The sequence below is a fragment of the Microplitis mediator genome, chromosome 2 (genome assembly GCF_029852145.1).
Source record: "Microplitis mediator isolate UGA2020A chromosome 2, iyMicMedi2.1, whole genome shotgun sequence".
Classification (NCBI taxonomy): domain Eukaryota; kingdom Metazoa; phylum Arthropoda; class Insecta; order Hymenoptera; family Braconidae; genus Microplitis; species Microplitis mediator.
The window spans coordinates 13,797,082-13,869,170 of NC_079970.1; the positions used below are offsets into that span (position 1 = coordinate 13,797,082).

Genomic DNA, 72,089 nt, shown 5'->3' on the forward strand with positions numbered 1-72,089 from the left:
GATCAAAAAACCATAAAAAGAGCGGTTTTTTTTGAAAATTCGATATTTTTTGAACCATTTATCAAAAAGATCTCAAAATTTACCGGGAAGCCTCTTTTGAGGGGTACTAAACAATACCAAAAATAGAAGAAAATCGGAAAAATCAATTTTTGAAACCGTCCGATTTAGCGTGGAATGCCCCATATAGATAAATTTTTTTTAAGTTATATTTTCATGAAAAAATAATATGATGTCCAAAAAAAACATTTAATAAATGAAAATTAAATTATTAATTTAACAAACCAAATACTGCAAAGATATCTTGAATTTTCATATGTATAATTCAATTTATTTCAGAAACAACAGATTTTACAGCCTTGGCTTACAGGACCTTTTTTGTAGCGAATTTGATTTCCTACAAATTTGTCATTTACCTTTTTTCGGTAACTACAATATTTTCTACGAAAAACTCAAAAAATACGCAAAAATCGATAAAAATCGACTTTTACATTTTTTAACTCTGACCCCGTTCCTGTCACATAAATTTTGCTGTAGGAACTTTTGAAGTATAAAGGTTTGCCTACAACTTCTGCCTATGGACAGTAAAAAAACGTGAAATGCAGCAGAGCTATAGATAATTAAAAAAAAAAACCTCCACTTTACATGCTAAATGAATGGGAAAATTTCAAATTCAATTAGCGAGTTTTTAAAATTAAAATTAAGGGCTCAAATTTTGTGGAAAATTTTTTTTTTATGTCTAGAACAATATTCCGTCAATGGACCAAAAAAAAAAAAAATAGTCGTTTCAAATGAGCCACCCTAATATATATATATATATATATATATATATATATATATATATAAACTTTTACACTAGTGGTATTTTTGGGACTTATTCGACTAATTATGATATTGATGATATTCGATGGAAAAGATATATTGTCGTTCTTAAGTAAAAGAAAGTAGACAGTGAGTAGCGTAATTTCTATGATTTTTTTTTTATTACACAGCACCTAAATCAATATAAAATTGTCGTACATCCTTTACTGCATGATATCACTGAATAAAACATAACTAAATATATCTATATTTTTACACCATATAAAGTTACATAATTCCAAAAATTAGTTAAATATATGTATATATAAACTAGGCATGTACGTCTACACTTATATATATATGGCACATCAGTCTGTTGAGTTTAATCAATTAAAAATGTCATTTTTATCATATCATTAAATACTATGCTACATTAAGAATACATATATTTTTAAAAAATTTCATTGTTTTTGGCATAATTATAATTGATACTATAAAAAGCACTACCGTATCATCTCCATGTATTTTTGTTTATGCTTACTCAACATTTCTGTAACAGTTACCAGCTGCTTTATAGTCGGCTAAAACAAAAGAAAATAAACATTAATACAAATAAATTCGAAAATTTTAGGGAGGTGTTGTTTTAATTATGATTTTCCAAAATCAAATTTTCGGCAAATGTCAACGTTTTGAGAATCTAGAAAGCTAACTTGACTATTTACCATATGATGTTGATATTTCGTATGTCTTGTAACTCTGATAACCGACTGAGCTCAATTTTACGTAAACCAATACAAGTTATGTACTGTTTGACGTAAAATTGAGCTCAACTGGGTGTCGGGGAACGAGGTTGTAACTGTCGAGGGTAACCTAGCTATAATTTACAGTCCAGTCGCGTATAAGTCCGCCGACTTATATTTCTTGGAAAACATTCCCCTGTATGACTACGAAAATAATCATGAACACACTCACACGCTTGCAAAGTAGGGGAAGTGTGAGTTACGGCGTTCGACTGCTGAGCAGAAGTGGGGGTACAGGAATTCTTAGAATTATATTCCCCTACACTCTTGTAGGCGGATTCATAACGCGATTCGACTGTACCTAAATTATCGGCAGTGATTATATTATAATTTTTATTTTATATAATCATTATTATTAAAAGTATTCTTCCCTACCACCGAAGTCGTTTGTTAAGCAGTTCTTGTATTACACTCGGGCGCTTAAGTTCCTAAATATATTACCAGAATAGTACTCATATAAAACGCATAATTGTGTATTTATTTTCAATTATCCTAAACCTAGTTATGGTTTATCCCATTAATGGCCTCCTAGTGCTGAGTAATTCGGCAGTAGTTACTTAATTGGCCCTGATCAACCAGCGTACGTAATAACAGCTCAGGAGAAATCATGCAGTATTATTCCGACTACTGCTGGCTATCCTGCCTCTATTAGTACATGCAGCAGACTGGTATTAGAAAGAATAGTGTTCTACCAAAAGAGTCCTTCTACTTTGTATAAACCGGTTGCTGAGAGTTTCCACTTAGGATCAGTTGGGTACAATGACGCTAATTATTATACCGTGTTGCAATTACAAGGAAGGTTCACATCGAGAAGAAACATCATCTTCGGCAATAAAAAATATTTTTTTAAACCTCAAAACGTCAATATCTTATAACTGGCATTCCGAAATTCTGAATGAAATAACCAAATAACTTTTTTTTTTTAAGTTTTGAATTTTCATTCCGCTGTGTTTAATATTCAAATTTTATAATATACCTGAGTTTTGGAGAGTACTTGAAGTTCACGTAGGTGAGAAACGCATATATGATGCAATGTTGCCAAGTCTCTGGCAGTATCGGAAATGTTTTTGTTTCGATATTCGACACCTTCCGATTCTGGTTTTTCGGTAACACTCTAGAAAAATAATTTGCTTGTTTATAATTACTTGCAACATTTACAGTTATTTTTTTTTTCATGCTATGCTTAATTACTTACGGATAACTGGTCAAGAAAAACAACCATTCTTTCTTTATTTTTCAGAATGAAAGGATTAACAACTTCCATATACGGTTCCTTACCACCAAATTCAACTAAGTTAGCTAAATTTTGCAAACATTTAGCCACCATTACTAAAGATCTAAATAAAATATTCCAACAATAAATTAGAATAATATATATGTAAACGAAATAACATTATATTAACCTTTAGCGTTTCACTTATATTACATAAATAGAAAAAGCTTAGATTATAGAAATATGATTGATACTCTCTAAGTATTGTTTCTATAGACGGTGCTCATCATCTCTGATCACCCCAAAATTTTAAGGCACCTACGGTAGTATAGGATCGGTAAAATAGTACTAGAACGACTAGGTCTAACAATGTTTGGAAACCCCAAAACTTAAGCACTCACAGTATATTTTGAATAATAAATTTACTCCTGCTCATGATCTAAAGTAAGTAGGGTACAAAATTTTTGATACATATGAAATTGTAAATAGAAATAGAAGAGTTTTAATTTATCGGGTCATATATGTCACATTGTGATTCTTTTACACACAAGTTCGTTGTATTTTGAGTTTAAGATCAATAATTTAGGACCCGATTGTAGTAGAAAAGATACACAAGCTTAAACCACGATGTGACCAATGTAATGCGAAAGCGGTTTCGGTCGATCATCATTCTACGAAGAGCGTGAAAACAGAGGTTTTTTAGTGAGAAGGAATCTCACACTACTGGCACAACACACCCAATCTCTTTTACAAGTCTAAAGTCTTATAAAAAGTTTTTCGACTTCTCTATAATGAAAAAAAAATAAAATAAAAATGTGTATATGTATGTCTGTGTGTTCACAAGCTATTAGTAGGAGAATCCGAAAGTAATCATGGAAGTTGTTACTGTAGAGTTCATTATCTCGGCTGTTTCAAGTTGAACAGATTTCTATTTTATTTTAATACGTATTTCTCAACAACACCTCATGTAAATTATCATCATTTTATAATGTAACTTCGTTCAACAATAACATCTAATTATTTTTAATGAACTAAATGAGATAAATTTGTACACGGAGAGAAATGTCAAGTAAATAGTCCTATGCAGCATAGTAATGGTTACATTACATCATAGTTTGTATACGCAGTCACATAACAGCGTCGTGACACAAACTATAGAGTAATGTAATCATTACTATGCTGCATAGGCACATTTACTTGAAATTTTTCTCCGTGTACATTTTTTTTTTTATTATTGTTAACAGTGTATAGCCTTGTCTGCCTTTTACACTTTTTGCCTTTAATCGTAACTGCTACCTTTTCTGTTCCCTCCCCTTTTTCATGCGGCTGTGGACCGACTGGTGCTTCTGTACGGCATCATTACGTGATGCCTTATACCCCACCTTTTTGCCGTGGGATTATAGTGGCAACGGGAAACCACAGAGAAAACCTTTTGCAAGTACAGCTGTTTTTTTTCGGAGTGGGTGAATTTCCAGTGATCGATAGAATTCCCATTTTACCTATCACTGGATCTTCAGTCCGCGCCTAGCGCATAGAAACCTCCGATCGAGCTCAATGTATGGCTAAGCGGTCACCCAGCCAAGTAGCAACCGTGCCCGGTGCTGATTAATTTTGGTGATCGCCCGAGCCACACAAGAACCAATCAGCTGCCTCTGCCCCCGATAAATTTGTAGATTTTTTGTAAGTAATTATTAGTCGAGTCTCTTAAATTTGAGTCCAGTGATGCCAACTTGGGGGTTTTCCCCCTAAATTTAGGGGAAATAATTTAAAACAGGGTTTTTTTAGGGGAAAATTTCTGCTAGGGAATTTTTTAGGGGGAACGTAAATAATCTTTTTATGACTGAAAATTTTTTTCACCAAACTCATGTCAAATCAAGACCTATGCAAGTCTTTGTTCCCCACGGTCTCCAACTTACTTAATGACCTAGGCAGTAGCTATGATTTCGAGTGCATTGCTAAAAATATTACACGCCCAGGCATAGAGGACGTACGAGAGAGATGCAAAACGTTTTTGATTGTGTTATCTGAAAACATACAATTACGATTGCCTGATAATTTATCAGTACTTAAAACTATGGCCGATCTTCACCCGAAAGTTGCAACATCACAACTCAAACCTAGTCTCAATAATATTCTAACTCAGATTCATAGAACTGATTTATATGGCAATAAAAATGACATCGAGTCGGAATGGAATAAAGTGCATAACAAGTCATGGTCTAATCTCGGAAATTCGGTCGATTTCTATGCTGAAGTATCTGACGATTGTGATGCTGCAGGACATAAACGGTTTAAAAACATTGCAAAGTTTGCTATGGCTTTATTATCGGTTCCAATTTTCAACGCAAGTATGGAACGCGCGTTTTCAATTTATAACATTTTCAAAAATAAACTAAGGAATAAGTTGACACTTGAATTGTTGCAAAGTTTAATGATGGTTAAATTTAGCATACAGAGAAACTATGGTTCGTGTGTATATTTTATTCCATCTTCTAGTATGTTAAAACTGTTTAATGTAAAAATGTATGACTTCAAAACTACTGACACTAATGAAGAACAAGCAGCTCATGAGTTCTTTAAAATTATTATTGAGTTGGGAATTAACATAGTCTAAATATTTATAATTATGAATATATATATTTTATTTATTTATAAATTACACGTACTGATGCCTATTCAGTAAATATAATAACTTTTTCCTATCAATTTCGTGTACTAATTGAATAAAACCTATTTACTTTTAATTTTCTGATTTAACATGAAAACTTATGTAAGTAAGTTAATTTATCAAATTTTAAACAACTAAAAATATTTGACTAATTTTTTTTTATTTAATTAATTCTATTAAGCAAAATAATATAAAATGAAACTCTCAATTCAAAAAATTTTTTCACGTTCGAGTTTAGGGTATTTTGGTTTGAATTCAGGGGATTTTAAAATAAACTTGGGGGAAAAAATTTCGACGAGTTGGCATCACTGTTTGAGTCACTGAATAGCCCAATTTATGATGTGTCATTGTCATAAGTTTCATACTACCTGGTACAAGGCATGTGATTGAGGGTTAAAACCCAAAACAAAAAAATATGCATGATCCCGAACGAATTATATTTGTCGGGTATTTAATTAAATGTTTTTAAAGAAAGGAATAAATATGGGATCGTAGTTACCGCGCTTTGTGTACAAACTAGGGGTGTGCTCATAGTATTCGAATCGAATAGTGACAGAAAATAATAGATTCTGTTTTCTCAAAATTTCAAATTATTTAAACAGTAATAAAAAAATAAATGATCTTAAGCTTATAATTTACAGCTAAAGGTTAATACAGAAATTATATGATGTGAAAGTTTCAATACCTCGCAGCTGCAGGTGGTGGTGACTCAGAGATCAGATTAAACGATCTAGGATTTAAAATAGCTGGACATAGCAAACGTAAAAATATAAATCCACTAACAACTCGTGTTCTGACAAGTCTTTCATGAGGCCATTTAGCTACAACTGCTCTTTGTAAACAGCCGCAAATGTACCTTAACGTTTTAGGGCATGCATCTGGGCTTGTGAAAATACTTAAAGTTACTTCATCTAAAACCTGAAAAAATAATCTATAGTTATCAAATGTAATACGGATTACCGCAAGTCAAAAATAAAAACTCATATATATATATATTTATTGATTTATTATGTAACGTGCCTTTTCATCATGAAAGAGTTCACAATTATTATCCGATCTTATAGTATATTACACACCTAGGGAAGTAAAGTAAGAAATTTCTCAGATCACATGTAATTGTTGGCCGAGGCGAAGCCGAGGTCAACAAACATGTGATCTGAGGCTTTCTTATTTACTTCCCGAGGAGTGTAATATACTATTTATGAATTAATTTAGGAATAGTACGAGTTTGAATTTTCCCGATTTTCAAAAAAATCATATTATGTCGATTTATTTATAAATAATTCTGAAACCCAACACGAAAGCCTCCTATAATTTTCATTATTTAGCTTGTTTATTTAATTAATTTTTCAAATAATTTGATGGCCTACAAAATTAGAAAAAAATTTTGTTTTTCAATTCTCGCAACGTCTCATCACGATGTAACTTGTAACGTATAATTTCATTAAAGCTGGACAAAAATAATTAGAACAATAAAATACACAAAATAAACGAATTTAGGGAAACAAAATCAGGCCACGTTACACTTTACCCGCCAATTATCTTTCTCATCTACCCCAGATCCCTACGGGCGCCAGCTGACTTTTCTTTTCCTGATATCAGCAATCATTCTAATTTTATCTTTCTTTTTTTTCCACGCAATCGTAATTTAAAAATTTTGAAAAACATGATTCGATTGTTGACGCAATTACGGTAACGTTGAAAAAAAACTTCCACTTTCCAGAAAACTAGGCTCCTTTGCCCCGAAGTACTTTTTCGAGGGTGTTGGCCCGCGGATATACATAAAAAAACATACGATGTTGCTAAAATAATACTTACTTGTAACAAAAATTCAGCATTGCTGCAAGCATCTTCTGGTGAATCCATTTTATTCGGATTTAATTCACAGCTTTGCTTACTTTCAATTAATTTTATGATAGTGTCACGTAAGGCAGCTTTTAAGAAAGATGTGCAAATTGATTTCATATAAAGGTCCATCAATGTCGTTGTAAGACTGGCAGCCCTGAATAAAGTGGGAGTTTCATCTTCTTTATCAACCTGCCAAAATATTTAAAAATCAATTAAGTCATAAAGTTGTAAATATTAAGAATTTACATGATTGTAATAATATACATACTTCAGCTTGATTCAATGATCGGAGTAAATCCGCTTCTTTGCGTTCATATCGGAATATTTTTAAAAGACTACTAGCTAACGGTACTCTGTCTGAATGACAAACATCCGCTAATGCTCGGACAACATGCAATTCTGGATCCAACAACAGTTGTTGTAAAGGACTGTACTCTTCAGGAGGCATGGCTAAATCATGCCGGTACCTATGAACAACGAAACATATAATCACAATTTTTATAACTACACGGAAAGATTGGAACTCGACTGGTTACTGTTCTGCTCGATTGTGGTGCAGCACCACAATCGAGCATTTCCTTCCAGCATCGTACTGAGTCGGATGCAGAACAGTAACCAGTCGGGTTTCAATCTTTGCGTGTACGATAAAAATGTATTATGTAAAAGAATAAAAGATAAGATTTAATCTTTACCGTATGCGTAATCGTAATGCTCCCCACTCTCCGATTGGAGTTATACCAGAAAAAGGATACCATTCATCCATTTCTTCTCCATTTAATAAATTCGCTAATTCTACAGACACCTCTGCTACTTCCGTGTCCTTACTTCGCTTTCCCTTGTTATACAATGTCAATGAGAATGTCATTACATCGGGAGGTACATCTCTGTTAAACAAATGGCATTATTAAATTAAATATATTATCCAACACATGATTGTATCAACCGACTATTACGATATGCAAGTCCGATAACTTTATGGGTTTACAAAATGAAAGGTAATGTTTTGAGTTTGATGAACTTGAAAATATAACTTTTATCAATAAAAAAATTACAACATACGGCAAACCAGAATAACGTAAAAATAATAATTTTTTCAGACTTTTCATTTACATTGAGATTTGTTCAATCTGTAGAATCTAAAAATATAGGCTACCATAGTATGGGTCATTCTTTTTTTCTTAACTTACGAATTAATGAATAATGATCGATAAGATTAATCGTTTGTATCGAATTTACTAATGTGCAATAATTATCTAAACTCATTATTATTAGTAAGGTAAAAGATCCAGTACCCGATCAGAGAATTAGTGCCCGATCACTCCATGTATTTGTATATCTATATTTAGTAAATATAGATATGCAAATGCATGAGTGATCGGGTACTAGTTCCCTGATCGGGTACTGGGCTTCTTACCGTAATGATCTATTTTTTAAAAATAAAATTCATAACTCTGAAAGTGGATTTGACTACTAAGAGAATAAAAAAAAATTGTTAAAATATCGATTTGCTGCCGAGTTACACTCTTTTGTTTATCCGCGCTCAAACGAAATGACGCGCTTTTTCGTTTTTCGCGCTTTAATAATTTTTATCTCAACAACTATTCGTCGTAGAGACTTAGTTCAAAATTCATTTTGTTCGTTATTAAATCCCAAAAACAATGATACTAGTTTGTCTCGATAACTTCTCAATACTTTCAGAGATATTTCATTTTACATCTAATTTTTTTATAAAAAAAAATGATCACCCTCCAAATTTATGGTAACTTTTTTCCTTATATTTTTTTCTAGTATTTTGAAAAAAATTTTTTCAAAATCGATCTTTACCCACCGAAAAAATGATCTTTGACCATTTTTTCGTGCGCACCGACTGGACTATGCTGTACATAGAGGAACGGTAGCATGCGCACACATAAGCTTGGACGTGTACTTGGCACGAGGTACTACCAGTTTTCTGGATGTTTCATTTTAAAGTACTTAGAAAGGTGGAGAAATAATTAAGCATAAGTAAAATAGCCGAAAATTTGATAGCGATCGCAAAGTTCTCTAAACCCAGCCGCGCGTGTTATGTTCAATATTTAAAAAATAATTCCGTACATACTCTAATAAGAATTCTTCGTCCCATAATGGATGTAAGCAAGTTTTAACTTTTGTACGTGCCACTTTTACGTTGTTGAGCGCCACTATGATAAATGGATTTGGAACTAATTTATAGGGAAGTCTGTGAGCATCCAAAATATGCAGATGAAGTGATCGTAATTCACGTAAACGTGCGACTTTAGGTGCACGCGATAACTGTGATACACAGAGAGGTTTCAATGCATTTATCCAATCTTGCGCACTTTCAGAATTAGGTGCAGCTAAATATGTAATAGTCGCTAAACAAGGAAGAGCACGTTCAACCAGTTGAAAACAATGAGGTCTATCAAATACGCTATCGTGAACCTGAAAAAAACCAAGAGAGATATTAATGTTTATTTTGTTACTCTCAAGTAAATAAAGTATTTTTATGTTTGAAAATAAACATGAAACTAAGCACAATATTATTATAATGAAATGAAAAATAAATTACATTTCTTTTATTACGATTTGTTAATGGAAATATTTAAAGTAAGAGAGTATGATCTATTTGAACTAGTTTTTCTGTCAATTATTTTATGTAATATAAATAATATTATTTCCGGTGAAAAATAAATATTTCTTGGAAAGTGGAATTTCTATAGCGACGTATTAATAAGCAAGTATTATAAGAAAGGAAATATAAGTATAGTTGGACATGGAAAAACAGGGTAATGCATGAAGTACAAGTCCAATCATTTAAAAGAATGATAAGCCGAAAAAAGTTGGGAAAGATATAATGTAGAATGCCTTTATGCATGTGAGTATGAAATCTAGAGGTGTAAGGGATGAAATGCAACAGGGATCACGCAAACTAGAATGAACATATCTATTCTCCATACCTTCAACACTACTTTCCAAGTAACACAAGCTTGAGCAAGATTCTGGTGCCAGTGCCTTGAGCAAAATCCTTAGTCAGTAGTATCTTTCTACGTATGGGTCTTGCGCAAGATCATGTAGCAAGAAATCGACATTAAGACTTGTGCATGTCTTGCTCAAGGCATGTTACACAAAAATATTGAAGATATCTTAGAAACGATGCAGTTGAAAAGTTTCTGGCGCATTTCTTGCACCAGTAACTTACAGCAGGTACTTAAGCAAGCCATGCGCAATTATTTTCGACTATAGTCTTTCTCCAAAATTTAGTTATAATCTGGCACGAATTTCTCGTGTACGGCTTGCACTAGACTTGCTATTGAAATCTAGCCACAAGTATCTGCAGCACGACACATAGGTAGGAAAAGATACTAACGTCTATCAAACTTGAGACCAGGCTTGCTCAAGCCTTGAACAAGATTGTTACATGGGTATTATCGCTTGCGTTTAAAGTTTAGCGCATACGTGAAGATTCGAAAACGTCACTACATCTGTAGTGAACAATTTTCATCTAAACGTTTTGGCATCGTGTATGTTAGCCCCTCGGTGAAAAGAAGATTCTGTATGCAACCGAAGGACCAAAGATGTTTGCCACTGTTTCTTATATACTTTGGGTCAAAGATTACGAAAAACATGGTTGTTCGCTCAAGAGTTATATAAACGATTGTTATTAACAAGTTTAAAGTTCAACTAGTCATAACGAGGCGCTAACGAAGAGTCGTCTCACGAAGCGTTGATTTCGCGAGAACATTTATTCCAAAAAAAATATTTGGAAAACAACAATACACGAAAAAATATAGAAACCAGTTAACCCTACAGGTCAGCCCTAAAACTTACCGTTGTTTTATAACTCCTGCAGCTCGAGAACATTATTCTATTTTTAAGGGTATGTCAACTTGATTATACTTACGAATACGGCACACCTCCGTTTACTTAAAAAAATACTGAATACTGCACATATTAACACTTATAACATAGTGCTATGTGTTAAAGTTGGCGATAAGGGCGAATAGATACGCAAAAGTTGGAATACGTGACTCGGTTGGCGCTGTTAATTGATCAGCTTTCAAAAAATAAATTAAAATTAAATACTGAATATTAATTTTATTTAAAACCGTACGATGGACGATGGCGTTTAGGTCTATCCCATTTATAATTTTGTGGTAACTTCAGTGTTAGGTATGAGGCAGGGTGTGATGGAGGTGCCTCACTGACAATTCCACCCTCTACCATCACACCCGGGATGAAACCGAACATTGTTCGGTGTCTAATGAATTATATTTGTTAAAGATTGTTATTGGTGAATTAGCGGTGTAATTAACATTCAAAATTACGTGATAACCATTAATTGATTGTTAGTAAATTTTAAACATGTGTCTGAGTGTACTCGGTCTAAACATCAAAATATCGGCTTATTTGTCTCCATTGCCAGGAATTTCGTTCGGGAAACTTTTATATTACAAAAATACAGCTTACATGAAATTTTCAAGTAAAAATATGAGGTACCGTATTTGGATGTATATCCCTTTTCAAGTGCTCAATAGGTACCAAAACTAGGATTTTTAAAAAAATGGAAGCAATAAAAATCTACGAATTAAATTCATTAAAATTTAAAGAAAATTAAAAATTTTACCTGATATAGATAAGCACAGCTAAGATCTATAAGTCCTTTTGGCTTCGTTCGTTTAGGATTATCATACAAATAAAGATGTGTATCAGTTGCATCCACTAAAAGTACAAAATATAGTGCTTTCCACTTTTTATTTTTTTCCGACTTCTTTTCTAAGTATCCTTGCATTTTTATGCCTTTATTTTTCTTAGCTCCTGATTGTTCACGACACTCTCTTAGTGTTGCATAAATCTTTTCGGCATGTTGTACGTCTCTGTTAACTCTTACACTGCCATCAGGTTCAGTTACCATTGCTTGAACTAATGTATGTCCTTCAACTATTTGTTCTTTCCTGTAACGGTTTATTACGGCGTCAAGACATTCAAAAGTTCTTCCTCCCATCAAATATCGAACACCTTTTTTTTCAATTCTAAATCGTTGAATTTGATTATTTATGTGAAAAAATAGTGAATAATCACCAGGACTGTTATCAGATGGTCTGACCTAAAGATTTTATTTTCATAAGTTGATATGATAATTATATGCTCAAGTGAAGATTCATCTATTGTGGATAGTTAATATATTTGTTTGTGGTTTCTATTTTTAAAAATTTTTTTTCGTAATGACAAGACTGGGTATATTCATAGGGCGCAGAGGTACTTTTAAAAGATTATAAGTTATGAAAGGCATATTTCTTCAATATGAAATTGTTGTGAAATTTTAAGATTATTTTGTTCACTATAAAATAAAACTGAGGGAATTAAATTATAACGTAAAATTCATGAGTTATCAGGGATTAAAACCATATTTAGTAATTTTCTTGACTCTTTCCAAAGCTATTAAATGATTGGAAGAAATAGTTAAAATTTTAAGTTTAAGGGCAAAAACTAAAACTTATTACCCAATCTTTAAGATTATTTTTACAGAAATTATATGGGTTTTAGTTTCACAGCTATATGGACTTTAACAATGAATAAAAACTAATTTTTTTGAAAAATTGTGAAAATTTTAAACAGCCATAATTTCTAAACTAATCGACCAATTAAGCCCATCTTCGGATTTGATCAAGATAATTACTCATAGAATAAGTGTAGGGAATTTTATTAGGATCCGATAAGAGCCGTAGACGTTATTATGATGACAAGAACAATTATAATCACGGGGCGTACAAGCACGTATAAAACATCATAAGTAATAAAAGTCATACTTTAAAGATTTTAAGAGTTCTGGAATTTACAGATTATTTTTTTCACAATAAAGTATAACCGACGGAATTGAGCTATAATAAGAAATTCATGTTCCATTATTAAGAAATCTAATTTGGAATGATTTGAGATCAACCATTAAATATTTTTGAAAATAAACAACAAAAAATTTGGAAAATTCAAAAGTGCACGCCTCATAACGTTTATTTAATTTTGAAGTCGAAATAACTTGTATTCCTAAATTATGGAGTAAAACAAAAAAAAATTTTTTGCTACAATCACGCTACTGTTTATGTCAACATTTGACGCCAAAAAAATAGAAAGAAAGTAAAAAAGAGTTGTGCCGAAAAAGCCGTCTGGATGCAGCAGCGGTAAAAGGCCTATAACAGAATATATCTATGTATATGAGGTTTGCAAAAATATCCGTCAGAGGTAGCACCAGTAGAAAAAAACATACACGTGATTTTGTATACAAAAATGCTATCAGTCATCACTTTTAATATAATATTTAAAAAACGATAGTGAATGTCGAAAGGGTTCATTCTGAGAAAATTCTGAACAAAATAAAAAAAAACCGCTCTCGATACGATAATTTTTTTGGCAGTTATTCGGACTACACCCGAAAAGAGTTAATACATACAGACATCCGGACGTCCAAGTAAAATTTTTTTCAAACTCGTTTTTTCTTTAAAGTAGCAGAACAAATGTTTTTTAAAAAACATAAAGTAAGTTTTCTCCAGTCTTTTCTTGATATACGTGTACTCATATTTATCCTATGGATAAAATGTAAACATTATAGTGCCATTTTAAAGCCAAAAAATTGCTTGACCTTGACGTGTTGAGAGTATAGCACTATACCTCAAACGCTTAGCGTTATGAGGCGTACAAAATTCCATGTGAATAATAACAATTCCGCCATAAAAAAGTAATAAAAGTCTAAAATTTAGAATGAGTTCAACTTTAACCTTGAATAACGTTTAAAGAAGTGAATATATCAACAAATTATAAGAGATCTTTTTCTATTATGGCTGTATCTTATTTTGTTCAAGAGAAAGAAAAATAAATGTAAAAAGTGGAAAATTTATCGTCTTGAGGGCAAGGTTTAATGTGGATATTAATAACTTTGTTGGTCTGATATTTTAATTTAGACCATAAACTGAAAATTTAGAGGGCGCTGTAAAATAAAAAATCAACTTCGTAAATAACGGACACTCTGGTGTTACATATTCATTGAAAACATCATCTCGAGAGACGTGATAGGGGATTCCTTGAGCATGTATTTCAAACAAAATTATTTATTCGAGATAAATTTTACTTACTAAAAAACTTCCGGGTCCTGCTTTAACCAACATGTCAACAGCTTCGCTTTTAGTAACATTAGGATGAAACCATGAAAATACCGTGTTGGGATCAATTGAATCATCTAAGTCCTCAACCAACTCTCGAAAAATTAAGCCTTGTTCTCCAGTTCTATGAGCAGTCACCCAAAGCCACCCATCCCCCATGTCGTTGTGTACGAAAAATATATCACCTTTTTGAAAGCTGAGCTCATCAGTATCGGGCATTTTTGTATATGGCAAAATGGCAACAATCCGTTTTTTGTCATTGACAGGCTCAGGGGGAGGTATTGGGTGTATTAATCGCTCTCTCTTTAGTAAATCTGAGCAATGAGTATAGTAAGCTACTAAATCAGATAAGCTATTAAATTGTCGACCTCCTATATAATAATCCCCACAAACGGCTGTAATTCTGAAATGATTAATTCCAGTTCTTCCGAGATAGGATAAAACATAACTCCCAGGTTTTCTATCACTTTCTCTGACCAAATAACTACCCATCTTATTGGCATCCCATAACCTCTCTTCTGCTGTAAATCTATCAAGTCGTCCATGATACCACCTATTATGAATGTAATAAAAACAGTAAATAGCATAATATCGAATTAAAAAAAAAAAAATACTAAAATTAAATTTGCTATAAACGGAAAATAAAAAAGGTATTAATATCTTTACTGATTTTCGGGTGGTGCAGTTAAAAGAGTAGAACTAGCATTGTCTGGCTCTTCTGTATCTTGTAAATCATCTGGTATGTTTTCAAGGAAAGGATCAAATTCACTATCGACGTTCAATAGCTCGTTAGTGCCTCCATCTTCACTTCCAGTACTAGGAGACCCTCCTTTGCTAGAATGTTCAATCTAGAATAAAAGTCAATGAAGTTGCTACATACACAACACGTGTTTTAAAAGTGCGAATTGTATATGTGCTTAATAATTATATTCAGTATACTGAATCACTATAGTGATTTAAATTGAACATTTTGATAAATATTATTTACTACTTATTTGTAAATATTAGTGAAGAAAATTGTGCTTATATACTTTTTTAAGTGTTCCAAGATAATTAAGGTTAACTATCCGTATGTATTATTTATTGATATAAATTATTATATTATTATTTAATCTACTTTCTACTAAATGTTATTAAATTATTAATTTAAAATATTTATTATTGATTATTTAATATTTAAAAAATAAATATTTAAAATTAATAATCTAATAATATTTTGTATGAAGTACATATATAATATATATTGATTATTCTCTAAATTTAATATTTTTTATAAATAATTAAATATTAAATAATAATGAAAATTAAATATTTAATTAAATTATTAATATTTAATATTAATTTCTCTAAAATAAAATTTTCTCATCAACCCTGATTAAACAAAATGATTTCACACGTTAAATGTCCATAAGAGACAGGATTAGAAATGATTTGAAGGATTAAAAAGTATTTAAAAGGATTAAAAAACAAATCATTTTTAATCATTTTGTTTAATCAGGGAACCTAAGATTCTGTTATTGTAGATTTTATGACTATTAATGGTACTATTCAATTTCTATTCCAGTTCTTAAGATGGATAAAACAAATGCGGAAATTTGTAAGGACTGTCACTATTGGAAGATGCTATGGCAGTAATATGGACATAATTTAAAAATAACATTCGAACAATATTATAAAATTTATGTTACACTTAATGGAAGAAAATAAATATTTATTTATTTAATTTTTCAAATTTTAACTAATTTTTATTAAATGTGTTGATGATCTTTTTCTAGTTCTTTTATTATTTTATTGTAATTAATTATTTGTATTATACTGTATATTTTCAGATTCTGAATGATTTTTATAACTCAATAAATAACCAGTTATTTTAAAGTTACTTCTATGGTTTCTAATTTTTTTCAAGTGTAAACATTTTTTAGAGCTTTTTTTTTGGACAAAAATACAAATATATTTTTAATTTATACTAAATTCCATTTCTACTTTTATGCTGAATGTGTGATGCAATAATTATCTGAATCTTCTGACAATAAGAATATCATTCCAGGATATGACAACAATCAATAACGACTTTTATTCAAAGGCAACTATTATTTTTAATATTAGAAATATTATTATAAAAATTTCATTGATTGTAAACCAAACTCTTTATCAGCCTTATTATCAAAAACACTTTATGTGTGTTAAAATTAAACGTTTAAAGTGTTTACTACACTTTAAACACTAAAAAGGGTTTAGTAAGTGACTACAAGTATTTAAACGCTTGAAGTGTTTTAAAACAAAACACTTGGATTTGCAGTGTACACACAGACACTCGGACATCCTTCTGAAAATAGTCAGAATAGCTTCCTATACGGAAAGAAAATTATGGGAAGTTTTCTAATCCATTATGGGAATAGTTCCCATAATGATATGGGAATTGTACCCATATCATTATGGGGATGGTTCCCATATATTATGGGAACCATCCCTATAATAGTATGGGTACAATTCCTATACCATTACGGGAACCATTCCCATAATGGTATTGGAATAGTTCCTATAGCAATATGGGAACCAATCCCATAATGGTATGGAAACTACTCCTATAATACTATGGGAACTTTTCCCATAATGTTATGGGAACCATTTCCATAATATCATAAAAATTTATTTTGCAAAATAGTGTAGAAATTTTCCTCATGATATCGAGAGATTCAAATGAAGCTTCTTCGACGCTAAATTTGTTAAAAAAAAAAAATTTTTGTTAAGAATTTAAATGTTTTTGCCAAATACATATTGCACGACTCATAATGCGAAGCATTAGGGAGTGCTTTACGATCGAAAGTTTTTTTTCGCCTCCTTTCTACAAATATTTTTTTTTTTCAGTGTTTGAATTTTTGTTTTTATATTTAATAATATTTCTGTGTATTGTAAAAGTGATTACCACACTTTTCTCAAAATTAATTTTTTCATGATAGTATGGGAACCATTCCCATAATATTATAGGAATGGTTCCTATAATAGTATGGAAACTATTCCCATAATATTATGGGAATGATTCCCATAATGGTATAGGAACTATTCCTTTACCATTATAGGAACTATTCCTATAATATTATGGGAATAGTTCTCATACTATGATAGAAACCGTTCCTATAATGTTATGGGAATGGTTCCTATAATTTATGGGAATGGTTCCTATAATTTATAGGAATAGTTCCTATATATTATTGGAATGATTCCCATAATATTATACAAAGTATTCCTATAAATTATAGGGACCATTCCTATAATTAGAGGAACCATTCCTATAACGTTATGGGTATCATTTCCATAATTATAAGAACTATTCCTATAATTATGGGAAACATTCCTATAATTATAGGAACTGCTCCCATAATTTATGGTCGTAATTCCTATGATGGTATAGGAAAAAATTTCACAAAATTATGGGAACAGCTTCCATAATTTTCTTTCCGTGTAGAACCTTAAAACGTCGACATCTGATGAAATTTCGATTTTTGCAAATCGGGGTAAAAACAATAACTTCCCAATTTTTCGAAAATCGTCGATTTTCTTAGCGGGAAGTTAAAAAAATAACTTGTTAAAATATGATAATTTCATTCACCATATGTTTTTAAATGAGTCAACATATCATATAATTTCTTCCAGGATTTGAGAAAATTGATCAATCTATTAATCTGATTAAGCTTTTAAAATAATGAAATCAGTTTCTAGCGGGTTCGAATCACGGTAAATCATAGTGATCCAAGATATCGCAGTGAGTCGCAGTGATTTGACGTAAATCAGTGTAATTTACCAAAAATCACCGTTATTTTACGGTGAATCACTGTGATAAAAAAAAAGTTCAAAATGTAGATTTCCCGTCCTTTGTAATTTCACACTACACGGAAAAAAATATTAGTAAATAATACTCAGATTCTCATCAACAGCGCACCTAGACTGAATATTAGTAAATACTATGGAGTAGAACGTAAGAAATTAATAACAGATACATTTTTTTGACAAGTGTCTTGTAGTTTTTTAAAGTTTAAGTATAGTAATTTTTAACAGTCAAGCAGTATATTTCAACGATTAACTGTTAATTATAGCAGTTTAAACATTAAAATCATAATTTTACTGATTGAAACGACATTAGTTATTGAACATAACATAAATAATTAGAAGTTGAACTACAATTATTGTCAATCATTTTTAACTTCCCGCTAAGAAAATCGACGATTAAGTTATAAATTAAGTTAAAGTTATTGAGTGTCTGTATGTATGTATGTATGTATGTATGTATGTATGTATGTATGTATGTGAGTGTGTGTGTGTGTGTGTGTGTGTGTGTGTGTGTGTGTGTGTGTGTGTGTGTGTGTGTATGTATGTATGTATGTATGTATGTATGTATGTATGTATGTATGTATGTGTGTGACCGGTCTATAACTTTTTAACTAATGAACCGATTTGGATGGTTAAGGCGGCAATCGAAAGAGCTTGTTGGCCATCAACTTTTCTGAGAATTTCAGATCATTTGATCAAGTAGACTCGAAAATATTGGCGAATTACGGAAAAAAATTTTTTTTTTTTTAGTTTTTTATTGATTTCTCAGAAACGACTCAAACGATCGACTTCAAAATCTAATCAGCTCTAGAACTCAATAAAACACGTCGATTGCCGCCTCAACCATCGAAATCGGTCAATTCGTTCGTGAGATATCGTGGGAGAAAGAAATGCTAAAAACGGTTTTTTTCGAAATCAATGGAATACAAACGTATTTTCGAGCTCGAAAATGTATTGACAACAAAGTTTTCGAGCTCAAGGAGCTCGAAAACAGCGGGTAGTTTTGGGGCTGGCCCGCAGGGTCAACCGATAGACAGATTTTTTTTTTAATTTTTTTAAAAAAAATCCAAATTTTTTTGAAAATTACTACTTGAAATTTTTTTTTTCTTCTCAATTTTTCAAACTCTGAGGTCTTTTATAAATCCTCGAAAATTTCCAGTGATGTTTTGTGAAATAAGCCCAGCTGGGAAAACATTTTTTCTTTCAATAGATAAAAAAAAATAGAAGGAAAAGTCGGCCCACTCTGCGTTAAGCGACATTCTTTTCAGAATTAAACAAAGCTTTTTTTAAGATAAAAAAAATAAAAATCGATAACGTCGGACTTCGAGAAAATTGCGATTTTTCTCGAAAAAGTGAAAAGTTCCATAGATTTTAATATCTTAGAATTTTTTTTTCGGAAAGTACATTCAAAGACAAACATTTTGAAGAAAAAATACGTCCCAAATGGTCAATTTTTAAAGAAGTTATAGCTATTCGGCAGAATAAAAGCCTTTTTGTGAAAAACTCATAACTTTTTTCGGGTTGGGTAAAAAAATTTGAAAATTTCCTAAAAAATCATTTTAATAGTGTAGAAAAGAAAAAAAAATTTTCAGTAGAAAGATATTGTCTTTATCATCTCTGATTTCAGTATAAATCGTGCTTGAAACAGGTATTTTTTCAGTATCGTTTAAGTATGAAAAATTCAAAAATATACCCAAAACATGAAATCATTTGAGAATAATATGGGTATGAATTGGGTTTGATTCTTAAAACAACCCTGGTTAAAAAAGAGAATTAAAAAGGATTAAGCCATGTAACGTGGCCATTTAAGAGAGGATTGGCAGTATTAAAAAGGATTAAAAATATTGAAAAATTAATTCTTTTTAATCCTTTTCAATTCTCTTTTCCAACCAGGGAAACTGAAACTTTACTCAATTTCTACTAGATCGAAAATAAAACTAAATTAAATTTAAATTTCTGGTAGAAAAAAATTCGCTAGAGAAATCACATAATATGTCTGTGCAAATTTATAAAAGACCTCTTAGTTTACCCTGATTAAAAAAAGTGATTTAAAACGATTTGCAATGTTAAATGCCCATAAGAAGAGGGATTCAAAAGTATTCAAGGTATTCAAAAGCATTAAAAAGTATTTAAAATTTTTTATTTCGAATCGTTTTAAATCGCTTTTTTTAATCAGGGTAGACCTAATCTCAATAGAAATAAATGTCATTGTCAACAGTATTCGATTTTACATTCAACTTATATCAATATCGAACACTAAAAATGTGTCATAACGACAAATGTATACAATCCTGTTAAAACTGATTACTCACATAAAAATATTTTGAATAAAACCACTTTTATACAAATTTCATATCCCTTTATTAATTAAAATATAGATTTTAAATTAATCAAAAAAAATTCAATATGAAGACATGGTATAATCGCTATATATATATATATATATATATGCGTGTGTGTGTGTGTGTGTGTGTGAGCTTATATATGCTTTTGTATTAATGATTTATTTTTTATTTACTTCTTTTCATGTTACAAATAGAAATGTAAACTCCAAACGTTAGAATGGTAAATAGTAAACATTACAAACAATAACAACAACTATACCTTAGCATTATTCGATACACTAGGGCCTCCACGCACAAATTCTGCCATTCTTGAAACTATTCTTTATAAAAATATGTATAACGTAGAAAACTTTACACTGTTTCGCAACCACCATTCATTGCATCAAGATATTTAAAATAACATTATTTAAGTGTAAACATTAACTTTACATAGTAAAATACAAAAAATATAAGGCTGTTATCATTAATCATTTTGCACACTAGAAATGTGACATCAGACATTCACATTTAGCCTACTCTAAATCACCAATACATTAGGTAGGTAAAATATAAGATCTGTCCAGATTATTACTTTGAATGTAAGGGCCAGAGACAACTTGCAAAAGTACGCGACTAGAGTGCAGTATTTTTTTCGTTGTACAGTTGGTTGTTTTCATCTTTAAATGTCCACCCTAATAGCACAGTTTGCTTGGTAAAAGTTTCCTTGAATTTTTCGTCAAATTTCCGTCAGCTTCAGGCTTTTCCGTTTTTGACGACAATTTATGTACAACTTTCTATACAATTTGACGTAAATTTACTATCCGAATTAGAATGCAAATTCACTTCAAAAGTTATACACAAATTGTCATCAAAAACTGAAAAGCCCGAAGTTGACGGACATTTGACGAAAAATTCAAAGAAACTTTTACCCCGATAGCCACCTAACCACAAGTTAACTTCAAGCTACTGCCGTATTCTGAAGCCAATTTAAAGGAAAATATTGGAGAGCAAACAGTTACCTTCAAGTTGACAGTAAATTATCTGTAGCTCGAATTCAACTTGACTACAAGTGTTACTGTCAGACAGTGACGTTAAATTGATTTAAAGTTTCACTTCAAATTGACGGCAAGTTTTTCTGTCAAATTACATTCAGATGACGGCAGTTAATTTGCATCAACTTGCACGCAAGTATAATTCAGTCGAGGCTTACCTGAAACTTATCGTTAAGTTAGCCGTAAGTCTTTCACTAACAGAACTTGCTGAGCAATTATATGTAAAGTGTGGCTATCAGGGAAAATTGGTGTAAAACTTTTTCTGAGAATTGACGAAAAATTTTTTCTCGTCAACTTTTGAAGAGAATATGCATTCTAATTCGGTAAGTAAAGTTACGTCAAATTGAATAGCAAGTTGCATACAAATTGTCGTCAAAAACGGAAAAGTCCGAAGTTGACGGACATTTCGCGAAAAATTCAAGGAAACTTTTGTAAGTAAACTTTTGCTAAAGCAAACTGTGCTATTAGGGTAACTTTTGGTTAAGGTGGCCACCAGGGAATTTGACAGAAAGTTTGTATGAAAGTTTCCTTAACTAATTGAACATAAACTTTTTACAGTCAACTTGCGTCAGATGACGGCCGTTTCTTTCTGTCAACTTGCAGTCAGTCAAAGTGGATATCAGGGTATGCTCTATATTTTTTACACCGCACCATATTCCAGTCGAGTGTTGAAAAGTCTAAGGGCAACAGCTATTTAACGTGAAATTGAAATAAAATTTTGCAGAACAACCCTTATTCTTAATTAATTCGGAAGATACCCGAATGTTATTTCTCGGTAAACAACTTTATTCAAATTATTAAAGGTAATAATTATAATTTTTAATATTGTTATCATTTTTTTTATAAATTTGGTGGACTTACAATCCACAGTATTTTTCATAAAACATTTTTACTGTTTTGAATTTCGAGTCCACCTATTTACTTTACCTTGTTCTTTTCTCCTATTCATTTTCTGATCGTCTTATATTCTGAATTAAAAATATCTACAAATGGTGAGTAATTAATCATTGTTAAATCAGCAGTCTGCTTATGATTTTTAAATTTTCAAATAATCAAATTCTACTTAATTATAAAATGTACACAAACATTTTTACAACTCCTTCAGAAGCAATTTTTCACATTAATTTCTGTTCATTCGAAATTCGTAGGTTACAAATGGAAAAATTATTGATTGTTTGCTTATTTTCCTGCCATTGTAATTACTATTTATTTGATGTATTATCAAAAATTAGCGAATAATTATTTGAAATTTTTCAAATTTTTATTTGCAGGTTAATCAATATTATTAAGAGAATAAGGAAAAGTTTGTTCCCGCCATATTTATATATGATAGAATTAGTTAATGTTATTAAATTTGGTATCGTTTGATAGGTCTTGACTTGAATTTGTGCCTTTTCATGGTTTAAATTCTTTTTTATTGCCAAGTATCGAGATAAATAAATTTATCTATATCATTCGAATAGCATTTAAATTAGGCGGGAAAAAAAGACGATCGTATTTATTTTCTTTAAATAAATTAATATTTTAATTATTCTGTCACTGAATATCACTGAATATATATGATTATTATATATATAATTAAGAGAAAATAAGAAAAATTTAGTCTATGCCATGTCTTCTATGATAATAAAAATTAAACAGATTCAATTGGGTATCAGTGAAAAAAAATTCATTGGACGACTAATAAAACAAAATTTGACCCTGTAGTTTTTTTTCAAGAATCCCATGACTATACAATCATCGAAATCAATAAATTTGCGAGTTAATGATGAGATTTGTCTCATTAAATTTCAATGATAATAGAAATAAACAAAAGATTCCAGAGTTAGTTTTAGAGTATAGATTTTAATAAACAGTTAAATTCAAATCATATTTTGTAAATTTGGTAGTAATACTCAAGCAGTCACGTACGTTGCTCGTATATTTTATATTTCATTAAAGACCTCATAGTTTTTAATCAAAGAATTATTTTACAATTCAATATAACAATAATTATTAATCTTACAACTATTATTATTCATAATGATAAAGACATTCTATAATTAATTTTTATGTTATTTGTTGAACTGTAATTTAAATCTAACTTAAACTTGTGACGATGTACTTTATAATTTCACAAGTAAATTTAAAGACTCGAAATTTTACAAATAATAAACCGATTGAATTGAAGAATTTTCAATAATTAATACTCAAATTTTTAATCGAGCATGACTAAAAAGTGTAAGTAGCAAACAACCGGCAATTTTTTCATAAACAATACAGAGTACATTCTGAAATTCACCTCGAGTTGCTGTCGCGAATGCTGCTAATAAGGGATACAGTTACTTGGGACGCATTTTAGAGTGTAACCTAAATATCATAAACAAAAAAAATCTATTGAAAGAATGTTTCAAATTTTAAATGCCCATATTTTAATCAATGCTTCTAATTATATGTTATTTATTACAACAAATAAATTTCAATTATCTGCTATTTTCACTATCGTGTATTATCAGTTGCTCGTTTGGATATAAATTTGTTGGAAATATTTTCAAAAATTATATCAGCTATTATTTTCGATAATTCATGATCAGAATAAATAAAATACAGGGTGGCTACAAGCCGGGAAAACCAAGAATTATCAGAGAATTTAATGCAACCAAGGAATACCATGTAAATTTCAGGGAATTTCGAAAAGTATCCGGGAATATGATTGCGACAGTCGAAAATTTTTTAATAAAACACTAGTCACAAAAATTAAAGAAGATTAAAAAAATTCAAAATTTATAAGTCATTGTAACAGGGTAAAATAGATTCCAATGACTATTTATTAAGATCTAAATTTGGATTTGTCCACGGTCGATAACGGGTCCTAATTATAACCCGGTTTATTAAATTGAGTGATTCGACATGTCACCGGGTGTCGCTAATCAGTGAGACTCGAACATCCGTCCCTCTCTTTGGCTAATTAATTTAGTAGGGATGAGTTTTCCGGGGGTGAGTTTTCCGGGGGTGAGTCGAAGAGTTATAAGGGAGTGCAGTGCCAAAAATCGAGAGAGTGAGTCGGACGACCGAAGGCGATGGACGCCTAAGTGAAGTGAACGACTAGAGTGATTGAACGCATCATCTACACCATTCTATACGAGGCAAGACGAGGACCTTAATAATCTGGAGCAAGAATAAATCAGACAATCGGGAACCAGAAGAGCAGATTTACCTGTAAGGAAAACTGGACGACAGTTGGAGGAATAGCCGGACATCAGCTACCAGTCTCATCTGGTTGCTGCTGTAAAATTCATCAAGGTAAAATTATAATTAATTAAGGCCAGAATTTATATTCCAATGGCAGAATTAATTATAATTAATTTAATTAATATCTTTCCGTTGGTTCTCGCGTATATAATGTAACAGGTAAAATTGGGAATATTATTATAAATATATAACACAGAGTAAATAGTTAATTGATTAGTGTCAAAAATTTGTAACGGATATAATTGGGTTTTAATTATTAAATATTCGATGGGTAATTAATTAATTGATTACTGTCAGAGAAAACGTCAAGTCAGTTTCGTATGTTACCAGAAACTCAGAAGTTAGACGAAACAGAAAATATGTATTGAAGAAAATTAGTGATTAAAAGTGTGATCGATTTAATCAACAAAAGAAGTAATTGTTAATTACTAAAATTTGACTGTATAAATTATCCAACTACCCCTTTTTGCTTGGTTTAGCTCGCCGGAGTCCAGGGTTCAAAAGGGGTTTTTAATTTATAGACAGTGTTAATTAATCAATCAACAAAACTTTACTTAACTGAAAAAAAAGAAACTCTTTTCCAAAAGAAAGAAAACACAGATTTAGACAATAAGAAACTAGGATTTATTATTAAATAATTACAATGGCTTCCAGCCCTTTTCTACTACCTCTTACAATAATTAATATTGATAATTAAACGCGGTTTTAATATTATATAATCACGGCTTGTTGTTTATTCAATAATTTACACGGTTTATTGCTAATTAAGCAATTTATACACGGCTTACACGGTATACACGGTCACACACATACTCAAAAGTTCGCGGTCTACAACGCGGTACTACCCCTCCCGGGTGCTTCAGGGGAGTCTGGTCGACTACCCCGTCGGCCCTACACGAAGTCCCGTCCCAGAGGGTAAGCGGATGGTCTCCGTCTAACCTCCACCTACGCGGCTAGTTCTACCTACCGTACCTCAGCAGAAGGCCTTAGTACGGGGACACCAAATCTCCACGAGAATAAAAATTTCGCTTACCTTGATCCGGTCGGACGTGGGGTAGGCGAAGTTCCAGATGTTGTCCAGGGAATGGCCTTCCTCTAGAAAACGTCTCGGGAGACTAAGTTGAATTGTACGGGCTCATATGCGCGGTTTTATCATTATATCTACCCGTTGTAACTGTGGACGGGAATAAATTCCATCGCCCTCTGTTGTTGACATCGAGAGTATACGGTTTGTAAAATTTTTCTAAGTCCCAAGTTTCAAAGTCAAAGGGAATCGAGAGAAATTAATTTTATCAAAGGTAAAATTGAATTTAAAAGAAAAGAATTCGCTTAAGCTGTTAAATAAATACTAAGTCCCGAGAACTTAGCCGTGCGAGCGACGATAATCCGGGTGGGCGGATAGAAAATGAAAGAATGAACGATTGAAATATTAGAGTTTATTTTAATTTCAACTAATATTTCTTGTATTTCAGTTCATTTTATAATTCATTTAATCTCTTGAATCTTTTAAACGATTCATTTGAAATCTATATAAGCGTTTTTATTTTATTTCCTTTGACTTTGGTGCTCAGGACTTAGAATAATTTTCGCTCGGCCGCGCATTCACATACTTATGCCGTACATCCATATAATTTTATATCTCGGTATATTCATTCAACTTAAACTAAAAAAAACAACACAGCCATATAAGTATAAATAAATAATACGTCATTTCCGAAAGAAAATGATAATGTTTATAATAAAAAAATAAACCCAAATAGTATAATAGAGTAATACAAAAATTTAGTTGTAAACAAAAAGTATAAGTCATATTCATAAGAAATAATAGAAGTATAAATAAGAAATAGTTCTTAAGTCAGACTAGTAATAAGAAATAGTAATAGGAAAGTAGTAATTAGTTATTAACGCAAAAACATAAACGTATTATTAGAATTTTAGTCCTAGATTTAAGTTTACTAGTTTTGAGTATTTATAGTAGATATAAGAATAATAATTAGTGAATAAGCAGTATTAAGTCATACTAAATAGAAACATAAGTAATAGTTTTTAAGTCAAATAGATATAAAATAAGTACAAAAGTAATTAGTTGTTTAAACATAGTATTTAGAATTTTAGGCCTAGGTTTAAGTATACTAGTTATAATAGTTTTTAAGTAATTTTAGTAACAATAGTCATAGTGATAAGAAAAAAAAATAAATTAAGCACAAAATATCACAATTTTCACATCACAGGTGCCCTCGAATACTGGTCCTCTCCAGCTCACCATCACAATAAATTGGAAGATGTAGGCCGTTGGCCATTACAACCACGCGCCTCGTCTTCTCAAAAGTTTTCGCGCCGCTCTTATTCGCCATCTTGTCTATAACTCTAAATTATTTTATCCGAAGCCTTTGGCTGGAATCAAATAATTTTCCCGCGTAAATAATTAATTGAATAAATTATTCGATAACGTCAGTAAATTAATTGAGGCCGGAATTTATTCCAGTGGCTGAATTAATTCATAAATGAACTTTAATTTACTCGAATCCGTCAGTAAAATTCAGGACCCGAGTGACGCCAACTCAATGGCCGAAATTCTAGTCAATTCATAACGTAATTCTAGTCGCAATTTAATTATAAATTGATTTTAAGTTAATTAATTTAAATATTTAAATAAAATGAAGTCATAAAAGAACGCTAGAATTTTGGTAAATTGTTATTGAGTAAAATGGAAAGAAACGGATTATATTATTGTGAAGTAAATTAATGTATAAAAATAGTATGTAGGAAAATTATTAGTGAAAATTATGAGGAAAACGAATTAATTAATACTTAATCTAAACAACAAATTAATTAATTAATATATGTAAAATCAGTGAGTTAATTGGAAATTAAGGAAGTGATAAATTGTAATCAGAATAAGTTAATGTGGAAATTTTATATGGGAAATTTAGTTGAATTAGAGTCATAAAATTTTGGGTGAAAAGATTGTGATGATATTAAAAATTCAAAACTAAAGTAGAGTCTTAAATAGAGTCAAATTAATGTTAATTAAAAGAAACTGTGTCTGTGATGTAGGTCCGGTGGACAAAAATTAAAGTTAGGTTTAAGATATGTCCGGTGGACACTAGGAAATAAGAAAATGCGGGTTAACGTCCTGTGGACGGTTTTTTAAAGTAGAAATTAAGAAAAATAAGGTTTAACGTCCGGTGGACGGTTTTTTATCAAGGTGTATTAAGGTTAAAGGTTTAACGTCCGGTGGACGGTTTTTTAACGAGAGAGTGTGTGTGTGTGTCACGTCCGGAAGACGCTTAAAATACGTGTGTGTGTGGGAGTGTGGAAAACGTCCGGGAGACGTAGTAAAATTTAGTTTGTCATAAGTTTATTTGGTCATAAGATTTGTTTGTCATAAGGTTATTAATTGTTATTAAGGGAAAATAAATATAAAAGCAAGGTGCTTAATTAATTGAGATTGAAAATAAAGTTTTAAATAAATTTAATTCAGCCTGTTCATCATTCCTCTCCTCTCTCACAAAACTATAATTTTACAACGACCCTGAACATCTAATAAAAATACAATTAACATCCGGTTCTGGAAGGCCGAATCCATCTTCCAGTGGCGCCCTAATGTTCGTCTATAATATTTAGGTGCGACCAGACTAGGCAAGCTAAACACTCTGTCATATCATTTTTATCAGGATCCAATTCGTAGGAAAATGGTCGTACAACAGAAACAAAAAAAATTTTAGCTCCAAGTATCGAGTTGTCTGATCTGGTCTTGAAATTTTTTTATTATGAACAGTTCCAGAGCAACCTTCAAAAAACCATCGAAAAAAAAAATTTCCAAATTTTTGCTTGTTTTAAAAAGCGTCCATGGGCTTCAATAAATTTTTTTCAATAATTACCATTGACTTTTGATTACTCCGAAACCGCGCATACTAATAAAGTTGGAAAACCAGACCAGAAAACTAGACACTTGGAGCTACAAGTTGCTTATTTGTTTTTGTTGTACGACCATTTTCCTTCGAGCTACAGCCTGCTGAAAATCACTCAAAAATTTAAAATTTTTTCATATTCCTCAATTTTTGGGACTAGTATATTATGAATTTATTTAAATCATAAAATTTCTCATTAAATACTTTCACTGACTTATTTTTAATATTGAATAATAAAAAGTAGGCCATATTTTTTATTGACTTTTTTTTGTTTCTCGCATGATTTAACCACCAGATTTAATTATTGACAATGAAATATAATAAAAATTTTGAATATTTTAATGATACGAATAAAATTTCTGAATTAGGGAAAAATGTGAAAAACTCTATTGAGAAACCGGGAAATATCAGGGAATTTTTAAATCATTTCTTTGTGACCACCCTGAAATACAATGTAAACAAGATAATATTACTAACTTTGGACAAATTTTTTCAAAAAGAAAAAAACGTAAAAAAAAAATAAAGAATGTTTTTTCGTCATGTTTTTTTTTACTTATAATCTCCGTTTGTTTGACTTTGATAACTATTAAAATAAATTTAAATTAAATTTTTACGTCATTCCGTCACAGAAACTCACACTAACCATCATTTGATGAGTTTTTGGCAAAGTCACTACCCATATAACAATCTTTTTCAATTCTTTAGCAAGTCTGCTCTCAAGATCGATAGCTGCTAGTGTCTTTTTCTACGTATGTGTCTTGCTGCAGATACTTGTGAACAGATTCCAATAGCAAGTCTAGTGGAAGCCTTACAAGAAATTCGTGTTAAGTTATAACTCAATTCTGGAGGAAGACTTTAGTTGAAAATAGTTGCGCATGGCTTGCTCAAGAACTGCTCAAGGCTCGAAATTGATTTTGAGCCTTGATCAGATCTTGAGCGAGCCATGCGTAAGTACCTACTGTAAGTTACTGGTGCACGATATGCGTCAGACACTGTTTCATTGCACGTGTTCAAGATATCTTTAATATTCTTGCCTACGATACCATGAGCTAGACATACACAAATCTTGACATAGGTTTCTTGATACACGATCTTGCGAAAGACACATACGTAGAAAAAGATACTAGCAGCTAGGGGTCTTGCTCAAGATACTTACTCCAGAATCTTACTCAAACACGTGTTACTAATGTAATAAATCATGTAAATACGAAATCTCTCACGAATTATTTAAAACGCGAATAAAATTGAATAGGATCACATTAAAGAATTGATAAGAATTAAACTACTGTGAAATCACAACATTTTCGGAAAGAGTAATAAGATAAGACAATAATTTTATCACTCATTTTTTAAAATCACAAATTTGTTCTGTGGTTTAGTCCTAATAATCGTCCCGGTCTCGATGTAAATTTTATAATTACTAATATTTGTATGATGCATTTAATGTAAGATTTAAATGTTTGTATCTTTTCAGATGACTAATATCACAGAAAGCTCGTCATATCCAGATGCTAACACAGCTATATCGCAAGGAAAACGTCACCTTCTAGTTCGAGATTATACAACAGCTGTAACTGCCTTTGCACAAGGGCTAGAAATGTTGTCACAACAGTATGGTGAGAAGGGTGATGAATTAGGTGAGCCATATCTTCTTTACGGTCGTGCTTTACTAGGATTAGCACGAGAAGAAGCTGGAATATTAGGAGGTGGTGTACCCGGTAATGAAGAAGGAGATGATGGTGACAGCGAAGAAGACAATGGTGATGAGGAAAAATTGAATGATACTGAGAGTAAAGATCTTGGAAGTGAAAAGTCAGAAAATACTACATCTGAGAGTCCAAGCAACAAGTTAGTCGAAAAAGAAAAAGTACTGATACCTGGTTCGAGCAAAGAAACAGTACCAAATATCGATGAGACAGACAGCGTATCATTGAAAAATGAAGCAAATGGTGGAAACTCAAGTAAAGAAGATGATGATGATGACGAGTCTGGACATGGAATAGATTTGCAAGTCGCTTGGGAAGTTCTTGAGCTTGCCAAGCTTGTTTTTCATAAACGTGGACCATCGGGTTCCAAAAATCTTGCTGAAACGTACAGACTGTTGGGTGAAGTAGCAATGGAAAGTGGCAATCACGAAATTGCAGTTGCTGATCTTGAACAAGCTTTAAAAATACTGAGCACTGTTGAGTCCTTTGAAGCAAGAGTCATGGCAGAACTTCATTATCAATTAGGTCTTGCGTATTCATTACTTAACGATTTTGATTTAAGTATTGAGCAATTTAATAAAGCCACGAGTTTATTAGAACTTAAAATCAAAGAATTGGAAAATTTAGAAGAATCGCCTGAATCAGACGATCCATTTTACACAGTTGAAAACGAAATCAAGGAGCTGAAAGAATTATTGCCAGCAATTCAAGAAAAAATCACAGACATGAATGATTTCAAACAAGAGGCTTACAAACGTCTTATTGAAAGAGTAAAAAACGACGTTACTAGTGGCTCCATTAATACTGCAAGTACGAGCTCCACATCAATAAATACCTCAGAAAATTCCATTTCTGCTAACGAAAGCAAGCCTGCTCGTGATATCTCGCACCTCGTACGTAAGAAACGTAAAAGTGATGAAGCAGTATTGCAGGATACATCACCTGTAAAAAAAAAATACTAACGTAACATGGCAAGTTTCAAAATATTTAACAATGTGTGTGATTACGTCCGTAGGATCTTCAATAGTTACTTTTTTGTATTTAATCTGTTGAAAATGAATATTTAAATACAATAATTATTTTTTTATAAAGCAATTATACATAAGATACTAAACTTCACTTTTTTCATCACTCAGTTAAAACTGTAAATATTGAGAAAATCAAAATAACCGTGATTTAGAAATAATTGAAACATTCGTCATTTATCATTATTAACAACAATTATTTTATATGTCGAGCTGTTTTAACTATCTTAAAGATAGTCATTGAAGTTCCAAGAAGGATAATACTATTACTTTCAACTACTTACTTTTCAAGATTCAAAATGTTAACAATTATAAATTTAGATAAACAATTGATTGCTCTTGTATTTCGTATGATAATAGATAAGTAAATAACCATGAAGCCTTGAGTAGTGTACTTTTTTTTCAATTGTTTATAGTTCTTCTCATTGATCCTCTTTATAAGCTACCGAAATAAGTTAAATGTTTCATAAATTGGCAATGTGAAGCTATTACTAAATTTTAAATAGTTATATCAAAGCCAAATATTATAGAATAATAACATTGTTTCTATCTCGTATCATTCTTTAGAATTTTCTCTTTCAATCAAATTATGCTCAATCATTTACGTTAATTAAAAGGAAAGATGTGAAACCAAAACAAAAAACTCAAAATATCCTGAAGTCAGCTGTCCCTAATTAGAAAATCTCATAGAATCCAATAGATTTTGGAAGGGTATGCCCTTGCTTCCTCGTACCAGAAAGTTCGAGCAATCCTCTTTTCAGCAACTCTGGATTAGAGTACTGGGTTCTGAAATACCGCCCTGACGGATTTGAATCACGGTGGATCCACGGTGGTTTTGTGCCATTTTACCACCGTGTACCCACGGTGTAAATACGGTGGTTCCACAGTGTACCCATCGTGTTAACGAGGTATACTCACTGATATTTATATATAAGAATATAAATCTTTATAGTTCAATTTCATATAAATATATAAAATTACATTATTTTGTATATAATCTTACATATTTATCCATTCAGTCAAAAAACTTTCATAACATTTTTTAATTTTTTATATAATCTTATAAATTATAAAAATTGAGTTCTAGCAAATTCTATCTAATAGCAATTTCTGAGTAAATATAAAGCTGTGCAGGTGTGTGAATCATAAAATTTTGTGAAATAATTTAGATAGGTCCATATAACGTAACATTATTCGAAAAAAATGATTTTATAATAATTTATAAACCTTATCAAGTCGATGAAATTTTTTAATTTGCCGCATTCATAAATGTTATAAAGTATACAAACTTTGTTTAAATTTTTGGAAATAGGCTAACAAGACCATTGGCGGAACAGTTAAGGGAATTTTGAAGCTTCAATCAGGAATTTAGTTATAAAAAAAAACCTAGATATTAACTTACAAAATTTTTATTTAAGTTTAAAAAATTTCGACTTTTTATCTATAGAACTGACCAAAACAAGTAGTTATTGTCTAGTTATTACTGGGTATACCACTATTAGTCTCGTTACCCTATAAACAATAATATAATTGAATATAACACAAATAAGAAAATCAATCATTTATTTGACGACTTTAATTTTCTTAAGTTCAATTTTATCCAAATAAATACAATCAACTCCATTTTTTAATTGTGAGATTCGGCACAGTGGATAACAAATCAGACTTTGAATTCAAAGGTCTCGGGGTCGAGCCTACCAGTCGGTGGGATTTTTTTGTAATTAAATTTCTGAATCCATCATGGAACCATGATGGGTACATTGTCTAATCATAGTGGGTACACAGTGTCACCACCGTGGAATCACTGTGGTTCAAAACCGATAGGCGATCAAGAGAAATCAGTCTAAAATATATAATCATCGAGAGCAGACAGGCTCAGTAGGACTCAACTTCTTTCTCACCCTCTCGAAGTTATTGTTAAGAATATCTTGACAATATTATAAATTACTTCAATTGTATATTTTCACACTTCTCAAACTATTTCTTTACAATTGCATAAGTTGGATTTAGACATATTAAATAATATATTCAAACGACCAGTTTATTTCAACCACCAAATGGTGACTGTTCAACCCATTTATAATTATATGTAAGTTTGTCATTCGTCCACATTCATAATCAACCGCTCAACTACGCCAGCGCCAAAGCATCGACCAGGACGTAACATAAGTTTAAAATTATTCCGATTAGATGATTATACACCTGAATCAAACGTTCGTTTCATTCACGAAAGGAGAGCTTAACTTACCTCGAGTTATCGTATAATCTAATTATAGAAAAATTGTGTGAAATAAAGAAACATTTCCTTGAATTATTCATCGTGAAAGTGAAATTATACTTATGAATCAAGTAAGCTAAGTTACTTGATTCAATTAAACTATCTGCTGCCAAAATATTATGACATATTTATTTGAATCATTAAATATTTTCTTGTAAATGAGAGTTATTTTTCTCAATGCAGAGTCCGTTCAAAAAGTAAATTGAAGCTGAATACTCATGCTTGTTGGTTCTGGTATTAATATCAAATAAGCTGAAAATTTTTTCTAAATCCTTGGATACTTTCAAATCGGAAAAAATTCCAAAAGTTTTTAATTCGTAACATTTCTTTCGATTTAAGCTCACAGTAGTTGAAAAAAATTTTTTAATGAAAAGTTCGTAAACCAGAAATTACAAGTTTCAAAATTATGCTTTTTAAAATTGAGTTACAGTATTCGGGAGAATTACGATATTTCACAGCAAAAGTACGGTATTTTTCCCGTAAATTTGCAGAAAGAAAATGGAAATTTACCACAAAGTGAAATATTGTACCGTAAAAACTGTAAAAATAAAAAGACATATGGTGATTACGGTAAAAATGCCGCAAATTACAGTAAGTTGCGGTAAATTTACCGTATAAAAACCTCATCTAACGGCAGATTACTGTAATTCGGATCCACCAGGGATAGATCGCTTTTCAAGATATTACAGCATTCCAAGAAACACTAAAAAACAAATTTTTATTTTTTTTTCAAGTAGTGTATCAAATGAACTATTTTTTTTTCATTAAAATAAGCTTCAAGGAGTCAACAATTATAACTAACACAGTTAACAAAATAAGAAAAAAAATGTCTATTAACATGAATATTATTCGAGTCGATTTGACTCCCATTTTACAATTTAATTATTCATTAAAGCTTACAATTTGCCCAATAAAATTAAAAAATAAAAACATTTATTTTATAGTTGTGTCATATACAAGCATTTCTTGGAGGACTTATTTAAAATGATAAAACTAGAACTTGAATTTGCTGGAAGCGCACATAGAATATAAAAAAAACTCAGTTAGTTTTAAATTGTTGAAACTGTCGATCAATCCAAATTTATATTAGACTGCGGTTTCAATTAATACGTTAAGTTTAATAAGCGCAACATCAAGATTATTTTAATTTGACATAATAGAATAGTGTAAATTACTCTAACGGTTTTTTTTTGTCATTAAAAATACTATGATTTTGCAGAATATAATCCAAACCACGATTTAGTACAACTCGTCTTAAAAATATATAATTTAGAAATGTTTGTGAAAATGACGTTTTAACGAACGCCATCAATTATTATCATGTATTGAGCCCTTTCGGAAATCGTCTTTAATAATATTTTGATTCACTTGATCATTTTCATACTCTACAAAATCATCGAACAAACTTGGCCATGCTTCGGCATCATCATATGCTCCCAGATCATTGCCAATAACTTCGACAAAATTAAGGAACATATTCCATGTATCCCTAGGTATTCCACGTATATGATGACATTCCAAAAAAGTTAACCACCTTGAGAGTAAAGGCGGTTCTCGAATTGTGAAAACTAATTTCCATAGAACAACAGCCATATCTACAGGGAGGATCCTTTGACCTGAAGTCACGTCAAGACCAAAACGAAATGTAAATCTATACAAGTCTTTAAACATATCACCATTATTTATGAGTTCTTGAACTATTTCTGGTAACCGTAATTGTATACCACGTATACTGTCTACTCGCATTGATTTTAATCCGTTAAAAAACTCCTTACGCGTAAATTGACACATTTGTTCAGCTTCAAGTTTCCACGCAAGAATTAGAACTTTAAAGTCATTGGGTGAGAGTTGAAGATCGTTGCAAAGTCTTTCTATTCCATCAGCTAGTATTATGTCTTCGTGTGGATCCTATTAAGTGAAGAAAACAAGTATCACAGTAAATTAAATCCAAAGGAAACGTAGGTAACTAAAACAAATAATGGAAATTTACCTTATATTGGTCAAATAACACTGACAATTTTTCATCTATCGATTCTTTTTGATGTTTATCACTAAACGTAGTAACACTTGTTGTGACTGAACGACAAAGAGGAGGAAATCTTGCATAAAAAGCTCGTGATATTCGTAAATTATTTTGAATGATCGGCAGTGACCCACAATTGTCAGAACCTATATTGTTTGGTACCGATACAGTAGATACAAGAGATTTCTTATTACTATTAGTTTGAGTCTCATTCGAAATCAATTCTTTTGTACAAGAATTTAGTGGAAACAATCTCTTGAGCTCCATAGTGTCTGAGATAAGAGTTCCAACTGGCTTTAATAATTTATTACATTTACATGTTGTAACTTGTATAATTTAGAAAAAGTATACCTTCTTTAAGGTCAGGTACGTTTGACTGATCAGTGATAGACGACTGAGGTGGCGCTTTAAAACAAGACCAGCAGTTTCCCATTGATTATTATTTTTGATTCTACTCAAGTAAATTAATTTTTGCATCTGTGATTCAGTCTTTAATTGGCAGTTCTGTTTCTAAATAATAACTATAATGCTTCATATCTAATTAAACAATTTAAAGTTAAAAAATACAGTATAAAACTATCTTAACACAGTTATATGCATATGGGGCATTCCACGCCAAATCGACCACTTTTGAACCCGACCCCTTTAGATTTGGCTGAAAATGTTTTCTCTTTTTCTACCCCATCAAAAACGTTTCTCATAATTTTTTCAAATTTTTTCACCCAACCGAAAAAAAGTTATAAATTTTTGAAAAAAATGGCTTTTTTTATTTTAAATAGCTATAACTTTTTCAAAATTCGACTGATTGGGACGTTTTTTTTTTTTTCAAAATTTTTGTTTTTAAATGTACTTTTTGAAAAAAAATACAAAAAAATTATTGCAACCTATCTTCATTGTTTTTTTGTAGATTTTTAGAAAAAATCAAAAATTTTTCGATGTTTACCATTTTTGTTTTTTTATATAAAACTTTGACATTTTCTGCAGATCCTCAAATTTTTTCAGAGTGATGTTTTTTCGATTTAGATTTTTTTTCCCTATTGAAAAAAAAATTTTTTTACAACTAGCCTTATTTCTCATAACACCATGCTTAAAATTTTTGAGAGTGCTCAGAAAACTTCCAAATTTGGGAAAAAAAAATAAAAACGATAAATTTAAATGGTAATCCTCGAAATAATTTGAATTTTGTTCGAAAAATCAAGTTTAAAAATAGAAGGACATTCTGAATAATTTTTTTGTATTTTTTTCTGAAAGCTACATTCAAAAACAAAGAAAATGAACAAAAAAAGTTTTCGTTTGGTCCATTTTTGGACAGAGGCTGGCAATTCAAAAAAATTCCTTCTACACTCATTGTTTTATCTGCAGAAAATTTCAACGTTTTATATAAAAAAACAAAATCAAAAATCAAAAATGGTAAACATCGAAAAATTTTTGATTTTTTTTTAAATCTACAATAAAACAATGAAGATAGGTTGCAATAATTTTTTTGTATTTTTTTTTCAAAAAGTACATTTAAAAACAAAAATTTTGAAAAAAGAAACGTCCCAATCAGTCGAATTTTGAAAAAGTTATAGCTATTTAAAATAAAAAAAGCCATTTTTTTGAAAAATTTATAACTTTTTTTCAGTTGGGTGAAAAAATTTGAAAAAGTTATGAGAAACGTTTTAGATGGGGTAGAAAGTGAGAAAAAATTTTCAGCCAAATCTAAAGGGGACGGGTTCAAAAGTGGTTGATTTGGCGTGGAATGCCCCATACATACCCCGATTTAAAAAATTAATTGAATAGAATTGAAAAAGATGAAATATTAATTCATTTCAATTCCTCGATTTTTTTCCGCATTCATCAAACCAATTCACCTCTATTTTTTTCAATGACTAAATAATTTTTGAATTTCTGGTCTCGTAGGAAATTCACAAAAATTAAAATATAAAAAATTTTTTATTTTTCTGAATTGATTTCAATCAGTCAATAAAATTAAATTTCTGGTCTCGTCTATAATTAAAAAAAAAATTAAAATGAATTCACGACGTCGATTTCTTCTAAATTTATTCCAATCAGTAAATGCTATATAATCTCTGGCTTCGCCAATGATTAAAAAAAATTACAATGAACTCATCGACGCTGAATTCGTCTCAATCCATTCCAATCAATATCAAAGTTTGAATTCTTTTGAATACTATTCAATATCACTGTAATAATTGGAAAGAATTTAAAATACCGAGGTTTTAATTAATATCAATTATTTTAGAGACTACTTCGAGAATTGAAATGAATTCAAAAGCATTAAATTTGTTTCAATTTTTTTCAATGAATTTTTTAAATCAGGGTATATGTATTTGTAATTACCCCATAAATATTTAATTAATTTTCATAAATTTTCAAGTTTCCAGTAATGGTTGTCATAGGACAGCTGATACAATTTCAAATAAAATGAAATTTCAAGTCTGTAACATTAATTTTAATGGTATTTCAAAATACTGAAAAAAAAAACATTAATTTTTTTTATTAACTTACATTTTTCCATTTAGATTGGTTGGCCGAATTCGACCAAATATCGTCATTTGTTTCTCCAACATACAGAAATCTTGTTTTAACATGTAATAATTTTATATTTTTTAAAGATTTCTATGCTCTTTGAAAACATAATGAATCATCTAGACATGGACATGGATTACATCCATATGTTTATTTGTAAACAAAATATTGATGCCATAGTTTATTTTGCGAGTAGTTTCAATGACTTTTTTTAATTTCTAAACCATGATCGACCAATCGAAATTAAGTGTAATTAAAATTCATTAGACTTTCACTAGGATTTTTGTAGAACAACCGTTCGTTTTATTACAGGGTATAGAAAAAGAGCGGCTATTTATACGTAATACATTAAATTACTATAATATAGTGACTAATTGAAATTAATAAAAATTTAATATCAATAAAAGTTTAACTGAAATAAATAAAAAAAAGATTAATACACAACTTTCGAAATAGTGAACTCTAAGTAAAATGTTAGGAATTAGCGCTTTGGTGCCATAATATAAAATCCCATTTATCTGAATAAATAACTTACCACTTGATTATTTTGAATCGGTGAGAAATAAGTACCGAATTTTTAAAAATTGTATACAGTTGTCTATTTTTGGAATTTAACCATTAATGTTTTATTTTTGAGGTTGTATATCTTTTCTGATCTATGACAAATACATTTATGACGTTAATTTTAGGATTGATTCACAACAGTAAAAACTTGTTCAGAGTTTCAGAGCCGTATCTTTCCCATGGTATAAAGTCTTCCCAGAAAGTAAGTCGCTGTCGGGAATCGTCGGAAATTTTCGTTTTGTGATGTTAATGTGTAGTAACGGCGTGAACTTGTTTTTTAATAGTAGGGGTAAAAACCGACGGTGACTTACTCTCTGAGAAGGCTTCAGTAAACTGCCGATGATAAGAGCATGCCCAATATGTGCCTCACTCTCCTTTATTCTTGAACCCATGTCGAGTTGTGCTGTCTTCTACCCCATTCTTTATATTGGTATTTGTATATATACACCCAAGTGGCCAGCTCAGCTTTTTGTTGGCTTTTAGTTATCTATTCCAAGTCAACTTTTTGCTATTTCTAAATGTTATCAAAATGGTAACAAAAAGTACTTTTGAAAAAGATAACTTTTAAAAGTTGTCTTAAAGTTAACATAAAAATGTTAACAAAATATAATATGAAAATGTTAGCAAAATGTTACCATAAAATGTAGTTATAAATGGTGACTTTTTAGAGATAAATAAAAGTTACCAATTTAATGTTGATAATTTATCATCGCTAAAATGTTACATATATGTTGACTTTTTAGTATTATTCAAAAGATAGCATTTTATTGTTAACATTTTACTAACAATTTTGGGTTAACATTTTGCTAATATTATAGTATTTCATTTTGTTATCAATTTGTTGACATTTAGATGTTTTCAACCACAAAAAAGGCGGTAAACGCTGTACAAGCCGCCATTTCGGATATATATATATATATATAAACGCTCGAGTGTGATGTGAACAACATAACCTAATATTATTTTGTCTTTTAATTACTGTGAAATAATTTATAATATAATTTATAGCTATTGATTAACAATACTCAACGGTTCATAAAAGGTAAAATTTTATATATAAGTATGGAAAATTTTCGACAGCGGATACGAAAACCGCTTGATTTGCTTGGACCACGACAACTAAAACGACGTACGCAACAAATACTTGCACTGGAATATTTGTTATCTAACTTAAATAATAATAATAATAATAACACTAACATTAATATTTACAACAATAACAATAACGACAACGACCATGACGACGATAACAGTAGCCGCGATTCAGACGTTTCAGATGATCCTAGCCGTTTTTCAGGAGCTGTCGATCAAGCTAATGATGAGCCTTTGCCATTGATTGATGGGCTTAACTTTTTTGATCAACCAGTAACCCGATCAGAGTATTAGTTACTTAATTTCCATGTGAACAATCAAGTTGCTAGTGGTGATAATGATTCGATTCTTACTGAGTTCATAAAAGAGTGGCATGTTAAACATAAAATCACACGTGAAGCGACTGACGAACTTTTACGCAAACTTCAATCATAGTCTCAAGAACAATGTTTCTATGCAAAATGAATTTGTAAGTACTAATTAGCTGTTGATATTTCATAATTTTTGAATAACTATCATAAAAATATTACAGAAAGACATGATACGGAAAGCTGGTGGTCGCAATGTACAAAAAGCCACTCGTTTTGCATTGGAATCATTCATTTCTGATGAGTTGGCAAAACAAGTGACATGGTCCGGATTACACAGTGAGATTAAAATCTCAGCATGTTTCTTCGTAGAAATTATTAGTGGTAATAGAGCGATAAATAATATTGTAAGATTAACTATCCTGCTTAAAAAATCCGATAGATTCTCATAGCTGTAAGTATAAGGCCCTATACTTAACTATAGCACTTCTCATAGAACAAATTTATTCTTATAAAATCTCTCTAGGAATTCATGAGAATCTATTGGATTCTATGAGATTTTTTAAGCAAGGTATCTACTCTTCAAGTTCTAGCAATAACTTGCTTTTTGAAGCCTTTGATTGATCTTTCTACTGTCAAAGTAAAATAATTTACAACCAAACAAGCTATAAATAAATGCTGTATTTAAATTATTATGTTCATTAATTTTTCTTCGTTTTTTTTCTTTTTTAGAAATTTTATTAAGCACTTTGAACGTTACAAAACCTGATGTTGAACATCAAATGAAAGCCTGGTTTCAACGCGGTAGTGACCGAGCCAATAAGAATACCGATCCTACAAATGGTTCTGTCAAAAAGCAAAAAGTTGCCAAATAATTTGTAGTTACGATCTTTATATTTACAAGTTGTTTTCAAAAAACTTTTTTTTAATAGTATAAAGAGTTTTCTGTTCTCTAAGCCTAAATTAATGATCTCAAAACATAAAAGTAAGCTTATCAGATAAAAATAAAACTATAAGTTAGTGTCACCAGTGCGCTAGTCACAACAACTAGTCTTGATATTAAGCTCACAATTATTATTACTATTATTGTTATTAATATAAAACCTATGAATGTTGTAAAGAAATTGTTAATAAATTTAAGCATTCCAATTATAAAAAATTGTATATTTGTCACAATAAACTGCGAGTGATTACAATTTACAAATAAATATAAACACAATTCTAAAAATATTCTATCATGAAATGAAATATTTATTTTTTCTTGTTTAATATATGTATATAAACAAGAAAAAATAAATATTTCATTTCATGATAGAATATTTTTAGAATTTATGTTTGTTTATTTGTAAATTTTCAAATTTCCCGCGGTTTATACTACCCCTAACCTCTAATGATCCTTAAAATTGTTAACATTAAATCAACTAAAATAAGACTGATTTGTTAAATTAAAGTCAACTTTTTTCCATCAACTTGTTACCAATAAAAAGTTAACAATTTGTTATGTTTTTGGTAACCAAAAACACATTGTGATTTGTTAACAAAAAGTTGAAAAATGTCAACATTAAGTTATGAAAATGTCAATAAATAGTTAACAATTTGTTACCAAAAAGTTATCTTTTTGAGACAGAAAAAAGTTAACATTTTGCTGGACATTAGTAGTGATATTTGTTGATAAAAATTTGCCTTTTTACATCTCAATATAAATGTTAACATTTTTTTTGTTAACTTTTTCGATACGAAAAAGTTAACATTTGGCCACTTGGGGCATATAAGGGTGATTCATTTTGAACAAACATTTTGTTTATCACTCCCACAGCTAAATATTGATGTATATATAAAAAAAAAAAAAAAATACAATTTAAATATACAAGTAAAACATATGATTTAAAAAAATGATCAATTATGATGAATCGAGCTTCCCTGATTAAAATTACTCATTGAAAAGTATTGAAAATTATTTCATTTCTTTTCAATCTATACGGAGATTTTGAAAAATATTAAATGTAATTGAAATTTCGATCATTTGAATACTTTCTAATTCTTATAATTGAATTCAAAAGTATTGAATGGGATTAAATTTTTTATCATTTGAATTCTTTTCAATTTTGATGTGGAATTTAAAAGTATTGAATGGGACTCAATAGTTTATGTTTTAAATTAAATATAATTAAAAAGTATTAATTTTATGTCCAGATGGAAACCTTGTGAAATAGGATTTATTCAAAAGTATTCAATTCCCATCTTTTTCAATACTTTTCAATGAGTATTTTTAATCAGGGTATTTTTATTTCTATGTTTTACATTTGATCGATACTGTTTTACACAACTTATTGATAAATAAATTTTAATTATATAATGTATTCATCTGTACTTTGGTGATATATATAAATGTGATTAATCTTTTGCTGAATAAATATCTCCGCGCTGATAAAAAAAATATTCGTTTACTTTTTTGTCGACTTTCATTATGCTTTGGAATTTGCATTTTTTTCGAGAATTAAATTGTCTCGTAATTTCTTTACTGAGAATATTTATCCATTTCAGGAGAATGAATTGACATCCATACATGCACAAACCCAATCTGAGGAACTGATGTTGGTAAAGCATATTTTAATAATCTTATATATACTATTATAAAAATTAATTAAAAAGTGTTCGAAATTTCGCGCCATTATTTACAATCGATGTATCGATGGTATTATCCTGAAACAAATATCGATAGTAGAATATCGATATTTTTGTTACTATCGTCCATCCCTACTTTACTGCCGTAATTTTTTAATGACTCATACCCTAGTAACCACTTCAACTTGAAATTGACAGTAATTTGACATTGAAATTGCCCGAATTTGCAGATAATTTGACAGCAAAAGTTGGAAAGAAAACTTTGCGGTTAATTTTTCCTCAATTTAGAGGTAACTTTTTACTAGAAAAAAAATGTCAGTAATGTTTATTCTTACCATTTCAAAAGATAAGCAAATTTATACATGAATATGTCTACAATTTGAGGGTAAAAAAATACTTAACAATTATGATCCTGAAGTTAGCCGACGTGTAATAATTTTTGGATTTTATTTTAGACAGTAAATTATAAAAAAAAAAAAATTTGAAAAAATTGCACCTGTAGTTATTTGAATTTTCTACATGTGCATTTTTTGATTTTTTTTTTTTTCGAAATTTAAATGTTCAAAATAAAATCCAAAAATCTTTAATTGTCTGCTAACTTCAGGATCGTTAACAATTTACTAAGTCAAATTAACAATAAATTGATATAAAATTTGCCTGAAAATTAACGGCAACTTTTTCTAGTCAACTTTTCAAGTGAATTTGCATTCTAATTCGGGTAGTAAATTTACGTCAAATTGTGTAGCAAGTTGCATATAAATTGTCGTCAAAAATGAAGAAGTCCGAAGTTGACGGACATTTCACGAAAAATTCAAGGAAACTTTTGTAAGGAAGTATTAGGGATACTTTTGCTGAGGACAAACTTGGGTACCGGAATGAGTGTGTTGTGTGCGTTGTGTGTTATAACCCCACCCCTCGTTGTGTGTTAAAATATAAAAGCACCTTTATAAAAAACTTCAATGCTCAATATTTTAATAAGTTTTTCCAAGTTTATGTCATTTCTATATCTTGTGATTTCTACCAAGCTCTTTGTAAATTATATACGTGGCTATCAGCTTTCTATATTTTAACAACATAAATGTTAAGTCATATTTATAACAGTTGATAATACAACAATAAACATTTTAAATCAATTATTTATAAGTATAATGTAATGAATAATTGTTCAAACCAAAAACACAGTGTTGTTTCTCAATTTTATATTGGATCTTATGTTGATTATAATATATCTACATATCTTCAAGCGTTTGTTATTATTTAACACAATTAATATCAATTCTGACGTTTATGTTTAAATGATTTATATGTAACTTGACAGATTTTAAATTAGAATATTTTTTTAAATGCCCTTTCAGAACAATGTAAGTTAATACAAATAAGTTGAATTTATTAATGAAAATAAGATTCCAATTAAATTGTATAACTAATAATTCGTTACGTTACACTTTTTTTTTACTTCAAAAGTGTGTTTTAAGATAACAGATACTTTAAAATTATCAATCAATTGATAACTTTAAGAAATAACTGAACAATGACCGAGTACAAACTAGTTGTTGTTGGAGCAGGAGGTGTAGGAAAGTCAGCACTGACAATCCAGTTGATACAAAATCATTTTGTTGACGAATATGATCCTACAATTGAAGATTCATATAGAAAACAGGTAAAACTTTTTTAAATAATTTATTCTATTTAAAACAAAACACGGCAATACTTAATTATGAAATGACATTATTATTTATAAAAATTTTTATGATACTGAAGTTAGCCGCCGTCCAACAATTTTTTTAATTTTTTTTAAACAATAAATTATTTTTAAAAAAATAACTATAAAAATATGCACATGTTGAAAATTTAATAAACTATAGGTGCAATTTTTTCAAATATTTTTTTAAAAATAATTTATTGTTTAAAAAAAAATCAAAAAATTATTAGACGTCGGTAAACTTCAGTATCATAAATTTTTTATCAATTTTACAATATATAAATTAACTGAATAATGTGAGTAATGTAATACGTTGCTCACAGTTTTAAGATCTTTTGATCATGAGTCGCTTAGATTAATGATTCAGAAGTTAGCCGACGTCTAATAATTTTTTCATTTTTTTCAAAACGATAAATTATAAAAAAAAAATATTTCTAAAAATTTCACTTACAGTTTTTTTTTTTTTAAATCCAAAAAGTTTTAATTGTCTACTAACTTCAGGATCATTTAGATTTTGAGTTAAGTGGCCTTGTTGCTGATATTTTAAGAATTGCAGATGACATTCAATTAAGATAAACAAAATTTTATTGATCATACGAGAAAGATCAATGGTTCCATTGGAGGCAATGTTACAATTCTACTCACAACATCTCTACTCAAGGGAAGTAGCTACAACTCTACTTACTCATAAATTTACTAAGCCTCGACTCTACTCACAGTTTTTTCATTCAGGTTTAACTTTACTCAGCTACAACTCTACTCACGTATTTTAGCCTATTGATAAAATAGCAATTCTTTGTGAGTAGAGTTGAAGCTGATTAAAAATATAACTGAGTAGGCTTAAATTTGAGTAAAAAAAAACTGTGAGTAGAGTTGAGGCTGAGTAAAGTTGTGAGTGAGTAGAATTGTAGCTACTTCTCTCGAGTAGAGAAGATATGAGTAGAATTGTAACACTGCCCCATTGGATCGTTTAATAATTTCTGTATAAGGTTTTATAAGTTACATTACTACCTGACATTCAATTTCAATTAAAAATTAATTTTTAAAATCTGGCCTCTATCCATCCCAGTTTCTAACCCTTCTGAACTTCGTTCCCAAGCGGCACATAGTCCATAAAAAAAAAAAAAAAATGAAAAAATTACAAAGTAAAAGTTGATCGTTAACTATTTCAACGTTCAAAGAGTCAACTTATTTTACACCGAGCTGGTTCCCTAATGTTCTTACAGGAAGTAATTCCGAAAAAATATCACGAAGATATCCAATAGTTGACTTACAAATAATAGTACAATGTGGATAATAAAAAGATACTTTTTTGATGACTAAAATACTAACTTTCTGTCATTAAGTTTAATCAGTTTTATAGTTATCTTTCTGTAATCATTATAATACTTAAAAATACTTTAATAGTATATCATTAACAATATAAACTTTTATTTCTATTAACAGTAAAGCACATTTATCCTCACAACCGTAAATAATTTAATATAAATATTATATCATTTATCAATTTTTAAAAATTAGAAGAAAATTATCAAGTATTTCTTAGTCTTTCACTGAAGATAACATTTACACTTGCTTATTTAAAAATATCCTTGCTGAAATTTCAGCAACACTTTTTTCCTGAATTCTATTTTGAAAGTAATTGATATCTTTATTTTCTATTAATAATCGAGATATTTATTTTCATTTCAATATAAGCTCACCTAACTTTAGCCTTATATTTTTTTAACTTCCCGTTAAAAAAATTAAAAATTTTCCAAAAAAAAAAAAACAAAAGAGAAATTATTAGTTTTGGTCTAATTTTCGAAAACCGAGTTTTCAACAGATCTCCAAGTTTTGAGGTCCTAGGAAGTATGCGTCATCCGGATACTTCGCCATGAAAATCTTATTTGTCCCTATTACTGTACCACCTAAGTTCTTCTCTTTAATTATTGTCTCCATGTCGTCAATAAATATGTTGAATAATATTGCACTCAGTGCGCACCCCTATCTGACCCCTTGATTTATTTCAAGCTCCTCCGACTTCCTGTTGCCCCGATGTATTTCGCTTGCTGTTTTTTTGTAAATCTCTGCTATCATATTTTGCATCCTACTACTTATACCAGCCTCTGTTATTTTTTCCATCAGTATTTTCCTGTTAATTGTGTCAAACGCCGCCTCAAGGTCGATGAATCCTATATATAATTTCTCTTTTCTCTTTAGTTTATTGTTTATCAATGAATTTAGGATTGTTATGTGATCTCAGGTGCCTCTTCCTTTTCTAAATCCCGCTTGGCTTTCTTTTATTTTCTTTTCCCTATCAGCCCAAGCCATAATTCTATCTACCATTATTGTCGTAAATATTGGCAGGTATACGAGTCAGCCATAAGTGACTCTAACAAAAATAAAACTCTACTTAGTTGAAGTCAGCCGCATCATACCTACCTATAAAATTCTCGCTCCAATAAAACATCTGCTATCTCAAAATCTCTACCAATGAAAAAATCTACCATCATATAATCACTATCAGAAAAAAACACTACCAAGTAGCATTTATGAATAAACTCGACCCGTTTGAAATCCCTACCATCAACTTTAGAATGTATATTTACAGACAATAAATTTATTTTTAATTAATTGGGAATCATTTAGGAAGATTTAGGAATATAATTTTATTATTCAGCACTAATTAATTAAAAGTTAATTATTTAATATATTAACTCATATTCCTAAATCTTCCCAAATGATTCCCAATCAATTAAAAATAAATTTAATGTCTGTAAAAATATACATTCTAAAGTTGATGGTAGGGATTTTAAACGGTAGAGTTTATTCATAAATGCCACTTGGTAGTGTTTTTTTTTCTGGTAGTGATTATATCATGGTAGATTTTTTCATTGATAAAGATTTTGAGATAGTAGATGTTTTATTGGATCGGGAATTTTCTAGGTAGTAGGTATGATGCTGCTGACTTCAATTGGGTAGAGTTTTATTTTTGGCAGAGTCGCTTATGGCTGAGTCGTATACCTGCCGTTAATATTTTCTATCCTCCCTCGCGGTTTTGCGAATGCCGTAAATTTTCGGCATTTATACACATGCCGTAAATTTACCGTAATAATTTGGTAATAATATGGTTATATTGGCCAGTTTTTTTCCTGTACTTATACTGTAGAGTTACCAGATTACTATAGTAAAATTACTATAAAAATGCCGAACTTTTACCAAAAAAATGCCGTAAAAAAACTATAAAAATGCCGAACTTTTACCGAAAAAATGCTATATAAATACCGCAATAATGCGATAATTTTATAATAATAAAATCATATTTTTTTGGTAATTATACCGTAGATATCTTGCGATTTTGCCAGATTTATCCTGATATAATGAAAAATTGTAAAAAATTTGGTTTTATTTTATATTTGCTTCTGCGGTTAAAATCATCGAAAATGTGAAAAGTGTAAAATTTTATATTTTATTCTATTAGTTCATACATTTCTTATTGAAACAAAAGAATGTAAGTGAAAATAAGAATCCGGGAAAATTGAGGTCTTCAATTTTCTTAAGTTTGTTTGTATAGATATAAATACAATTAGTACCGACTTTCGAATAAGCGATTTGGCATAATGGTTAACAGATCAGGCTTTAAATCATTAGGACTCGGGATCGAGGCCACGAGTTGGCGGGTTTTTTTTTTTTTTTTTTTCATGACAGTTATTGTACATATAACTTTATAATGTTATATATAATTATATATAATTAAATAAAATTTTATATAATTATATATAATTTTTGTTCCGGGTAGAACGGTTTAATGCTGCAAAAATGCCGAAAATATGCTGTATAATTACGGTTTTAATGCTGTTAAAATACCGTATTTTTTCTGTTTTATTACCGTAAATATTCTGAATTTTTTTCGTAAATTTTTGGTAGTAATGCGGCAAAAAAACTGGCCAAAATAACTTGAATAATACCATATTTATGCAGTATTTATACCGTATAATTCCGATATTATTTCGGTATTTCCAAAACCGCGAGGGCTATATGTAGTGAAGATACACGGAAAGAATTTTGTGATAAAAATTACTCTGTAATTTCGAGTAATCCTGGGCCGTTGCAAAAAATTGGTATTTTTTGTTTTAAATTTAATATTTTTTGTTTAAATATTAACGTTGCTAGACTGTGTTTTACTCTACTACTGAGTAATTTTTTAAAAGTCTTATATTTAATCGATTATTGTGAATATCTCATCTTAATCTATTAATTTTTACTCCATGCGATTAATTTTTACTCCCCAATATACCATTCTTTTAAACCCATTAACTTTTTGATGAAAAACTGCTTATAACTCGAATAAATTTTCTTATCTATGGGAGTAATTTTTACTCTAAACTGCAGGGTAATATTTCAGTAGTCTCCGTTAATCTTCGGTTAATATCGGCTTCGATTAAATGTCTTTTATTTTGCTCGTGACAATTTACATGTTACGCACACAAACGTAGGCTTGGAATAAAGACGATCTCTGTATCTCTCTATAACTTAATATTTATTTAAAAAAAAAATTTGTATCTTTTGCACGCCTCGGAAGCGAAGCGGAGAGGTTGTGCTTTATAACCGACCTGTCAAGGTCACACGATTTCCACTCATTAAAGTGCATATATTTTTTTTCTATTACTCTTACACATTATGAAAAATACATCAATATAAAGCTGAAACACTAATAAATAATCCTGATACTTTTTTTAATTTGTTTAATATGTATTAATATAAAAAAAAGTTCATTAAAAAAAATTTATCGTGGACGTCCATTAGTCTGTGGTTCAAAAAAACGGCGTGGTACGGATATCTCGAGAACGACTTGACGAAACTACTTAATTTTTTTTTTTAAATTTTCAGAAATAAGCAAAGAAGGTTCCTTTCGAAAATCACTACTGTAGGCCTTCTCGTTTTTTTAAAAATAAATCATTACGGTTAAAACCGGCAATCTTACATGTAAACAAACACACACTGCCGCCATTTTTCATTAGGAATGTTCTCCTTATTTATTTTTTTTTTTTACTTTTATTACCGTATATTTACCATGGAAATTTCTATGGGAAAAGAGCGGGATATTCAATTTTATTCGAAATTTCACTTTTAAAAAAAAACATAACATGAGCGTTCGAGGCGTGCACTTTTGGATTTTCCAAATTTTTTTTTCTTTTTCAACACAATGAGAGTAATTTTTTTTTCTTTTTCAAAATATTTATTTTAAGTCATATTTTAAGGCAATTAGATGGTTATTAGATTTCTTTTATGGAAATTTCAGTCTATTAATTGTAATTTTTATTGTAATTCAATATAAATTTTATAAATTGAATCATCAACTTTTTATCATAACCTACGAGTAAAAATTGAATTACAGAGAATTTATTTAGACAGCCGCTAGGTGTAATTTTTACTCGTAATTGTGAGTAAAAATTAATCTGATTGATTTTTACTCACTGAAAGAGTAAAATTTCGTAATTCGAAAGTAAAAAGTCGTAATGGCCCAAGATTACTCGACTTAGAGTAATTTTTAAAATAAATAACATGGCAATATTCATACGAAAATTCTTTCCGTGTATGCCTCTGTAGTTCTCCGTTTTTTTCTCCGTTCCCGCATTTAAATATAGGAACAATCCTTGCTTTTCCCCATCCTTCAGGCAATTTACTGTCGCTCCATATATCATTTATGATCCTTCTTAATTCACTCATCATTTTAAAATGGTAGGCTTGTTATAAACTCCGCTTTTATTGCATCTTCTCCTGGAGCCTTTTTATTCCCTAATTTCGTGATTGCTTTTTTGAGTTCCAGCACTGGATATATATATATATATATATATATATATATATATATATATATATTAGGGTGTGTCAAAAAAAAATGATTTTTTTTTTCTTCAAGTCTCATAGTCTCAAAAGTTTTTTTGGGACCTAAAAAAAATCCTCCATAAAAACCAGCTCAATATCTCAAAAATTGAGCTGGCGGTTTACAAATTCATTTTCCTATTAAAAAAACACGTAAAAAAATTATTTTTCAGTTTTTCGAGGAAAAATCAATGAAACAAATTTTTCTTCCGATTTTGAGTCTCATACCCTTATAGGAAATCTGATTCCCTACAAACATGTCCCTAATAGTCATGCTCGTAACTATAATACAAAAAAAGTTACAAGCCTCCAAAGCTCGAAAAAAAAAAGATTTTTTTTACTTATAATTGTTGTTTTTACGTTATCGTTATTTAATTGGTGGTATTTTTTTCGAATTTTAATTTGCAATCGTTTACAAAAAATCTATTTTCCGCAAGAAATTATTATTTTAGCATGCTCATAAAGTGAAAGAAAAAGAAAATCATCGAGCTTTCAAAGTATAAAATAATTTAAAACCGTGACGATTAACTTTTTTTTTTTTTTACCTGTGTCAATCAGTCAATGAAATCGATTTTCTATAAAAGATTGCAAATTAAATTCAGAAAACAAAATATACCACCCATTAAAAAACAATAAAGTAAAAACAATAATTATACATAAAAAAAAATTATTTTTTTTCGAACTTTGGAGGCTTGTAACTTTTTTTGTATTGCAGTTACGAGCATAATTATCGAGCACATTTTTGTAGGGAAATAGATTTTCTATAAAAGTATGATAGTCAAAATCAGAAAAAAAAAATCTTTCCATCGGTTGACCCTGCGGGCCAGCCCCAAAACTTCTCGCTGTTTTCGAACTCCTTGAGCTCGAAAACATTGTTGTGGATATATATTCGAGCTCGAAAATACGTTTGTATTCCATTGTTTTCGAAAAAAACCGATTTTAGCATTTCTTTCTCCCACGATATCTCAGAAACGAATAGACCGATTTTGATAGTTGAGGGGGCAATCGGCGTATTTTATTGAGTTCTAGAGCTGATAAAATTTTGAAATTTTTTGATTCAGTTGTTTTGAAGATATTCGCAAAAAACCGTTTTTTACCATTTCTTTCTCCCGCGATAACTCTCGAACGAATTATCCGATTGAGATGGCTAAGGCAGCAATCGACGCGTTTTATTAAGTTCTAGAGCTGAATAGATTTTGAAGTTGATCGTTTAAGTCGTTTCTGAGAAATCAATAAAAAACTGAAAAAAAAAAAAAATTTTTTTTTCGTAATTCGCCAATATTTTCGAGTCTACTTGATCAAATGATCTGAAATTTTCAGAAAAGTTGATGGCCAACAAGCTCTTTCGATTGCCGCCGTAACCATCCAAATCGGTTCATTAGTTAAAAAGCTATAGACCGGTCACATAAATACATACACACACACACACACACACATACAGACACTCGGACATCATTCTGAAAATAGTCAGAATAGCTTCCTAAGACCTCAAAACGTCGACATCTGATGAAATCTCGATTTTCGCAAATCGGGGTGAAAACAAAAACTTCCCAATTTTTCGAAAATCGTCGATTTTCTAAGCGCACAGTAAAAAACGAATCGTCAAAGTGTAAAAAAAAACGTGTGTTAAAATTCTGAGTGTTGAATTTTCAACACTTTTGTGTGTCAATTTAACACACAATATTTATTTTTTGTCAACTATCACAATCGATTAATTTTTTAACACACAAAAATGTAATTTTATTCGAAAGTAACACTTTTTATATGTTGCTATCAAATCAACATACAAAATATGTTAAAAATAATGTCGACCATCACAAAAGAATTCTTGGAAAATTTTTATTTTCAACGTATACGTGTGTAACTTTTTTTAACACTCACAACATGTTAAAGTAACATGTGAATAAGTGTAAAACGTTCGTTTTACACACGGTGTATGTTAATTTTGACGAATCCAATTTTACTGTGCGGGAAGTTAAAAATTTTTTCATTGATTTTTCCTCGAAAAACTAAAAAATAACTTTTTTACGTGTATTTTAAATGGGAAAATGAACTTGTAAACCGCCAGCTCAATTTTCGAGATATTGAGCTGATTTTTTAGGGAGGATTTTTTTTAGGTACCAAAGAAACTTTTGAGACTATGAGACCTGAAGAAAAAAAATCATTTTTTTTGACACACCCTAATATATATTAGACGGGTTCAAAAAAATCGACTATTTTTTTTTTTTTTTTCAAAACTCGCAGTGAAATATCTTCCTAGTCATGAAAAAAGAAGCCTGTGGAAACGAGAGCTCTTCATATCAAGTTTGAAAGGTCGCTCATCGTAAATTTCTATTTTACGTTTAAATAACATGGAAAAAAAAATTTTTGAACTTTGGAATTTTACAACTCATTTTGGAATTAACATGTCTGGGTGAGAGATACATATTCTTGAAGGAAATTAAACGCTCTAAATAAATTGTCTCTTAAGTTTTTTCTCTAAGTCTACTCCTTTAAAGGTATTCGAGTTTAAAGTTCAACATGTAATCAATTTAACCTTTTTTTCTTAAATTGTGGTATAATAATAAAACTCAGCTTTGAAAAAAATTATTTTACAATTTTTAAATGATATTGATAATAGCTTTAAGTTTAACACGATTATTTTTAGTTTATAAAATTTACGATTTTCACTTCAGCTATCAAAACTATAAACAATGAAATGCTAAGAACAACAATTAAATATCAATAACCAAACAATGACATTTTGATGAAAAGACGAGACTTATTCAGGGAAAATTATGTACATACAATTCAAATTTTTTTTAAACTTCAGAGAGAATTAATTTCAGATTTTTTAAATTGAAAAGTCATTTATTCCTCATAGTAGAACAATAAAGATCTACTTTGTCAACGTCGTTAAATTTGATAATTTAATATTTTAAGACAAATTTTTTTTTCAATAATAATTATGAAATATTTAAGAAAAATTAAGAAAAAAAGGTTAAATTAATTACATATTGAACTTTAAACTCGAATAACTTTTAAAGGAGTAGACTTAGAGAAAAAACTTAAGAGACAATTTATTTAGAGCGTTCAATTTCCTTCAAAAATATGTATCTCTCACCCCGACATGTTAATTCCAAAATGAGTTGTAAAATTCCAAAGTTCAAAAATTTTTTTTTCCATGTTATTTAAACGTAAAATAAAAATTTACGATGAGCGACCTTTCAAAATTGATATTAAAAGCTCCCGTTTTCACAGGCTTCTTTTTTCATGACTAGGAAGATATTTCACTGCGGGTTTTGAAAAAAAAAAAATAGTCGATTTTTTTGAACCGGTATAATATATATATATATATATATATATATATCGGTATGGTACTTTGTTCAACATCCTCAAAATTTTGTTCTAGCTTTGATCAACATTGCTCTTAAGGTACTTGTCGGCATGTAAAGAATTTTTTAGCAAAATTTACCCAAAAAGTTTGGTACTGTAAGAGTCTAGTAAATTTCTAAATATTCACTATGCACATTGTAAAATATAGTACTCGGTAGCTTGTATATAGAATGCCATTTCTACTAACATAGTAAAAATTTAGGTATTAGTTGGATATTCCCACAAAACAAAATTTTTTAGGTAATTCTTGCTAAAAAAAATTCTGTGCGAGTATAATAAAATACGCAATTGATAAATACAATCAGTTCACTTTTAAGTTATTTTTTAAACGTAGGATTTAAAAAATCACATTTATTGTTGAGCACTGCTGCTCGGCATGTCCTTTTACAACTAATAGTTTAATTACGATGCATAAAAAATCATAGCAATAAGATTTGAGGAATTTAAAATTATTGAATCATTCAGAAAAATAAAATATTTCTATAACTTTGTATACAAACACTCTATAGAGTGTAAAATATATTTTGAATGTTCCTCCTAATTTTTTCTTCTACAGCCTATAGTTCATCTACTGTAATGAAAAAATGATAAAAATACGGCGTGGCGGATTTAAAATTATTGAATTATTAATTTTAAAAAAACATCTACGAAATTCTGTAGAGCGACAAACGTACTCTAAATTTTATTTGAAATTTTTTTTATTGCTAATAGCTTACGCACTACAACTAAAAAATGATAAAAATAATTTTTGAGGAATCCATAACTTTTGAAATTTAAATAACACAAAAAATTTGTTAAAAGCATACTTGTTAATCTATTATCAATGGTTTAATCATTAGGTTTGAAAAAGCCATAATTTTGAAAATTTTCACTTAGAAATATTGGCAGTAGAAACTCAACTCAATTAAATTTTTTGTAGAGAATGCAATGTTGTTGGAGGAACGCCGGTCAGTTAATTCGAATACAAATGTCTTCATAGTTTGCAGGAGTAAATAATGTTAAAAAATAAACATTTTTCTATATTATTTAAATGAGGAATCTTTGAATTCGATGAAAAACCTCTTGAAATTATTATTAAGGGCTGAGATTTTAACATAATTTTTTTAAATCTTTTCTACAAAATTTTCATGTGAGAGTAAAAAATAAAATCGGTTTTTTTTAAACCTTAATGGATAATCACTAGGACACTTATCTGATTAATTATTCAATAAATCAAGTTCTAATCAGAAAACATCAATAGTATAAATTAATGTTATAAAATTTTTATTACTAACAGGTTGTTATTGACGGAGAAACTTGCTTATTAGACATCTTAGATACAGCAGGACAAGAAGAATATAGTGCCATGAGAGATCAATACATGAGAACCGGTGAAGGATTTTTACTCGTCTTTGCTGTAAATTCTGCAAAAAGTTTTGAAGTATGCTTTAATAAATATTTAGCATTGCATTAAATTGATATTGTATTATACTATTTTTATTTTAAGGATATAGGAACGTATAGAGAGCAGATCAAAAGAGTAAAAGACGCCGAAGAAGTGCCTATGGTATTAGTTGGAAATAAGTGCGATCTTCAACAATCCTGGGCCGTAAATATGACACAAGCGAGGGAAGTTGCTCGACAATACGGTGTTCCATTTGTAGAAACATCAGCGAAAACTCGAATGGGAGTTGATGATGCTTTTTATACTTTGGTTTGTTAACAGTCAGTTATTTTTTAGTGTAATTAAATTTTGAAACACGAAGTAATTTAATTTGAACTTAATTAGGTAAGAGAAATAAGGAAAGACAAGGAACATCGTGGAAAAGAAAAGAAAAAAAGAATGCGTGCAAATAACGCAGGTCGTGGTCGGACGCGATGTTGTCTGCTGTAATTATTTGGTGTCGTTCATTTAAACGTTGAGTGTTTAATTGCAACTTCAAAATATGAACAATATAAATATAAAGTATATCATTTGCGCATATTTCGACTTCCTAAATTCGGTACGCTATTAAGAAAACTGCTACTTATATGTATAACTTAAACTGAAAAATATATCCAGTGTGATATTTTTTTTTTTTTTTTGTATTGAAAAGGTAATAGAAAATTTATCTTGCACAAAAGAAATCATTTAATTCATCATTTTTGTGAACCATAAAACTGATTATAGAAGACAATGAGTATGATGGTAATTCCTCTGCTCGAAATTTCGATTCTATTTTAAGAATAAATGATTACCGTTGGAATACCAAGTTGAAAAATGAAAAAAATTTATTTTTTTAGCACATAATGTTACAATAAATTCACAGTAAAACTGTTTTTATATCACTATGCTACCCAAATACCATTGCGTAATGTCAATTAAAGCTGTTAATCTTATATCTTGGTCACGTCATAAGAAGTAGCTCGCAATGCTCCATAGGCCACAACATTGCTACGTGTTTTTGTTTAACGATACATCATAGTTAAAGACAAGTTCAGACTATGTTTTGGTAACGTCTCATAGCTAAAAATTTACTGATGCTTTCAGTCTAATCATATGCCAAAAGAAAAGTACCGTAATTTGGCAACCTCCTCATCTAATAACTTCTATTGCTTGAGTCTAGTGGTGTAAGAAAATTTATAAAAAATGTAAGTATTTTCGAAAAGTTTCAAAGCATAGAGTTGAATTTTCATAAGATTATATCCAAGCGTACTTTAACAGTAAAAAAAAAATACATTCAAGTCAATTCGAAAGTTATGACCAGTTCAAGGATGAAGCTATATGTAAATATATATATATATATATATATATTAGGGTGAGTCATTTCGGAGCAACATTTTTTTTTTTTAAGTGCATATGGAAAAAAATCATAGTTGAACACAAAAAAAAAAATTTTCGCGCAAGAAAAAAAATTCTATGTCGATTACAGACCTAGCTCATTGAAAAATTCGATTTCCCATTTAAATAACACGGAAAAATTTTTTTTTAACTTTGAGTATTTCTAACTCGTTAACAAATCAATAGTTCGAATAGACTAATACATATTTTTGTAGGAAATTGAACGCTCTACAAAAAAGGTCTCTTATCATTTTTTGATAAATCCATCTGTTCAAAAGCTATTAGAACTTGAAGTTAAGTTGGAGATCTTTTTACTTTTCCGGCGAAACTATTAGATTTATTACAAAATGTTATTGGGTCTTATTTGTTGACAATTTTATTTTCTACAAATTATTATCAGTAAAGTTTTTTCAAATTCCGCATTGTTTTCTAGTTATTTTCATTTCAATGTTGAGCTCTTGAAATCGATCAGAACACCACTTTTTTAAGAGCTTGAAATTAAAATGAAAATAACTAGATAACAATGCGGAATTTGAAAAAACTTTACTGATAATAATTTGTAGAAAATAAAATTGTCAACAAAAAAAGACCCTATAACATTTTGTAATAACAGGGGTTCGCACTTTTCTCTCTATTACACTCAAGTCCACAAACGGTACTATCTTTGTTGCACTTGTACAGTAAATGGAAACTTTGGCCGAGTTTTTCTCTTAAACAAACGAATATTATCAAACAATTAAAGCGCACTTCGCTAGATTAGACAGTAATGCATCAAAGTGTGGTCTGTGTTTTGTCTTGAGAGATTTCGTTTCCGAAAAAAACTCAGCCGAAATTATCTGATAACCCCTGATAAGTCTGATAGTTTCGCCGGAAAAGTAAAAAGATCTCCAACTTTACTTCGAGCTTTAATAGCTTTTGAACAGATGGATTTATCAAAAAATGATAAGAGACCTTTTTTGTAGAGCGTTCAATTTCCTACAAAAATTTGGTTTAGTCTATTCGAACTATGGATTTGTTAACGAGTTAGAAATACTCAAAGTTAAAAAAGAAGTTTTCTCTGACCGCGGTTACGTTTGGTGAGCAGATGCCACTTCAATCCTAAGCCTACCGTCATAAAATATTTTACAAGCAACTTACAAAATTTCCTAATACAATTAAGTTGTTGAAAATATTATTGTTTAGTATTTTTACTAAAATACGAACTAAATGTAGTTGGGACTTCCCAATGTACCCAGGAAAACCCATTTATGCATTTATCTCCGACATATATACATATCTAAATTTTTTAACAAGTGGTATTTTTGAACCCTACTCAACCAATTATGATAGGTTATGACAAAATTCCTTGAAAAATCGACCATGAGGGCAAATACAATAGTTAGATTTAATAAAATCGGTCTATCGGTTGACCTAGCGGGCCAGCCCTAAAACTTCCCGCTATTTTCGAGCTCCTTGAGCTTGAAAATATTGTTGTGAATACTTTTTCGAGCTCAAAAATAATTTTGCATGCCGTTGTTTTCGAAAAAAACGTTTTTTACCATTTTTTTCTCCAACGATAACTCTCGAACGAATTGACCAATTGAGACGGTTAAGGTAGCAATCGACGCGTTTTATTGAGTTCTAGAGCTGATCAGATTTTGGAATTGATTTATCTAGTTGTTTTTGAGATATTTCAAAAAAACTAAAAAAAAAATTTTTTTCAATTCTTTCGACAACGGTTTCTCTTGAACGAATCAACCGATTTTGATGGTTTAGATGGCATTCGACGTGGCTCATAAAGTTTTAGAGCTGATTAGATTTTAGAATCAATCCGTCAAGCACATTACAAGTTATCCAAAAAAAAAACATTTTTGAAAAAATTGTATTTTTGGAATTTCTTCGAACACACCCTACCGATCGAACTCAATTTCTCTCAGCTTATAGGAATTAACAAGCTGCGTCAAATGCTACCTTAGAGATCAAAATCGGTTCATCCGTTCAAAAGTTGTAGAATATTCACATACATACATACGGACATCATTTTGAAATTAGTCATAATAACTTCCTAGAACGTCGAAATGTCGAGATCTGTTAGAAATTCGGTTTTCGAAAATCGGACTAAAACCAATAACTTCCCGTTATTTTGAAAATTTTCAATTTTTTTGCGGGAAGTTAAAAAATCTACCTCATAATTTTTCAAAAATACACTAGTCAAAAACTTTAAGGGGTATCTCTTTTTTATTACCTTTAATTTATATTTAAAAAATTCCAAATTTTCAAGTGATTTCTAACACGCGGTAACTTTGAAGAAAAATGGTCGTAAAACAAAAACGAAAAAGGCAAATTGAAGCTTTAACCTTATCAAAATAAATCTCTGTCTTTATCTGGCGAAAAAGTACTGACCGTCTCCGAGTTAGAATTTAAATCGTAATTATGATTTCATTTGCATAGGTGGGTCTTTATACGAATGTCCATTTACGTATTTTTCCTAAAATTCAAATATCCTTTTTTTCGATTGTCCATAAATTAATTTTTACATGAACTCATATGTTCATTTATACATAAATAGTTTTATTCAATTAACCATCGATACTTTTGTACGATTATATTGATTTCTTAGATTACATTTGTTCATTAAACAAATGTTTCTTTTTTTTAACTATATAATTTTTTTTTAAACCATTTTTTACATTAATTTCTTAAATTACATATTTTCAGTTATAAAAAAGTCCATTAATTTATTTAAACTTTTCAAAATTATACCAAATAAACATATTTCCTTCCAGAGGTATGTTCAAAAATAAAGTTTTTTTTTTTTTTCAGTTGGCCATGTGTACAGTTGTACGACTGCAATAATTTCCTAATTCCATATATGACCATTTGTATTAATGTATATTTATACTTGAATTATTTTATTGTTTTTTCCTAATTTTTAAATAACCATTTTCATAAATTCCAAAAAAAATTGATTCAAATGTCCAGAAATACAGAAGCACATTAAAACAAAAGCAACATAAGCAGGGATAAATTAATGTCCCGCATTGCATGAAAATTATCGTAGGAACTAGAAGATCTATGATAGAACAAATAATTTATAAAGATAGCATTTTCTTTAATAATAATTATTACACTGCTGTGCTTAGGAAAAAGGCAGTAAGTTCACTTACTGCCTCTCTATTTTACTAATGTTAATTTAACATTAATTGAACAGAAAACCAGTAAGTGAAGTTACTGCCTGTTTTCTACACACAGCAGTATAATATTGTTACATTTTTTTACCTAATTTTTCAAGGATATTTAAAAAAATATTTATATTTTTTCCTAAATTGGACGAATATGCAGAAATTATCCGGCATATATTTCCGAAAGTCACAAAATTAACTGTTTCAAATCAATTAATTTTTTCTTTTAATAAGTCATCACAAAACATCTATATAGTAATAGCTGCAGTATTAATGGACATTTGAATAAACGAACTTATGTTCTAATGGAATTAGCTAAATGGACATTTATAAAAATGGACAAATCCCGGGAAAAAATGATTTTGCCTAATTATATATAATTATATATGGTATTATATATAATTATATATGGTTATATATGGACCTATATATAAGCATATATAGCCTTATATATAATTAGACCTAATTATACCGGGAAAAAAATGATTTTGCCTAATTATATATGATTATATATAGAATATTTATGGTTATATATAGACCTATATATAAGTATATATAGCCTTATATATAATTAGACCTAATTATACCGGGAAAAAAATGATTTCGCCTAATTACATATGATTATATATAGAATATATATGGTTAGATATAGACCTATATATAAGTATATATAGCCTTATATATAATTAGATCTAATTATATCCCGGGACAAAATGATTTTGCCTAATTATATATGATTGTATATGGAATATATATAATAGTATATATAATAGTATTTACCCATATATAGTTATACATGGGTCTATATGATTAGATCTTATTAGACCTGACCTATATAGACCCATATATAGTAATTTTTATTATATTTTAGATCTTTAGATCTATATATAATCAAATATAAATTAATTATTTATATATATATTGAGACAAATCGATTTTCGTCTTCGCGATTTTTACCAGCAGCCACCAGAATTCGCGGGTTGAACCCTGGCTTAGGCTGGCCTCTAACGAATTTTATTTTACTTGGACAGAGCAGTGGGCTGGGGTTCTTGCAAAGCAAAGACCCGCACTTATTCAAACTCGGCAACGCAGGTTAAAACTTATCAACTTACCTCACGGCTTATAAAATTATAGGATATTCTTATAATGATGGTGAAATTACTATTTGTAACTCAATTTATAATTATTAAATCAAACTATTCGGTAGTCTTACCAGTATTTTAGGATAAGGATAGATTAGAAGGCAATGTATAATGTCAAGCGTTGATATTATAGAATTATGCAAGTTTATTGCCAATCGTAACAGAGATTCATTTACTTACATTAATTTCCGCAAGGTACGATAACGCAGTCCTAGTTGGAACGCCGGATACGCAATCCGTAACCACGTGGAATAACGCCTTGTTGTACACTAATTTTATTACTTAATTCTAATATTATTACCGCGAATATGTCGCCGGTAACGTATAATGTTTTCAATATACTTAAATTTAATTATAATTACTAACTAATAAACAATAAAAATATTACTTTGCAAGTTAATTGCCAGAAAGAAATATAAGGTTTACAGAATATAAAGTACGTGAATATTGCAAGTATAATTGCCTGATTAATAATCGATACTAAATAATACAGACGTCTGAACGCTAATTGATCCAGGATCGGTCATTGACCGATAATTTTGGGCGTAGGGCTAGCCTCGGGACCGTCCCCACTTCACCCTTACGGACATGCGTCGACGTGACAATCAGTCATGTGACCATGTCACTTTGACTTGTGTAGTTTCAGACGGCAACAAGACGGGGAAAATTGGGAACCGCAAGGCTGAGGACGAATATGACAATTCACATTGTCTCAATATATATAAGTTAATATTTTATTTATAGAATATATTTAATATTTAGTTTTTCTTATTTAATATATTAGATGCTCTATGGTCTTTATTGATATTTAATAATCAATACTCGTTAAATGCATTATAGTTTTAGGTGTATATTAACAGAAATAATGATTACAATTTTACTATAAATTATAATTTTAAAATATTTACGAAGCGTTACATTATATTTTTCAGTCTGTTAAAAAAGTAATAAACTTATGTATAGTTAATAATACCCAGTTACCAAACAGTTTTTAAAGTGTTTGGTTTTTTGCATACATAATTTTCAACTCTTATGAGTTGTGTTAATATTTTAACATTGGAATAATTAATCAGCATTCTCCTATCACTTTCTTTTATAGGAATTACATGCTCAATAATAGATTTGGTTTTGATGCGATATGATTTATATGTATTATACATAATCATATCTAATTATATATGAGTATATATAACTTATATATGATTATATATAATTAGACCTGGTCAATTTTCAGATCTAATTATATATAAGGTCTTATATATAATTATATATAATTAGGCAAAATCATTTTTTCCCGGGATCATTTTATAATATTTCCTACGTTAAAGAAGATAATCAAATTTCTATCGTGGTCAGGAATTATTGAGTGCGTATTAAATAGAAAGTATGTCGAAGGAACTGGCAACTTGATTACCAAGACATCTTCTCCGACGATTTTTACGGAAAACGATTAAATATGAAATAGTTTATTAAATATCAGGCAGAGAGGTGTCAGAAAAACTGAAATCTCGACTACCAATACATCTTTTCCGACGATTTCTGCGGAAAACGATAAAATATAAAATAATGCACCAACACCCAACGACAAAATATAAAATAGAGCACCAACACCCATAATTTAATTTAAAAAATAACTACCTTTAACTCAACTCATACATAATACTGAAAGTAGAGGACATCAGAAAATTTTGAAATTTTCATCAATAAGTTATTTTCGCATTTATTTGTATTAAATAGAATAAGATTACGTAGAGATAATTTTATATTAAATTATTTTGCAACATAAATATATTTAATATTGATATATTCGCATAGAAATCTATTTAAGAGAGTTGTATGTTGGTAGAGTATTATGTATAGAGACGTAAGAAGTACACTTGTAACCAGGTACGGTATGAAAACATGATATTGACTGTACTTTCCTATATGGATTCCTATGGGTTCTCATGCAATCGTAAATGGATTTTTTTGATAGGGTACATTTTCACAGATCTACACTCATGCCATAAATTAAAGGAACAGAAAAATTTTAGTGATTTTTGCAATGCTGTATCTTCGTGAAAAATAATCGTATCGAAAAAAAAGGCCATTCGGCAGCCGGAATGGAAGGTAGATTTTCGAATTGATTTATATGAAAAGTTTAAAACATACATATCTTGTGATACATGTTAGTGTATACTCATGATATGGAATTAGGCTCGTTTTTTAAGAGTAAGGATAAAAGACGACGACTATTTTCGATACAGAACTTCAGATAGTTGATTTGACAAAACATTATATAGGTAACCTACCAAACTAACCTTCACGTAAAAAAGTATAGAAAATTTAATTAGTATGAGATCATAATTGTAATTACTATTACGATGGCAAGATCAGATATAATTGAAGGACTACAGGTACCATTGAAACATCATAAATATTAAAAGAATTACTTTTAAAATATAAAATAGCTGTAAAATTTGCAGGTTATTTTGTTCACAATTAAGTACAACTGACAAAATTGTATTACAATGGAAAATACATAAGTTATGTGGAATGAAAACCATTTTTTCAACTTTTTTTGATTTCATTAAAAATTTCAAGGCTATCAAATTATTGGAAGAAACGGTCAAAACATAAAGCTTAAGGTCATAAATTAAAGCTCATTATTCAAGCTTTAAAATACTTTTTACAGAAATTATCTATGAGTTGCAGTTTTAAAGTTATATAAACTTTAAAAGTGAATAAAAACTGATTTTTTCGAAAAATCGTGAAAATTTTAAACAGCCATAACTTCAAAACTATTCGAACGATTCAGCCCATCTTTAAACTTGATCAAGATAATCGCCTATAAAATAAGTGTGAAAAATTTCATTAAAATCCGATAAGAACTGTAGGTGCTATCGTAATGACAAGACCAGTGATAATCGTAGGGAGTAGAGGTACATTTGATACATTCCGAGTCGAAATATTAAACGTAAATTGAACGTTTTGAACGTAAACTGAACGTTTCGGACATTAAAAAGTCAATTTGACAGCTTTCAACCTATTCAAAACGTAGATTGGAGTATCATAAATCGAAAACGTAACTAAAACCTATTTCGACTTACAATAAGAAAACATAAGCATACCGAAAAACTTTTTTCATCGATTTTGTACTCCTAGATTATAATTATGTCAATTCCGTAAAATTTTGTCGTCCGCCTTTCTGGCTCTTGAATAAAATATTTTGAAAAAAAATTTTTTTCAGTTTCATAATTCTATCTTTAAGACTAGATATTTATACCTGTTCATATATTATGATTTTAAAGTTATAAAAATTGTGATTACAAATATTAAAAAAAAATTAATTAATGTTATTATTAAACTAAAATCATAACTCATGACATTACCAATTTTTTATGAACCAAAATACAAAACAATCGTTCAATTTACTTTGAAAACGTTCACTTTACGTTCAAAACGTTAAGAACGTTAAATTTACGTTTGAAACGTTAAGAACGTTCAACTTACGTCTAATATTTCGACTTGGGATCATAAGTAATAAAAGAAATCCTATAATAAAATTTAGATGAAATATATGTGAAGGCAAACTATTCGTAACGTGATTGGTCGAAAGCAAAAAAATATATACAAACGACACAAAAATATACATTAAAATAAACATATGAAAAACGACACGCGCGCGCTCGCGCGCGTAACGCTTACGCTAGTACTTTTAAAATATAAAATAGCAGTGAAATTTACAGGTTATTTTGTGCACAATAAAATACAACTGACGAAACCGGATTATAATGGGAAATTCATAAATTATGTGGAATGAAAACCATTTTTTCAACTTTTTTTGATTCCATTAAAATTTTCAAGGCCATCAAATTATAGGATGAAACGGTAGAAATATAAAGTTTGAGGTCATAAATTGAAGCTTATTAGACAAGCTTTCAGATACTTTTTACGGAAATTGTCTATTATTAGTTTTAAAATTATATGAACTTGAATGTGGAAAAAAATTGATTTTTTCGAAAAATCATGGAAATTTCAAAAAGCCATAACTTCTAAACTAATCAACCGATTTTGCCCATCTTCGAACTTAACCGTGATAATCGCCCATAGAGTAAGTGTGAAAAATTTCATTAAGATCTGATAAGAATTGTAGGCGTCATCGTATCCTCAAAACTGCGTTATATCCCATATATATAAACATACATATATAAATTTTTTAACAGATGGTATTTTCGAACCCTACTCAACTAATTATGATAGGTTGTGACAAAATTCCTTGAAAAATCGACCATGAGGACAAATACAATAGTTAGATTTTAGAAAAATCTACCTAAAAAGCATTTTGTAGCTTGAAATCTCTAGTTTCGGCGCATTTTAATCAAATTGTTTTAGACCTTCAGCCATTGCGCAAATATGAGAAATACCGTGAGACAAAAATATTCTAAATTTTTTCTTTTCTTTGGGAGAGTTCACGGGCTGCGAAAAAATTGTTTCAGCTAAACCATTGCATAGATCGGTTGGCAAATTTAATCAGCTTTAATTTGCATTTTTTTAAGATTCGTACGACAACTTGTCGCTGAGATATCAGCCTTCAAACGAAAAATGGTCCTTTTGGGTTTGGTCATCGATATTTCAGGTACCAATGATCACACAGTAAATTTGAGGGCGTGAAAACTTGAATAAATTTTCTACAAGACCCTTTCATCATTGAAGTGATGAAGTGACTTTTTTTGGTTTTTCAGTAAATCAATCGCTACTTTGTAAATATCGATGAAAAAAGTAATGTTGTCAGGTACTTTTTAAGCTTAATGTACCCCAACTAATCCTGCAAATTTTTAAATTGAGGTAATATTAAGGTTGTCCGCATCGCACTTTTCGATTTCCCATAAGAATAACACAGGAAAAAAATTTTTTTTTCTTCTAATTTTTGAAACTAATAAACCAATGAAATTGCATTGTCATGTCCATCAAATATTTTTGTAGAGAATTGAACGCTCTACAGTTATTGGAGCTGGAAGTCAAATCTACAGTAAATTTAGAGATCTTTTTACTTTTCCAGAAAAACTATCACACTTATCCAATAATGTCATAGGACCTTTTTTGTAGACAATTTTATTCCCTACAAATTATTTTGAATAAAGTTTATTCGAATTCCGCATTGTTTTCTAGTTATTTTCATTTTAATGCCAAGCTCATAAAAATAATAGTCTTCTAATCGATTTTGAGAACTTAACGTTAAAATGAAAATAACTAAAAAACACTACGGAATTCGAATGAACTTTATGAAAAATAATTTGTAGGGAATAAAATTGTCTACAAAAAGGTCCTATGACATTTTTTGATAAGTTTGATAGTTTTTCTGGAAAAGTAAAAAGATCTCTAAATTTACTGTAAATTTGACTTCCAGCTCCAATAACTTTTGAACAGATGGATTTATCAAAAAATGATAAGAGACTTTTTTTGTAGAGCGTTCAATTCTCTACCAAAATACTTGATGGACATTACAATGCAATTTATGGTTCTTCATTAGTTTCAAAAATTAGAAGAAAAAAAAAATTTTTTTCTGTGTTATTCTTATGGGAAATCGAAAAGTGCAATGCGGACAACCTTAATATTAATACTAAAGGCTCAAATTTTCAAAGGCTTATTTTGGCTTCTAAACAAAACTTTTGAGTCTGGTTCCGAGAAAACCAAAAATTTTTTGTTTTTTTTGAAACACCTTAGAGTATATACTACCCAGTTAATTTATCTGAATCAGTAAATTATTATTTTAAGAAAATTTTTGATTCGAAAATGGTTGTTTATTATTCATATAAACTCATTTTCATCCTTTTTAGTAGATTTCATAAAAATCTAACTATTGTATTTGTCCTCATGATGGAATTTTCGAAAAATTTCGCTACCTCTGAACTCAGCTCGATGAGCTGAGTCAGGAAATACATTCAGTTTAAAAGTTTATATATGTATTTATATATATATGTATTTATATATATATATATATATATATATATATATATATATATATATATATATATATGGGGCATTCCACGCCAAATCGACCACTTTTAACCCCGACCCCTTTCGATTTGGCTGAAAATTTTTTTTTTCCTTCTATACCCGATTAAAATCATTTCCCAGAAAATTTTCAAATTTTTTTACCCAACCCAAAAAAAGTTATGAGTTTTTCAAAAATAAGGCTTTTATTTTATCAAATAGCTATAACTTCTTCACGAATTGACTAATCGGGACGTTTTTTTTTTCAAAATTTTTGTCATTGAATGTACTTTAAAAAAAAAAATATAAAAAAATTTTATGATGATAAACTCTATGAAATTTTCAGTTTTTTTGAAAAAAACCGTGATTTTCTTAAAGTACGTCATGTTTTATTTTTTTTTTTATTTTCTCAAAAAAAACTTCATTTAATGCTGCAATTTTTCCCGCCAATCCTAGAGTGGGCCGACTATTCCTTCTATTTTTTTTTATCAATTGAAAAAAAAATTTTTGCCCAGTTGGGCTTATTTTGCTAAACATCAGTCTGGAAATTTTTGAGGATTTATAGATGACATCCGGCTTTGAAGAATTGAGACGAAAAAATCCATTGATAGTGGTAATCCTCTAAAATAAGCCCAACTGGGCAAAAATTTTTTTTTCAATTGATAAAAAAAAATAGAAGGAATAGTCGGCCCACTCTAGGATTGGCGGGAAAAATAGCAGCATTAAATGAAGTTTTTTTTGAGAAAATAAAAAAAAAAATAAAACATGACGTACTTTAAGAAAATCACGGTTTTTTTCAAAAAAACTGAAAATTTCATAGAGTTTATCATCATAAAATTTTTTTGTATTTTTTTTTTAAAAGTACATTCAATGACAAAAATTTTGAAAAAAAAAACGTCCCGATTAGTCAATTCTTGAAGAAGTTATAGCTATTTGATAAAATAAAAGCCTTATTTTTGAAAAACTCATAACTTTTTTTGGGTTGGGTAAAAAAATTTGAAAATTTTCTGGGAAATGATTTTAATCGGGTATAAAAGGAAAAAAAATTTTCAGCCAAATCGAAAGGGGTCGGGGTCAAAAGTGGTCGATTTGGCGTGGAATGCCCCATATATATATATATATATATATATATATATAATATAACGCGCCGTTCTCCAACGATAGCGTCCGCAATTCTACACCGATTTTAATGAAACTTAGTATACTTAATCTATGGACGATTACCTTGGATGAGTTCGAAGATGAGCCAATTCGGCCAATAAGTTTAGCAGTTATAGTTAATTGAAATTTCGTAAAATTTTCAAAAAAAATGTGTTTGCCGCTTTAACTGGATGTAACTTCTAAACGGAAAGAGATAGCTTATTTTCGTTTGTTCCATGTGAAAGCTCGTCCGATTGCCTACAATTTTGACTATACAGCTCATTGATTGGACCATTTTTTCTAAAAGATAAATGGTTTTGAACATTTACAAAATATTATAAAAACTAATTTTATGCAGGTTTTCACTTTGATTATAGCCACAATTTCAAACCGATTACCTTGAAACTAAGTATACGTATTTTGTGGGTGACTACCTTATTCGAGTTTGAAAATGAGCTCAATCGGTCGATTAGTTTAGAAGTTATAGCATTTCAAAATTTTCGAAATGTCTAAAATTGGTATTTTTACTTATTCTTCCTTCAATATCTTTTGAATGTGATAACTCATCGACTTTATATCAAATTCATCTGTAAGCTCTTCGAATAAGCTTTAATTTTCATGCCTATATATATGCCTAGATATATGCCTAGACCACTGAAATTACTTATTTTACCATTCATTTAATGAAATTTTGCTATTGCATTAGTTCTCCTACTTCTTAGTACATTCATGGCGCTACTTAAATTCATATTATCGCAGTGTGACACTTATAAAATCCAAACATCTCAATTCAGTGGGTATATACAATTTCGTTTTATCGTCAGTGTATAAATGATATGATAAATCAATAACAAGATTAACATTAGTTATAATGATAATATTCTCTATATATACTCGTCGTTTGATATTCTAATAGGCTTTTTATTTTAAATATTAGTACTAATTTCAAGTATGACACTTTGATGTATCACAATCAATTTTTAATCTTAGAATATTTTATTAGTAGATTTTATTGAAAGCAAATTATCGCCTTTGTCTTTATGGTAGAATTCTCGAGCATTAAAACCATAATCTATCATAATTTTTCGAATAGGGTCCGGAATACCATTGGTCCGATAGTTTGAATCTATGCATACGTATCTTTAAATAACGTCAAATCAAAACTTATAGTGCATTATCATCAAAAATTCTTCTGAAGCTCATTTAGTTAGCTTTAATTTTAGGCATTATACATATAATTATTTGATTTTTTTTGTTTTATCATCTCGAGAATTTTTAAGAAAATGTAAAAAAAAATTTTATATCATTATTAACTTTTATTTGAACAGTGAAAAAAATTCAACAATGAGAAATCTACTTCCATTTCGGCTGCCGAATGGCTTTTTTATGTGGTTATGTTTTTAATATGGAGGTTTATTTTCATGGACTTTTTTTTTCTTATGTTTATTATTTGTAAGTTTATTTTGCTCAGGTTGTTATACAGATGTTTATTTTTAGTGTTTCTTTGTTTTATTGTTATTTCATTGATGAGTTTTATACTTATAGATATAATTATTAGTTAGTTTATTTTTCAAAGGTTCTATTCTTTAGTTTGTATTTTGAATTATTGGTATATTTTATTATTCATCTATTTAATTATATTAAAATTTATTTGCTAATTTTTTTTTTAATTGTTTTCTAGTACATATCCGTAGCAACGACTTTTTACACTTTTTGCCTTTATATCGCAACTGCTTTACTCCTCTTTCTGTCTTCATTGTGCGGCTGTGGCCCGACTTGTGCTTATACTGTACTGCATCATTACGGTGATGTCCTACAACCTCCCTTGTGCAATGGAGGTGTAGTGGCGTAGGAAAACCACAGAGAAAACCTAGCCAGTACAGTTTCGGTTTGAGTGAAGCTCCAGTGATCGATAAAATTCCCATTTTACCGATCACTGGATCTTCATCCCGCGCCTAACGTTCAGAGACCTCCGTTCGAACTCGACGCGTGGCTAAACTTTCACCCAGCCAAGTAGTGGCCATGCTCGATGCTACTTAACTTCGGTGATTGCCCGAGCCACGCGCGTGCCGAACGGCTGCCTCAGCCGCTAAATTTATTTGCTATGTTTATAGTAATGCGTTTATTTATTTTCAGATATGTATAGTATTTTATTCTAGGAAATTAATTTTTATATATAAAAATATTATTTTAGAATTAAAAAGAATTAGTTAGAATTGAACTTTTTTGTATCCTTTTTTATTCTTTCGAATTCTCAGCGCGAACAGAAATTGCAATATTTTTTTAGAATTAAAAAGGATAAGTTAGGATTAAAATTTTTTAATCCTTTTTTATTCTTTTTAATCCTAAAATGATAATAATTTTTTTGCTAGACGAAGGAGAATTAAAAAGGATTCATTTTAGGTTCGATCTGAATTCTCCGGAGAATTAAGAGTATTGGAGAGTATTAAGTAATATTAAACATGTGTGCTTTTTTAATCGTTTTTAATTCACTTTTTTTAACCAGGGCAATTGTCGCATTCACCTAAGATACTACCTATGTTTCTATTACCGTGGAATCAAGTGAAACCACGGTAATACTGACACGCTTCAAAAGTTGGCGACTATTACCGCGGCAGTAAATTAAAAGTAATAATTGATTAAAAGTCAATGTTTCTTGAATATTTGACAATAAAAAAGTACAATCTTGCTCTGGAATGCAACAAATATAAGTATTAAAACATTCATTCATAAAAAAACACATTTTATTCGAGCGTACAGTTGCACGCTAACTGCAAGAAATTGATGACATTTTCCCTCAAAACGATCAATCGGTTTTCAATAATTTATAGCAAACTATAGTAGTTACATTTTATACCGGATTGTTTGTTAATTACATTCTTGAAATATTAAATTTGTTGCTGGATTTTTTTTAAATTACAAAAAATTATGTATCATTCATTTATAATAGAATGAAAAAAATCCACGGTAATACGCACACTCACGGTAATACCCTCACTTACCCTATTGGTGTATTTACCCTACAATAACAAATAACAAGAGAGGGAAATAACTATTTAAATGCTTCAGTAATTACCCGCTAAAATACTTCTTTTAGTTCAAATTCAAATTTTTTCTGTAAGATGGCAGTAGATTGTGACGGTCAAAAGTGAGTCATATTGACTAGATTGGGTTCGCCCAAGGCCTGTATATTTCTATATTTTTATTTAATAAAAAAAAACAAGTGAGTCATATTCCTGATAGCCACCTTAACCACAAGTTAACTTCAAGCTACTGCCGTATTCTGAAGCCAATTTAAAGGAAAGTGTTGGAGAGCAAACAATTACCTTTAAGTTGACCGTAAATTGTCTGTAACTTGAATTCAATTCGACTACAAATATTACTTTCAGATAATGACGTTAAGTTGATTGAAAGTTTCACTTCAAATTGACGGCAGGTTTTTCTGTCAAATTACATTCAGATGACGGCAGTTGATTTGCATCAACTTGCACGCAAGTATTATCCATCCGAGGCTTACTAAAAACTTGTCGTTAAGTTAGCCGAAAATGTTTCACTGCAGAACTTGCTGAGCAATTATATTTAAAGTGTGGCTATCAGGGTAAACTTTTGCTAAAGCAAACTGAGCTATTAGGGATAGAGTGCAAATGGACAGAAAGTTTACCGCAAATTTTGCTCTTCAATTTTTTTCTTTTCTAGTGATTTGCTGTCCAATCCCGGCCGGAGATTCTCTTCAAGTAGAATTTTCAAGTTGACGACAATTTGCAGTCAAAAGGGGCTTTTGGGGTGGGAAAGTATATTCATATATATATATTTATACATATATATATGAGTGTATCTGTCCTGTGATTTCATAACATTATTTACGAATACGCATAGTGGTATCTTATTATTACTTTGACTACCGTTTGTTATGTATATATTTAAAGACGAGTTTAAAAAATTTAATCT

The 72,089-nt window shown here is 29.8% G+C and overlaps 6 protein-coding genes across 12 annotated transcripts in view; 4 read left to right on the forward strand and 2 right to left on the reverse strand.

Moving 5' to 3' along the window:
* Positions 1 to 1,174: 1,174 nt before the first annotated feature.
* On the reverse strand, positions 1,175 to 21,217 carry LOC130678758 (ras GTPase-activating protein 1). Its single transcript, XM_057486203.1, has 12 exons — positions 20,911 to 21,217; positions 15,145 to 15,326; positions 14,452 to 15,031; positions 11,952 to 12,431; positions 9,426 to 9,769; positions 8,020 to 8,211; positions 7,596 to 7,794; positions 7,298 to 7,516; positions 6,165 to 6,397; positions 2,794 to 2,935; positions 2,575 to 2,712; positions 1,175 to 1,379 (listed from the first exon to the last, which is right to left on the reverse strand). Exons 1-12 carry the CDS (start codon positions 20,956 to 20,958, stop codon positions 1,302 to 1,304), a joined length of 2,835 nt encoding a protein of 944 aa, XP_057342186.1. The 5' UTR covers positions 20,959 to 21,217; the 3' UTR covers positions 1,175 to 1,301.
* A 1,108-nt stretch (positions 21,218 to 22,325) lies between these two features.
* On the forward strand, positions 22,326 to 31,942 carry LOC130678761 (nuclear autoantigenic sperm protein-like). Its single transcript, XM_057486205.1, has 2 exons — positions 22,326 to 22,485; positions 30,302 to 31,942. Exon 2 carries the CDS (start codon positions 30,302 to 30,304, stop codon positions 31,493 to 31,495), a length of 1,194 nt encoding a protein of 397 aa, XP_057342188.1. The 5' UTR covers positions 22,326 to 22,485; the 3' UTR covers positions 31,496 to 31,942.
* A 2,727-nt stretch (positions 31,943 to 34,669) lies between these two features.
* Positions 34,670 to 39,199, reverse strand: LOC130678763 (DCN1-like protein 3). 3 transcript variants are annotated; one of them, XM_057486212.1, is made up of 6 exons: positions 38,927 to 39,199; positions 38,371 to 38,803; positions 38,203 to 38,300; positions 36,211 to 36,396; positions 35,827 to 36,153; positions 34,670 to 35,744 (listed from the first exon to the last, which is right to left on the reverse strand). In XM_057486212.1, exons 4-6 carry the CDS (start codon positions 36,334 to 36,336, stop codon positions 35,145 to 35,147), a joined length of 1,053 nt encoding a protein of 350 aa, XP_057342195.1. In that variant the 5' UTR covers positions 36,337 to 36,396; positions 38,203 to 38,300; positions 38,371 to 38,803; positions 38,927 to 39,199; the 3' UTR covers positions 34,670 to 35,144. The 3 variants fall into 3 exon arrangements, with proteins under 3 accessions (XP_057342195.1, XP_057342196.1, XP_057342197.1); XM_057486213.1 differs by having other exon boundaries at positions 35,827 to 36,149; positions 38,927 to 39,198; XM_057486214.1 differs by having other exon boundaries at positions 35,827 to 36,131; positions 38,927 to 39,189.
* A 501-nt stretch (positions 39,200 to 39,700) lies between these two features.
* LOC130678766 (uncharacterized) lies at positions 39,701 to 41,514 on the forward strand. Of its 4 annotated transcripts, none has more exons than XM_057486219.1 (4): positions 39,701 to 39,997; positions 40,223 to 40,516; positions 40,580 to 40,739; positions 41,088 to 41,514. In XM_057486219.1, the coding sequence occupies exons 2-4, from the start codon at positions 40,421 to 40,423 to the stop codon at positions 41,228 to 41,230; spliced, it is 399 nt and encodes a 132-aa protein (XP_057342202.1). In that variant the 5' UTR covers positions 39,701 to 39,997; positions 40,223 to 40,420; the 3' UTR covers positions 41,231 to 41,514. The 4 variants fall into 4 exon arrangements, with proteins under 4 accessions (XP_057342202.1, XP_057342203.1, XP_057342201.1 ...); XM_057486220.1 differs by having other exon boundaries at positions 40,242 to 40,516; XM_057486218.1 differs by having other exon boundaries at positions 40,253 to 40,516.
* Positions 41,515 to 43,938: 2,424 nt separating this feature from the next.
* Positions 43,939 to 56,166, forward strand: LOC130678764 (ras-like protein 1). Of its 2 annotated transcripts, none has more exons than XM_057486216.1 (5): positions 43,939 to 44,341; positions 44,456 to 44,640; positions 55,199 to 55,342; positions 55,409 to 55,615; positions 55,691 to 56,166. In XM_057486216.1, the coding sequence occupies exons 2-5, from the start codon at positions 44,512 to 44,514 to the stop codon at positions 55,793 to 55,795; spliced, it is 585 nt and encodes a 194-aa protein (XP_057342199.1). In that variant the 5' UTR covers positions 43,939 to 44,341; positions 44,456 to 44,511; the 3' UTR covers positions 55,796 to 56,166. The 2 variants fall into 2 exon arrangements, with proteins under 2 accessions (XP_057342199.1, XP_057342198.1); XM_057486215.1 differs by having other exon boundaries at positions 43,941 to 44,341; positions 44,445 to 44,640; positions 55,691 to 56,165.
* Positions 56,167 to 71,972: 15,806 nt separating this feature from the next.
* The window catches only part of LOC130678757 (membrane-associated protein Hem-like), a 4,301-nt gene continuing 4,184 nt past the window's right edge, over positions 71,973 to 72,089 (forward strand). The window contains exon 1 of the mRNA XM_057486202.1: positions 71,973 to 72,089. This exon is cut by the window's right edge and continues 186 nt beyond it. The gene's annotated coding sequence lies outside the window, so the exon portion shown is untranslated.

Coding starts and splice junctions, on each gene's coding strand:
- LOC130678763 (XM_057486212.1), bottom strand. CDS start 36,336: ATGCAAAAATTAATTTACTTGAGTAGAATCAAAAATAATAATCAATGG. Junction 36,154..36,210: donor CGTACCTGACCTTAAAGAAG/GTATACTTTTTC, acceptor AAATTATTAAAG/CCAGTTGGAACTCTTATCTC. Junction 35,745..35,826: donor TGTTATTTGACCAATATAAG/GTAAATTTCCAT, acceptor TTCACTTAATAG/GATCCACACGAAGACATAAT.
- LOC130678764 (XM_057486216.1), top strand. CDS start 44,512: ATGACCGAGTACAAACTAGTTGTTGTTGGAGCAGGAGGTGTAGGAAAG. Junction 55,343..55,408: donor ATTCTGCAAAAAGTTTTGAA/GTATGCTTTAAT, acceptor TTTTATTTTAAG/GATATAGGAACGTATAGAGA. Junction 55,616..55,690: donor ATGATGCTTTTTATACTTTG/GTTTGTTAACAG, acceptor GAACTTAATTAG/GTAAGAGAAATAAGGAAAGA.
- LOC130678758 (XM_057486203.1), bottom strand. CDS start 20,958: ATGGCAGAATTTGTGCGTGGAGGCCCTAGTGTATCGAATAATGCTAAG. Junction 12,432..14,451: donor CAGGACCCGGAAGTTTTTTA/GTAAGTAAAATT, acceptor TAAAATCTTTAG/GTCAGACCATCTGATAACAG. Junction 7,517..7,595: donor GATCATTGAATCAAGCTGAA/GTATGTATATTA, acceptor ATATTTTGGCAG/GTTGATAAAGAAGATGAAAC.
- LOC130678766 (XM_057486217.1), top strand. CDS start 40,421: ATGTTAAACATAAAATCACACGTGAAGCGACTGACGAACTTTTACGCA. Junction 40,517..40,579: donor TTTCTATGCAAAATGAATTT/GTAAGTACTAAT, acceptor AAAATATTACAG/AAAGACATGATACGGAAAGC. Junction 40,740..41,087: donor CTTCGTAGAAATTATTAGTG/GTAATAGAGCGA, acceptor TTTCTTTTTTAG/AAATTTTATTAAGCACTTTG.
- LOC130678761 (XM_057486205.1), top strand. CDS start 30,302: ATGACTAATATCACAGAAAGCTCGTCATATCCAGATGCTAACACAGCT.